The sequence below is a fragment of the Procambarus clarkii genome, chromosome 39 (assembly GCF_040958095.1).
Source record: "Procambarus clarkii isolate CNS0578487 chromosome 39, FALCON_Pclarkii_2.0, whole genome shotgun sequence".
NCBI classification, from domain to species: Eukaryota; Metazoa; Arthropoda; class Malacostraca; order Decapoda; family Cambaridae; genus Procambarus; species Procambarus clarkii.
This window is the reverse complement of record NC_091188.1, coordinates 20,720,546-20,792,634: the sequence shown is the minus strand read 5'-3', so window position 1 is coordinate 20,792,634 and position 72,089 is coordinate 20,720,546. Positions and strand designations below refer to the sequence as shown.

General features: G+C 42.4%; 8 protein-coding genes across 8 annotated transcripts; all 8 read left to right on the top strand.

Moving 5' to 3' along the window:
- Positions 1-18,214: 18,214 nt before the first annotated feature.
- LOC138372609 (histidine-rich protein PFHRP-II-like) lies at positions 18,215-18,697 on the top strand. The gene has a single exon (XM_069338099.1). It carries the CDS (start codon positions 18,215-18,217, stop codon positions 18,695-18,697), a length of 483 nt encoding a protein of 160 aa, XP_069194200.1.
- A 9,830-nt stretch (positions 18,698-28,527) lies between these two features.
- On the top strand, positions 28,528-29,397 carry LOC138372608 (uncharacterized). Its single transcript, XM_069338098.1, has one exon. It carries the CDS (start codon positions 28,528-28,530, stop codon positions 29,395-29,397), a length of 870 nt encoding a protein of 289 aa, XP_069194199.1.
- Positions 29,398-29,471: 74 nt separating this feature from the next.
- Positions 29,472-29,930, top strand: LOC138372607 (uncharacterized). The gene has a single exon (XM_069338097.1). The coding sequence runs from the start codon at positions 29,472-29,474 to the stop codon at positions 29,928-29,930; it is 459 nt and encodes a 152-aa protein (XP_069194198.1).
- A 33-nt stretch (positions 29,931-29,963) lies between these two features.
- LOC138372606 (uncharacterized) lies at positions 29,964-30,350 on the top strand. The gene has a single exon (XM_069338096.1). The coding sequence runs from the start codon at positions 29,964-29,966 to the stop codon at positions 30,348-30,350; it is 387 nt and encodes a 128-aa protein (XP_069194197.1).
- Positions 30,351-30,665: 315 nt separating this feature from the next.
- LOC138372605 (uncharacterized) lies at positions 30,666-31,286 on the top strand. The gene has a single exon (XM_069338095.1). The coding sequence runs from the start codon at positions 30,666-30,668 to the stop codon at positions 31,284-31,286; it is 621 nt and encodes a 206-aa protein (XP_069194196.1).
- Positions 31,287-31,798: 512 nt separating this feature from the next.
- LOC138372604 (uncharacterized) lies at positions 31,799-32,239 on the top strand. Its single transcript, XM_069338094.1, has one exon. The coding sequence runs from the start codon at positions 31,799-31,801 to the stop codon at positions 32,237-32,239; it is 441 nt and encodes a 146-aa protein (XP_069194195.1).
- Positions 32,240-33,843: 1,604 nt separating this feature from the next.
- LOC138372603 (cerebellar degeneration-related antigen 1-like) lies at positions 33,844-34,224 on the top strand. The gene has a single exon (XM_069338093.1). It carries the CDS (start codon positions 33,844-33,846, stop codon positions 34,222-34,224), a length of 381 nt encoding a protein of 126 aa, XP_069194194.1.
- Positions 34,225-38,901: 4,677 nt separating this feature from the next.
- On the top strand, positions 38,902-41,713 carry LOC123760448 (uncharacterized). The gene is made up of 4 exons (XM_069338092.1): positions 38,902-39,184; positions 39,243-40,148; positions 40,439-41,319; positions 41,429-41,713. Exons 1-4 carry the CDS (start codon positions 38,902-38,904, stop codon positions 41,711-41,713), a joined length of 2,355 nt encoding a protein of 784 aa, XP_069194193.1.
- The last annotated feature ends 30,376 nt before the right edge of the window (positions 41,714-72,089 follow it).

Below are 72,089 nucleotides of genomic sequence, written 5' to 3'. Positions count from 1 at the left end.
AGAGTTTGTAATTCAGTCTTCTTGGCACGACTTAAAGTCCCTATTTCACCTGCTGGATTTGCACGGAAAGCTTGGAGACGAAACATGGTGAAATTAGCAAATAAAGGTACACGAATATTCAATAGTGAATGTCAGAAACAGGACAACGTGGCAACTGGTACCTATCCTGTGAGATCTTTAACAATTAAAGTTAAGTAAAAGATGTTAAATGATTAAATTAAATCAAGGGCGCAGGAAATCTTGTACCCGGTACTCATGTAAGAGGATAAGGGCAAGAAAATCCTACTAACAAATGAAACAGAGTTTCGAAAACAAATGAAACAGTAAATTGCCTCAAAAGTAAAATTGGTAGTCCAAGGATGTAGGCATACCTTGCCGAGTCTCTATAGGACATAAAGCAAGTTTTTCCTACTGAATTTAATATGATACTTACAGAATTAGCAAACTTTTGTGCTCTGAAAAAGTAAGCTAATTCCCTACCGTTGTATGTATCATCTCTGACTGACGTGTAGGGGTGCGAGGTGTCAACTGGTGACGAGAACTGCTGCTGAGGTCCCAATTCAGCAACTAAAGTTCGAGCTAGAGGAACTATGGCCCTCTTTGTCCTCCTACAGTCAGATTGCAGAAGATTGGGTACTCTTGACCCGGGGCAGACCACAGTACCAGGGTACCAATATGATGATCTGTCAAAAATGAGAAATATCCAAGGGACAAAGATGGTAAACACGAGTAATAACACGGAGGGAGAGATGACCAATTAAGAGTATGACTGCGGCCTACAGTCACCACGTAATCCAAAGTTGTCTCACCTTCACCATATGTTACTCTCGTAATGCACAATACACCGCACCTTATAAAAAATGAAATTGAATATAAAAAATAGTAAAGCTACGTTAACAAAGTTAAATACGCTTACCATAAATTACCACTTGGCACCAGTACCTGAGTGAAGCTCCTAGGACAGGCCCCCATATAATATGTGACGGTAACGCGTTGGTGTTCGGCTGTTCAAAGCTAGGGGTATGGCCTCGTCACATAGTATTAAAAAAAAATAGAAAATCTGGAACTTCGTCTGTGGTAAGGTAAGGAGAAGACACACAAAACACAAGTAAATTTTAACAATGAAATTTTAATTACGTTAAAGAAATAAAACATGAATAAAATGGTCAAACAAATTCGTATAATAGAATCAATCAATCAAAATAATAAGAATAATTAAATGACACAATGAAAAGTTACGTTAAGACAAGTGAGCAAAATAACAAGAAGTGCAATATACAAAAAATGGGAGGTGCTGGAATATTGGCTTTAAGCTATCACCTCTCTCAGTACACGTACGCCAAAGCTTACGTCTAGCAGGGAGAAGTGTTAACTGTGAGAAAGCACGGAATATTCTGAGGACTGAGGTCGTGGCGGCCCCAGACATCAAGTAGTATGGGGGGGTGGAGTGCAGTTGCAGCCTGACCGGCGACCAATCAGAGGAGCCGGCAGCAAGACGGGTAGTTTGGCGGTTTGAGTCTGAGCAGGTGTTCCTGGCTGCATACGTTTTGCGCTCTGGCAAACCTTGGAGATGTTGTTGTCGTTGTTGGACATTTCTTCCATAGTAGTTTTATATAGTTGTGTCGACGTAATTGTGGAGGGAAGAGCAGGCTCAATCTCTTGAAGGAGATTATCGTCACAATATATATATATATATTATTAAATATGACCGAAAAAGTAAGATTAATAATTCTAACACGAATTTTCTCAATCTTTCGTACATTTCTTTTCACTGTTTGTGGTAATTCAAAAATCAATTCTCCAAAATTCATTTTTATTTCTAGTCTGACGCGACACTTGAGCGCGTTTCGTAAAACTTATTACATTTTCAAAAACTTTAGTTTAAACATACACAACTGAATAGAACTTACACATCTCCGATTTGTTTATATCTACATTTGAGTGAGGTGGATGGGGTGAGGTGATATTTAATAAGGTATTAATTTCATCAACACAAGACAGAACACGAAACAATGGGTATTGAATAGAAGTGATTGTAGAAAGCCTATTGGTCCATATTTCTTGATGCTTCTATATTGGAGCGGAGTCTTGAGGTGGGTAGAATATAGTTGTGCATTAATTGGCTGTTGATTGCTGGTGTTGACTTCTTGATATGTAGTGCCTCGCAAACGTCAAGCCGCCTGCTATCGCTGTATCTATCGATGATTTCTGTGTTGTTTACTAGGATTTCTCTGGCGATGGTTTGGTTGTGGGAAGAGATTATATGTTCCTTAATGGAGCCCTATTGCTTATGCATCGTTAAATGCCTAGAAAGAGATGTTGTTGTCTTGCCTATATACTGTTTTTTTTTGGAGCTTACAGTCCCCAAGAGGGCATTTGAATGCATAGACGACGTTGGTCTCTTTTAAAGCGTTCTGTTTTGTGTCTGGAGAGTTTCTCATGAGTAGGCTGGCCGTTTTTCTGGTTTTATAGTAAATCGTCAGTTGTATCCTCTGATTTTTGTCTGTAGGGATAACGTTTCTATTAACAATATCTTTCAGGACCCTTTCCTCCGTTTTATGAGCTGTGGAAAAGAAGTTCCTGTAAAATAGTCTAATAGGGGGTATAGGTGTTGTGTTGGTTGTAGCGACTGCCCAGATAGGTACAAGAGGAGTGTTGTTAACGCATATGTCGACCGTGCTCTCAGCCACAGCTCAGAATGGAAGCAAGTCGACGAAGAACTCTGTAGGGTAAGGCAGGTCCTAGTCAACAATGGCTTCTCCAATGGTTTCGTCGAAGACATCATAAGAAGGAAAGTGAAACGCCATGCAACCTCTGAAGAGACAACCAACACAACACCTATACCCCCTATTAGACTATTTTACAGGAACTTCTTTTCCACAGCTCATAAAACGGAGGAAAGGCTTCTGCACTCATGTCAGAAGTGACTTCCAAATGCACTCCGCGTGCGGTAGCACACGTGAAAAGGCAAGTGTAGGCTTTCACTGGAATCTTATCCGGTGTGCCTGTTAAAATTAGTGCTCCTGTATAGTCGACACCTGTGGTTTCAAAGGGACGAAGGTGGACGACTCGCTCCTTAGGTAGGGGGCGGTGGACCTGGATAAGGACACACTCGAGCATCATATCTCTTGCAGATTACCCAAGACTTGATTAAAGATTTGACAGTTTTGCGACCTTGGGAAAGCCAAAAACGTTGTCTGATTTCAGTAAGAGTATCTAATACTCCACCATGCAATGTATTATGCTCATGGTAATGTAGAACTATGAGTTTAGTAATGATGTGGTGACGTGGAAGAAGTATAGGATTCTTCGTATCTAAATTTATTTCTGCGTGAAGTAGACGTCCGCCGCATCTCAAGATGTTATAGTTGTCTGAGTCAAGCCAGATACCCAGAGACTTACTCAACCTTTCTGGGAGATGTTCATATTCCTTCCCATAAGTCTCTTGTTGAGCTTGTTTGACCCAATATTTGATGGAACTAAGAAATCAATACTTGATCCCCATCTTGTTGATGAAATCAAATACCATTTCTGTAACTCTTAGTAATTTACTTAAATTGGAGTAACGATGAGGATTGATAGCTAAAATTCGAGGGGAGTTCTGGATCCACAATAGGGGTAGTGATATTGGTCACAATGACTTGCGGCTTCTGTTGGGGCCACTGACCACTAACTAGCCATTGGGGTCCATTAAACCACATCTCGGTTTTAACTAATTGCTTTAAAGTCAGACCTCTGGATAAATAGTCAGCTGGATTGTCCTTGGTTGGGATATGTCTTAATTTATAACCAGCAGACAGTTCTCGAATTTCCCTTACTCTATTGCTGACATAGGGAGTTTTGTTGTCGTTTTTTACCCACTGCAATACTGCCTCATTGTCTGACACACTACTATTTCACCAAGGTGAACATTACTGAGGGATTTGATCAGGCAATGAGCCAGTCTTACACCTACTAATAAGGCAGTTAATTCCATTTGGGGTAGTGACCTTTTAATCGGGGCTACCCTTGCCTTAGATGTAAGCAAAAATGATTGTTGAGTATTAACTAGATAGGCTACTGAGCCATACGCTTTGCCTGAAGCATCGCAGAATACATGTAAATTTGTGGGTAAATTTAGTCCTAAGGTATTTCGGGGAAACTGTATAATACTAAGTTTGTTGTAATCACGAATCAACTGCTGCAATTTTTCTTGGAGATCCTCCGACAATGTTTCATCCCACCTCAAATTCCTTTGCCAGCACTCCTGCATAAGGAGTTTATCCTTAATTAAAATAGAACTGAGTAGGCCTAAAGGGTCAAATGGCTTGCTGACATTGGAGAGTAGTTTTCTCATGATTAGAGGTGAATGATTGAAATCCATCGATTTGATATGCAATTCGTGTGTGGAAGTATTCCACTCCATACCTAAGACTTTCAATTTGTGAGGTACCTTATAATCAGGGAATTCTTCCTCGATTATTTGGTTGAGTTGTTTATTATTGGAGGCCCACGACTGTAGGGGCATGTTAGCTCCCAACAGTTCATGATTAGCCTCATGGTAGATTTCCACTAGTTTATTCTCATCATTAGTGGTTCCTGGAAAATTGTCAACGTATAAATTGTTGCTAATCTCAGTCTTGTAGGGGCTATTAGACTTCTTAAGATGTGTATCCAGAGTAGCCTGGAGTAAGAATGGTGAAGATGTCGCTTCGAACAGTACTGAGGCAAATCTATAAGTAATGATTTTGCTATTTGGATCCTGCGGATCTTTCACCCAGAGAAATTTAGTAAAATCACGATCCGTCTTTTGTAAGCCTACTTTTAAAAAGGCTTTACTAATGTCGGCCGTATAGGTGAAAACACCAGAGCGAAATCGTAATAAGACATCTTGCAGTCTTTGGGTTAGGCTAGGTCCAGTTTGTAGACAATCATTTAGTGACACGCTGTCTGCCTTTAATTTGGCACTACAATTAAATACAATCCTGATTGGAGTTGTAACTGAAACTTTCAGGACAGCATGATGTGGCAAATAATGGCCTGTCTTATGGTTGTCTTCTTCAACAAATTCTATAAATTTGTTAGCAAGTTGTTGCTGTATTAAAGCATGATACAGTTGCAATTTATCTGGTTGCTTCCGTAGCCTAGCTAATTGAGAATTTAATTGGGTTGAGGCCATGAAATAATTTACTGGAAGCTGGGGGTGGTTCAGCTTCCACGGGAGTCTCACCCAATATTGGTTATCTTGGAAAATCACAGTATTAAGATATTGTTGATACGTCCATGTGTCATCTGGACTGGGTTGATCAGGGACTATGCCTAAGGTGTCCAAAACCCATAATTTGTGAACAGGGGGATTGGACTCATCATCCTCAGTCTCGTCTCTGTCATGTAGTGGTGACTGCTCTAGGCCTAGTCACGCCACTATTGAATTAGTTGGTCGATTACTAGTATATTTAGAATGTTGTTGGATCAACACCGGTCCTGTGAGTAGTTTACCCCCAGTTGACAGTAACAAGTTTACACCTCGTTGCCTGGTGCATCCAGTAATAAATCTATAATAAAAGTCAGCTCCAATAAGAATACCTATATCGTTAAGACAGTCTGTGTTTATTTTATGATCCGCTAGCCTAATACCGCTGCGTTTAAGAAATTTGACTGTTTGAACAAGACCTGTAACATGTAAATCTGAGGGGATCTTGTCAACGACTATGGCTTGAATTGGGCTGGTGCAGCCTCCTAAACGTACCAAGATTTTAACAACCTGGTAGTCACGAGGTCCACTATTGGTTAGGAATCCAGAGATATTCAAATTCACTCGAGCAATAGGCTTCAGTTTCAAGTGATCAACTAGCTGTTGAGAAATAAAGGTTTTCTGCTAACATTGGTCAAAGAGACCACGAGTGGAAATTCTAGATCCTATGGTAATTAATTTTAGTTGAGCTGTTGGTATCGTAGTTGTGTTACTCGACTCTGTTGCAAGTACACTTATGCCTTGATGCACCTTGCAATACTGGACAGAAGTAAATTTTGTAATTTTCTTATGAGGATTGGTTGATCTTGATTGATCACTACCACACAAGGAGTAATGGTGTCTACCCTTGTGGCACTTGTTGCACATACTTAAGGAGACAGTACAGCTATTGGGGTCATGAGGACCCGTGCACCTTGTGCATCTGTGTAATTCTTGCAAACGATGAATTCGGGTGTTATGGTCTGGATAAGTACTACAATTATAAGTAAGATGTTCATTATTGCAGAACAAACACTTTTTCACTGTAGGAGAAGTCATAGGAGTGGGGCTCACTACAGGGTTTATAGGGTTCACTGTGTATATACCTACATTTCCAGATTTCCATTTCGGAGATGATTTATTGAAATCTGGTTTTACTACAGTAGTTGCAGTATGTTGGGGTTTAGGATGGGAGTTAGTAGAGAAGTTTGAAACACTCTCCCCATCTTGGTTGGCTCTTTGTCTTTAGACTAGGGTATGTAAACCTTCTGTAATTTCATTCATGGTCAGAGAAGTTTTATTGTACATAGTACACAATTTATCTAAAGTTTCTCTTGGTAATTTACGCCTTACAACTACATTTGTCATCAATTCAGCAGTCTGAATTTGGACTTTAAGGCTTAAGGCCTTGAGTAAAAACTAGTCTGAAGGTTTGGAGAGAATCTGTAGAATTATTAGCAGATGGTAAATCCAGCAATTTTTGGACTAAGATAGTAATAGTCCTTTCCTTGTTATCGTAGTTGCTCTTAAGCAATTGAACAGCTAGGTCGTAACCATCACTGGTCAGTGTTATGTTGGAGATTACCTTCAAGGCTTCATTTCGTAACAAGCCTTGCAAATAAGTGAACTTGGTTGTTGTAGGGATGTTAGTTTTAGAGTCTACTGCATCCACGAATTTACTCCAGAAATCATCCCAACTCTCATTCTCGTTACCAGAGAATGTGGGTATATTGATCTGAGGTAATTTGACATCAGGATCTGGATGTGCAGTAGAGGCTGTTGTTAATTTGTTTTTAGCAATTTGCTAAAATTGCTAACTGTGCCATCTGTGCAATCTTCCAGCACTGTGCCATCATCCAGCACTGTGCCATCTTCCAGCACTTTGCCATCATTGTGCCATCATCCAGCACTGTGCCATATTCCAGCACTTTGCCATCTTCCAGCACTGTGCCATCATGCAGCACTGTGCCATCTTGAGGTTATCTTGAGATGATTTCGGGGCTTTTTAGCGTCTACGCGGCCCGGTCCTCGACCAGGCCTCCACCCCCCAGGAAGCAGCCCGTGACAGCTGACTAACACCCAGGTACCTATTTTACTGCTAGGTAACAGGAGCATAGGGTGAAAGAAACTCTGCCCATTGTTTCTCGCCGGCGCCTAGGATCGAAGCAAGGACCACAGGATCACAAGTCCAGCGTGCTGTCCACTCGGCCGAAAGGCTCCCCGACCGACTGTGCCATCTTCCAGCACTGTGCCTTCATCCAGTACTGTGTCATCTTCCAGCACTGTGTCATCATGCAGCACTGTGTCATCTTCCAGCACTGTGCCATCATCCAGCACTGTGCCATCTTCCAGCACTGTGCCATCATCCAGTACTATGCCATCTTCCAGCACTGTGCAATTATGCAGCACTGTGCCATCATCCAATACTATGCCATCTTCCAGCACTGTGCAATTATGCAGCACTGTGCAATTATGCAGCACTGTGCCATCTTCCAGCACTTTGCCATCATCCAGCACTGTCCTATCATGCGGAACTGTGCAATCTTGCAGCACTGTGCCATCATGTAGCACTGTGCAATCATGCAGCACTGTTCCATCTTCCAGCACTGTGCCATCATCCAGCACTGTGCAATCATGCAGCACTGTGCCATCATCCAGCACTGTGCAATCATCCAGCACTGTGCGATCATGCAGCACTGTGCGATCATGCAGCACTGTGCCATCATCCAGCACTGTGCAATCATCCAGCACTGTGCCATCATCCAGCACTGTGCAATCATCCAGCACTGTGCGATCATGCAGCACTGTGCGATCATGCAGCACTGTGCGATCATGCAGCACTGTGCGATCATGCAGCACTGTGCCATCATCCAGCACTGTGCAATCATCCAGCACTGTGCCATCATCCAGCACTGTGCGATCATCCAGCACTGTGCAATCATCCAGCACTGTGCCATCATCCAGCACTGTGCAATCATCCAGCACTGTGCGATTATCCAGTACTGTGCGATCATGCAGCACTGTGCGATCATGCAGCACTGTGCGATCATGCAGCACTGTGCGATCATGCAGCACTGTGCCATCATCCAGCACTGTGCCATCTTCCAGCACTGTGCCATCTTCCAGCACTGTGCCATCATCCAGCACTGTGCCATCTTCCAGCACTGTGCCATCATCCAGCACTGTGCCATCTTCTAGCACTGTGCCATCTTCCGGCACTGTGCCATCTTCCGGCACTGTTCCATCTTCCAGCACTGTGCCGTCATGCAGGACTGTGCCATCTTCTAGCACTGTTCCATCATGCAGCACTGTGCCATCATCCAGCACAGTGCAATCATCCAGCACTGTGCAATCATCCAACACTATGCCATCATTCAGCACTGTGCCATCATGCAGCACTGTGTCATCTTTCAGCACTGTGCCATCATGCAGCACTGTGCCGTTATGCAGCACTGTGCCATCATCCAGCACAGTGCCATCATCCAGCACTGTGCGATCATCCAGCACAGTGCCATCATCCAGCACAGTTCAATCATCCAACACTATGCCATCATCCAGCACTGTGCCAACATAGAGCACTTTGAAATCATTCAGCACTCTGAAATCATGCAGCACTGTACCATCATCCAGCACTGTGCCATCATCCAGCACTGTGCCACCATCCAGCACATTAAATCATCCAGCACAGAGCCATCATCCAGCACTGTGCCATCATCCAGAACTGTGCCATCATGCAGCCCTCTGTCATCATACAGTACTGTGCCATCATGCAGCACTGTGTCATCATCCAGCACTGTGCCATCATGCAGCACTGTGTCATCATCCAGCACTGTGCCATCATAGAGCACATTGAAATTATCCAGCACTCTGAAATCATTCAGCACTGTGTCATCATCCAGCACTCTTAAATCATGCAGCACTGTTTCATTAACCAGCATTGTGCCATCATACAGCACTGGGCAATCATGCTGCACTGTGCCATCATCCAGCACCGTGCCATCATGCACCACTGTGCCATCATCCAGCACTGTGCCATCATAAGAACATAAGAACATAAGAATAAAGGTAACTTCAGAAGGCCTATTGGCCCATACGAGGCAGCTTCTATGTATAACCACCCAATCCCACTCATATACATGTCCAACGCACGCTTGAAACAATCGAGGGACCCCATCTCCACCACGTTACGCGGTAATTGGTTCCACAAATCAACAACCCTGTTACCGAACCAGTATTTACCCAAGTCATTCCTAAATCTAAATTTATCATTTATACCCATTTTTCGTGTTCTGTCTTGTGTTGATACTTTTAATACCCTATAATATCCCCTTTGTTGTGTCCATTCATCCACTTGTAAACCTCTATCATGTCACCCCTAACTCTTCGCCTTTCTAGGGAATGCAATTTAACCTTTGTTAATCTTTCTTCATATGAAAGATTTCTAATTCGGGGAATTAACTTGGTCATCCTACACTGGACTCGTTCAAGTGAATTTATATCCATTCTATAGTACAGCCACCAAAACTGAACTGCATAATCTAAATGGGGCCTAACCAAAGCAAGATATAGCTTAAGAACCACACACGGTGTCTTGTTACTAATGCTTCGATTAATAAATCCCAGTGTCCTATTTGCCTTGTTACGAACATTCATGCATTGATCCTTTTGTTTTAAATTCTTACTAATTATAACTCCCAGATCCCTTTTGCAATCCGACTTCGTAATCTCAACACCATCTAGCTCGTATCTTGTAACTCTATCATCATTACCTAGCCTCAGAACTTTACATTACCAGCATCTGCCAGTCTTTTGACCATTTCAAAACCCTATTTAGATCAACTTGAAGTGACAGTGAGTCTTCTTCCGTGTTAATTTCCCTACCGATTTTTGTATCATCTGCAAATTTGCAGATGTTACTACTCAAACCTGAATCTAAATCATTTATATATATTATAAACAACAGAGGTCTCAGGACAGAGCCCTGAGGTACTCCACTAACAACATTATCATCTGTTTCCTTTGGAATAGCTATGTCCTAATCCAACTTAATATAGCACCCCGAATACCATGAGCCTCTATTTTTTTAATCAGTTTTTCATGTGGCACTGTATCAAAAGCTTTGCTAAAGTCAAGGTACACAACATCAGTCAGGTGCTGTCACAGTGAGAGGTTGTGTTAGCTGGAGCTCTGGAGTAACATTATTATTGCAATAATGGAAGGATTAGTTAATGATTTGGTGAGTTAGGTTAGAGCTCTGAGAGCAGAGATGGATTCCCTGCAGGAGGAGGTACGACGGCTGAGACTTCGAGAGGAAACGAAGGAGGAGACCAGTGTTGACGAGACCTCATCGTGGAGAGTAGTGAAAGACAGGGGTCTAAAGAAGACCTTGACAAGGCCGCCTACAGACGCCCTAATGACGGCAAATTCATTTGCCGTGTTGGAGGACGAGTGCTGTAGTGCGCCTGCAGCGAGGAAATCAGCGAGGAACGGCGGAGCACAGGCCCCTCAGGGTGCTCAGAAAGTTAGGGCGGTACCGAAGCGAATTTTGGTTGTGGGAGATTCCCAGATGAGGTATTTAGACAGAACGTTTTGTGCCAGAGATAGGGGGAACAGATTAAGGGTTTGCTATCCGGGAGCTGGAATTGGTGATATTGTTGAAAACATGAATGATATTATGAAGGGAAATGGGAACAAACCCATTATTTGTATTAGTGCAGGGGGTAATGATGTTGGGCGAGTTAGGAGTGAGGAACTAATACAGAGATTTAGGACAGCCATTGAATTAGTTAGGAGCAAGGGAGGAATCCCGATCATATGTGGCATTCTTCCAAGAAAGGGAGTGGGAAATGAATGGATGTCGAGGGCACTTGGTGTCAATTACCGGCTGGAAAGATATTGCAAATCAAATGCAATATCTTTCATAGATAACTGGGAACGCTTCTATGGAAGAAATGAAATGTATGCTCGTGATGGGGTGCTTCTATCGAGGGCTGGGGTTGTTGCTGTTGCGAACTCGTTGGAACCAGTGGTTAGAGGTGTTTGTTTGGGTTTAAACTGTTAGTAGATAGTGGTATGGGAATTGATTTGGAGGAAGGAGGTAATAAAAGTATGTGTTCGTGGGAGAAAAGAATTGGCAAAATGACCAGGGAAAGAAAAGGGCATCAAAATAACAATTCACTTAGGATATATTACACTAACAGTAGAAGTCTAAGAAATAAAATTAATTAATTAAATGCTCTTGTCTGCACAGAAAAAAATAGATATTATTGCACTTACCGAAACGTGGATGAACGTAGAAAATAGAGAACTATTAGCTGAATATCAGATAAATGGATTTAAACTATTTCACACAGATAGATATATTAGACGAGGAGGGGGAGTAGCCATATATGTTAGGGACAATTTGAAATGTAGTCTCAAAGAGGGAATCAAAACTGAGCCACACACAGAAACTATTTGGATAGCATTAAACGAAAAAACAAATAATATTATAATAGGAGTTATATATAGGCCACCAAATTTAGACAGAATGGAAGCAAAGCATGTATGGAATGAAATATCTAGAGCATCTAGATCTAACAGTATTTATGTCATGGATGACTTTAATTTTAGTGGAATAAACTGGGTGAACAAAACAGGGAATAGTGAAGCAGAAGATTTTCTAGAATTAATTGACGATTGCTTTCTTACGCAACACATTAAGGAACCAACACGGGAAAATAATATTTTAGATTTAGTGTTAACTAACAAGGAAACACAAATTAATGACATTGAAATAGGGAGTGAGCTAGGGAACAGTGATCACAAAGTAATCAGATTTAGCATAGAATGGAATAGACCTGTAGGAGAAAATTCTGTTAAAGTGCCAGATTTTCGAAAAGCTGATTTTAATAGCCTAAGAAATTTTTTGGGTCAAATAGATTGGAAACTCTTGGGTATGGGGTGTGGGGCGGTCTTAGAGCGAGACATGAACCCAGCGATAGGTGACGTAAATGGGGATTTCGATGTGGATTTAATATATAACTTATTTAAGAATATTCTAAACAAAGCACAGGAACGTAGTATACCATACAAATTGAATAGGTCAAATACTAATGACCCAAAGTGGATAACAAATAATTTAAAGAACCTTATAGGTAAAAAGAGAGCTTGGTACAAAAGGATTAAGAATGGGGAAGTCAGGTTAGAACAGGAATTCATACAACTGGTTAGAAATGTTAAAAAAGAGATTAGGAAAGCAAAAAGAAACTATGAAGTTCGCATAGCAGAGCAAGCAAAGTCAAATCCTAAAGGGTTTTTTCAGTTATATCGAACTAAGACTAGGGAAAGGATAGGTCCATTAAAATCTGAGACAGGTCAAATAAAGGATAATGACAAGGAGATGAGTAGTATTTTTAACAAATATTTTATATCTGTATTTACTAAAGAAGAACTTAACAATATGCCTTCAGCCGAACAAGTCTATGTGGGTGGGGATGAGGACAGGTTGACTAGTTTAGCAGTTACCAGGGAGGATGTAATTAAACAATTAGAAAAACTAAAACCAAACAAATCCCCAGGGCCGGATGAAGTGTTTGCCAGGGTGCTTAAAGAATGCAAAGAGGAGCTTTCCGAGCCACTGTCTACCATATTTAATAAATCAATAGAGTCAGGCAGAGTGCCAGAGTCATGGAAGGTAGCTAATGTGGTACCAATTTTTAAGAAAGAAGATAGATCACTTGCGTCAAACTATCGGCCAATTAGCCTAACGTCTATTGTGGGAAAGTTACTTGAATCAATAATTGCAAATACAATTCGTCTCCATCTTGAAAAACATAAATTAATAAATGAGTCGCAACATGGTTTTACAAATGGCCGTTCATGTTTAACAAATTTGCTATCTTTTATTCCAGCATAGTTGAGGCAGTTGATAGTGGTAAGAATTGTGATGTTGTGTACCTTGACTTTAGCAAAGCTTTTGATACAGTGCCACATGAAAGACTAATTAAAAAAATGGAAGCTCATGGTATTAGGGGTGCTATATTAACTTGGATTAGGGCATGGCTATTCCAAAGGAAACAGAGAGTTAGTATAAATGTGGTTAAGTCAGAGTGGGATAATGTTGTTAGTGGAGTACCTCAGGGCTCTGTCCTGGGACCTCTGTTGTTTATAATATATATAAATGATTTTGATTCAGGTTTGAGTAGCAACATTTGCAAATTTGCCGATGATACGAAAATCGGTAGGGAAATTAATTCGGAGGAGGACTCACTATCACTTCAAGTTGATCTAGATAGGGTTTTGAAATGGTCAAACGATTGGCAAATGCAGTTTAATGCTGATAAATGTAAAGTTCTGAGGCTAGGTAATGATGATAGAGTTACAAGATACGAGCTAGATGGTGTTGAGATTGCGAAGTCGGATTGCGAAAGGGATCTGGGAGTTATGATTAGTAAGAATTTAAAACAAAAGGATCAATGTATGAATGTTCGTAATAAGGCGAATAGGACACTGGGATTTATTAATCGAAGCGTTAGTAACAAGACATCTGGTGTGGTTCTTAAGCTATATCTTGCTCTGGTTAGGCCCCATTTAGATTATGCAGTTCAGTTTTGGTCGCCGTATTATAGAATGGATATAAATTCACTTGAACGTGTCCAACGTAGGACGACTAAGTTAATTCCCCAAATTAGAAATCTTTCATATGAAGAAAGATTAACAAAGCTTAAGTTGCATTCACTGGAAAGACGAAGAGTTAGGGGTGACATGATAGAGGTTTACAAGTGGATGAATGGACATAACAGGGGGGATATTAATAGGGTATTAAAAATATCAACACAAGACAGAACACGAAACAATGGGTATAAATTGGATAAATTTAGATTTAGGAAAGACTTGGGTAAATACTGGTTCAGTAACAGGGTTGTTGATTTGTGGAACCAATTGCCGCGTAACGTGGTGGAGGTGGTGTCCCTCGATTGTTTCAAGCGCGGGTTGGACAAGTATATGAGTGGGAATGGGTGGTTATAGAATAGGAGCTGCCTCGTATGGGCCAATAGGCCACTGCAGTTACCTTTGTTCTTATGTTCTTATGTAACATCACAATCCTTACCACTATCAACTGCCTCAACTATGCTGGAATAAAATGATAGCAAATTTGTTAAACTTAAACGGCCATTTGTAAAACCATGTTGCGACTCATTTATTAATTTATGTTTTTCAAGATGAAGACGAATTGTATTTGCAATTATCGATTCAAGTAACTTTCCCACAATAGACGTTAGGCTAATTGGCCGATAGTTTGACGCAAGTGATCTCCTTTCTTAAAAATTGGTACCACATTAGCTACCTTCCATGACTCTGGCACTCTGCCTAACTCTATTGACTTATTAAATGTGGTAGACAGTGGCTCGGAAAGCTCCTCTTTGCGTTCTTTAAGTACCCTGGCAAACACTTCATCCGGCCCTGGGGATTTGTTTGGTTTTAGTTTTACTATTTGTTTAATTACATCCTCCCTGGTAACTGCTAAAATAGTCAACCTGTCCTCGTCCCCACCCACATAGACTTGTTCGGCTGAAGGCATATTAACTTCCTCTTTAGTAAATACAGATATAAAATATTTATTAAAAATACTACTCATCTCCTCGTCATTATCCGTTATTTGACCTGTCTCAGTTTTTAATGGACCTATCCTTTCCCTAGTCTTAGTTCGATATAACTGAAAAAAGCCTTTAGGATTTGTCTTTGCTTGCCCTGCTATGCGAACTTTGTTGTTTCTTTTTGCTTTCCTTATCTCTTTTTTAACATTTCTAACCAGTTGTGCGAATTCCTGTTCTAAACTGACTTCCCCATTCTTAATCCTTTTGTACCACGCTCTCTTTTTACCTATAAGGTTCTTCAGATTCTTTGTTATCCACTTTGGATCATTAGTATTCGATCTATTCAATTTGTATGGTATACTACATTCCTGGGCTTTGCTTAGAATATTTTTAAATAGGTTATATTTTGAATCCACATCGAAATCCCCTTTTACGTCACCTGTCGCTGGGTTCAGGTCTGTCCCACGCCCCATACCCAAGACATTCAATCTATTTGACTCAAAAAATTTCTTAGGATATTGAAATCAGCTTTTCGAAAATCAGGCACTTTAACAGAATTTTCTACAACAGATCTATTTCATTTTATGCTAAATCTGATTTCTTTATGATCACTGTTCCCTAGCTCACTCCCTATTTCTATGTCTTTAATTTGTGTTTCCCTGTTAGTTAATACTAAATCTAAAATATTATTTCCCCACGTTGGTTCCTTAATGTGTTGCGTAAGAAAGCTAACGTCAAATAATTCTAGAAAATCTTCTGCTTCATTATTCCCTGTTTTGTTCAACCAGTTTATTCCATTAAAATTAAAGTCACCCATGACATAAATACTGTTAGATCTAGATGTTCTAGATATTTCATCCCATAGCTGCTTTGCTTCCATTCTGTCTAAATTTGGTGGCCTATATATAACTCCTATTATAATATTATTTGTTTTTTCGTTTAATTCTATCCAAATAGTTTCTGTGTGTGGATCAGTCTTGATTCCCTCTTTGAGACTACATTTCAAATTATCCCTAACATATAAGGCTACTCCCCCTCCTCGTCTAATATATCTATCTGTGTGAAATAGGAAATAGTTTAAATCCATTTGTTTGATATTCAGCTAATAGTTCTCTATTTACTACATTCATCCACGTTTCGGTAAGTGTCGGAAAACCCGACACCATTTAATAATATTATATTCAACAGGCAGATAATATTGCTGCTGCTGTTGTATAAACAAGTTACCCTTAGAAAATGTAGCTTGTAGTGGAAGTTTCCGTCAATAGAAAACGGGATATCATTGCCACATAGTACTATAAATTCACCAGCTATTGTGTTGGGAATTATTCTTAAATACATTAGTCTTTACACTTTTTACCATCATAAAAACATCACACATAAATTTGCTTAATTATCAGTAACAAAATAAAGTAAATGTGACCTTTCTATCACTTACTGACATCTAGACAAGTGAGCCAGTAGCGTCAGTAGTAGGGAGTGGTCAGCCATTGTTGTTAGACCGGAGTCGTGGAGCAAATTCAGCTCCTATAATTTCTCTTGGACGAAGTGTTATGGAGATCAGAGTAGTGTTCTGCCATCATCAACACGCTGTCAGCAACCACAAGGGAAGTGTCTTTCCAAAATCCGTTTATCTAATCATTTCTGGCCAGTTAATGTTAGTAGATATAGGGCAAACTGGTTAGAACACAAATAATCAACTCAATAAAGGTAATTAAGCCTTGGTCCTTATCTTATCTATTATACAGTGTTTTCTCTGATATAGCTGTCATATATTAGGATTCTGGCTTTACAGCTAGCGCCCTTTGACAGGAACAAGAAGAGGAAGCAAGACTTGATACATCAGTTACTGGGTGATGGAAGCAGCCTCAAACGAGGATAATTTGGTGTCTACATCCTAGTTATACCTGGTGGACTAAGCCTGCTGTACAATAAGATAAGGAACCTCCTCAATGTATACCAATATATGTAGTTTAATACTGTAGTTTGATTGGCTGCATATATATAAATTTAATATAACCCCCCCCCTCCTAATGTGTAAGGACCGATTTGTGAGATTATTGCAGAAATACAGTCCACTTAATATCATACCAATTGCTATCGAAGTATATAAATTAACGTAAATATAAATTCAATATAAATTCATATAAATTAAATAAATATAAATCTAACAGGTCGGTCCCCACAGTAAGTGCAATAACATCTATTTTTTCTGTGCAGACAAGAGCATTCAACTCGTTTATTTTGTTTCTAAGACTTCTACTGTTTGTGTAATATACCCTACGTGAATTGTTATTTTGAGGCCCTTCTCTTTCCCTGATCATTTTGCCAATTTGTTTCTCCAACAAACACATATTATTATTACCTACTTCCTCCCTATCAATTCCCATACCACTATCTACTAACAGTTTAAACCCAAACAAATGCCTCTAACCACTGGTTCCAACGAGCTCACAAGAGTAACAATCCCAGCCCTCGATAGATGCATTCCATCACGAACATACATTTCACTTCTTCCATAGAAGTGTTCCCAGTTGTCTATGAAAGATATTGCATTTGATTTGCAATATCTTTCCAGCCGGCAATTGACACCAAGATCCCTCGACAACCATTCGTTCCCAACGCTCTTTCTTGGAAGAATGCCACATATGATCGGGATTCCTCCCTTGCTCCTAACTAATTCTATGGCTCATCCAGCACTTTTAAATCATCCAGCACTGTACCATCATCCAGCACTGTACCATCATCCAGCACTGTGTCATCATCCAGCACTGTGTCATCATCCGGCACTGTGTCATCATCCAGCACTGTTTCATCATCCAGCACTGTGTCATCATCCAGCACTGTACCATCATGTAGCACTGTGTCATCATCCAACAATGTCATTCATCCAGCACTGTGTTTCATCCAGCACTGTCATCATCCAGCACTGTCATCATCCAGCACTGTCATCATCCAGCACTGTCATCATTCAGCACTGTGCCATCATCCAGCACTGTGCCATCATGCAGCACTGTGCCATCATGCAGCACTGTGCCATCATCCAGCACTGTGCCATCATCCAGCACTGTGCCATCATCCAGCACTGTGTCATCATGCAACACTGTGCCATCATGCAGCACTGTGCCATCATCCAGCACTGTGCCATCATCCAGCACTGTGCCATCATCCAGCACTGTGCCTTCATGTAGCACTGTGCTATCGTCCATCAATGTCATTCATCCAGCACTGTCATCATCCAGCACTGTGCCATCTTCCAACACTTTCATCATACTGCACTGTGTAATCATCCAGCACGGTCATAATCCAGCAGTGTGCCATCATCCAGCAGTTTAATCATCCAGCAGTTAATTCATCCAGCAGTTTCATCATCCAGCACTGTGCCATCATATAGCAGTGTGTCTTCATCCAGCACTGTGCCATCATGGAGCACTGTGTCATCATGGAGCACTGTGCCATCATGGAGCACTGTGTCATCATCCAGCACCTTGCCATCATCCAGCACTGGCTCATCATCCAGCACTGTGGTATCATGCAGAATTGTGTCACCATCCAGCACTGTGCCATCATCCAGCAGTTTAATCATCCAGCAGTTTCATCATCCAGCACTGTGCCATCATATAGCAGTGTGTCTTCATCCAGCACTGTGCCATCATGGAGCATGTGTCATCATCCAGCACCCTGCCATCATCCAGCACTGGCTCATCATCCAGCACTGTGCTATCAAGCAGAATTGTGTCATCATCCAGCACTGTGCCATTATCCAGCACTCTACCATGATACAACACTGTGCCAGTATCCATCAGAGTGCAATCATGACGCACTGTGCCATCATGCATCACTCTCATCGTGCAGCACTGTGCCATCATTCAACACGGCGCCATCATACAGCACGACGTCTACCTGACCTCACACTATTCACTAACCTCACTATACACGCTGCCTGACCTCACACTATCACACTAACAGCAGTGCTGTTGTTTGCCTTCCTGACCTAACATTTCCCAACATTCAGTAACGGACCTGATGGACATTGTGACATTGCACTTCATGTTTTCCTGCCTACAAAACCCACTGGTGCATGATGCATGATCATGCTTGTCTAACTTTTAATATTAAATTCAGAGATTAACCTTATCTGGGCAAACCAGTCATTCGAGGATTTAAAATGTCATTCAATGCTGAATTACTGATCAACGATTTAATTAATTCACGAAATACAACATAGAAAACTCATGTATTGAATATTGATGACCAGGGAGAGACTATACACATTTCAAGATAATTACATCAGAATATGGAATAGTTTAGTGAAAGAGAGACTGAGTTTATTTTGTTCTGGCTAGCATATATTATACGGACAATGTATATCTGTCTATATACATCCTTCCTTTCGTACATACATACATACATACATACATACATACATACATACATACATACATACATACATACAAACATACATACATACATACATACATACATACATACATACATACATACATACAAACATACATACATTCATTCATACATACATTCGTTCATACATAGGGAGAAATCAACAAGGAGCTGAAGGATGTGAGAAACAAAAAGCAGCCTATAAAGTGAGGTGAGAGTAGTAAAGGTGGAAATAAAAAGCCTCAAAGAGAACTCTACCCCAGGTGCAGTGCCAGTTAACAACCAACCCTCAAAGAAACTGGCAATATCTCACTTGCATGAACCTCTATAGCAGAATTCACATTCTCAGAAATCCTCAGATAGGGCCCAGAAGCTACGTACACAGTGAACGACGTTGCCATGAAAGCAGCCACTTCACAGGAGGAAGTAAGGTACATTAATCAGCCGCTGTGATGGACAAGAGCTGTAGTTGTTAATAAGTTAAGAAACAGATGACTGCTGACTCCTGTTATCAGGCTGAGAGTTTTCCCTTCCCATATCTTATGGTAAGCCTTACCCACTAGTTTTTCCTAAAATACAACCCACCAATTGTTTTAAGAACTAGGGTACCCAATCACTGCTGGACGAACAGAGGCGTAGAGCTACGGATTGGCGCCTAGTCAATCCTTCCTGGCCAGGACACGAACCTAGGCCAAATCACTCGCAAAAAGTGGGGCGAATGTGTTACCACTGTACCACCAACCCTTAGGGAGGAATATTGGAAAGTTAAGGAAATATCTTCAGTGATAAGATCCCACAGAAGTATAAAGAAGGTTTTCAGTCTAGTCTCGTACAACAAAGACAGGACTCGGTGAATATAGTGTTCCCGAACGAGGCCACAAAAAAGGAAATTCGAGCAAAGAAGAGTTTACTACTAATTGCATGGAATGTAAAAAAGGTATTCCTTCAGAGCAACATTGGGGAGACAATGTACTTGACTGTTGCAAACCTTTTCAACAGTGTAACAGGGCTGCATCCTGGAAGGTATAGAAACTAGAAGTCGAAATTGTACCCCTCAAGATAAAAAAGATTCAGCATAATCTGGGACAATTACGTTGTTTGGATGGAAGCTGGATATCTGGGTTAACAAGAGGCAATAGGTTAAATGTATATTGTGACGGGTCGGTGCTGGAAGATGGCAGGGCAGGATGTGGTGTCCTAATAAGGGAATATACTGAGTTTGGAACTGTGGACAGGAAAATTGCACTTCAACTTAATAATTATATATCATCCACACAAGCTGAACTGCAGGCCAATCTGGCAGGGAGGGACGAATTACGTAAATACGTAAAAGATGTTTTTGTATTTATCGAATGCCGAGGAGCACTTGATCCTTAAACACTCGAAATTCAATATTCATATTTATAGTTGAGGATTGTAAGAAAAGGATAGAAGGATTTGTGATAGCTCAAAGGTCACACAGTGAAATTTATATGGATCCCATCTCATGTTGGAATAGTGCTCATCGAGGAGGCGGATGACCTGGCCAAACGCACCACATCAAAACCATAAGTTGACTTTGAATGTATTTTAACAATGAGACAAATAAGAACCAAAATTAGAAATATTAATAATAAGGGAGAAGTGGCGAGGAGAGTTATAATATATGAGGGAAGCCAAACCATGATTTGCTCCAGTTGTAACATGTGGGCCGAGTCAGCGGAGACTGATTTGTCTGTGATAAACAGTGAAGTATTGGTGATTGGACCGACGTAACCTGGGATGGCCCAATTGAGTTACTAGATGGAATTAACGTCCGTCTGTCCTCTAAGTTAAGACTTGTTTTAGGTGAAGCCTTTAGAGGAAGTCAGTTAATGTGTTGGTGGAAACCAGCCGAAGTGTTGCTGGAGAGTAGTAGGAGTGTTTTGAATCTGTGATGATAATGTGGAGGACCGACCCATGATTTACTGAGAAAGGTGGACTCACCGGCATGAGTACAGAAGAAGACAGGCTCAGGGAAGGTACCTTGAGAGTTGTATGATAGAAGATAGAAGTGGACTCGCCGGGATAGAAGATAGTAAAAGTTCTTCTGTTGTGTTCTGTGTGAAAGTGACACCTGCAATGTCATGTTACGTACATATGTAAGAAGTGTATATAGTTACAGAAAGTACACGTGGTGCTGGTTTCTCTTTAGTATTGTTTACCCCCATTTCCGTTGGATGACTATTGCTGCTTGTTCTTAATAACTTACCTATGACTCGGGGTTGGATTGGATTTAAGAAGCACTAAGGCCCCATATAAGGTTTGAAATGAAAAGAACCCAGTTACTGGTTAAGTGAAGCCATAACATTCGAGATGTGAATGTCCGTCTTTAATTTTATCTTATGATTTATATCCCACTTGATCTCACAAATGTTATGGACGGAGTTTAACTCACGTAAGTGTAAAGTAATGTAGATAAGTGTAAAGTAATGCCAGGGAAACAGGAGGTCAGACATAAGGTACCAGTAGGGAGATGAAATCCCTCAAGAATGAGGTCAAGAAAAGATCTGGGAGCTGATATCACAGTGAACCTGCGTCCTGAAGCCCATGTCAAAAAGGACAAAATCAGTTGCAAATGCTAGGCTGGCGAATATACGAACTACCTTCAGAAAGTTGTGAAAGGTACTTTATGCGCCACATTTGTCAATCCAAACCTGGGTCTGTGTCTCTAGCATAGAGTCCATAGCTAATGATGCACATTCCCCCCTGGCTGCAACACACAGACAACATGGACCCCAGCAGCTTTCCAGAGAATCTATCTCATGCAGTTTTCCCAGAGAGTGGTCCGGAAGAGTGGGGAGCTCAACTACGACCCTCTGCAACCTGCTGTTTCAGACTCACCTGGCGTTGTTCCTTCACAGGGCGTCTTCTTCCCCAGCAGGCCATCAACAATTCTTCATTCAGGGCATATGAGGTCCCATCCCCAGTTTACACCCCCACTCTCCTCAGCTCACCTACTCTGCACCTTGTGCTACCATACGAATGTAAATGTGAAGCTAGGATACCCCACACTTCTTATAGGCTTACACAGACACCTTAGCCATTGCTCTATGATGACAGTGGCACTGTGGGATCTTACAAATGTTCTAGACAAACGGCCCCAGAAATTGACACACAATTCCAGAGCGATCCCAGTGTCTATCAATCTCCTCAGAAATGTGCTTAAGCCTAATCTCTTCCTAGATGTTCCCGCAGTGTTCAGTGTTCAGCAATTAGTTACAACTCAGCCCTGCAGGGTCACTAGATAAGGACCAGAGAAAGAACGAACACAGAAACACAAAGTTCATAAAATATAATTATGTGAGAACCTGAATTCCTGTACCAACTAAAATGTTCTCTGGGCCGTCTATTATATATACAAGGAGGTGAGACAATGACTCTTGAAGCCGGGAAAGGTACTGCATGAGACAGCAACCGCAACAGTGATCAACCACAGAGTGAAGACGAAGAAAGTTAAAGGCATGCCTGGACCAGACTGGTACTGGAGCTGAAAGGTATGCGTTACGAGGAAAGACTAACAAAGTTAAGCCTCACGTCACTGAAACTCAGAAGAGTCAGGGAAGACATGATTACCCAACCCGTCCTCCTAATAGAACGCCGCATTTTGACTTATAATTTACATAAGGCCAAAAAATGCCTTGCTTCAAAATGGTAGTGGCTCATGAAATTGACGTACTGTCCCATTTTTTGTTTTGGGTCCTCTGGTAGGTAGCATGGGGCCCTTGACTACAACAGTTTCAAGATGTTGGGAAACCTTAGGAGTGTGGGCTGGATTACCACCTACAAATTTTTCAGAAGAATTGACAAGGTAGAAAAAGACATTATTTAGCATGGGGAGTACACGGACAAAGGGATATAGGTGAAAACTTAGTACCGAAATGAGTCACTGAGGCAATATGAAGATTTTTTTCACTTTCAGAGTAGTTAACAAATTGAATACACAAGCAAGTGATATGATGGAGGCGGACTCTATGCACGATGCGATAGATAGAGCCCAATAGGCTCAGGAACCTGCACAGTAGTTCATTGATACTTGAGAGGCGGGACCAAAGAGACAATGCTCAACACCTGCAAGCACAGTAATACACAATGATGACAACAACAAACATGGAAGTACTCTATTTAGCCCCCCTCCCCCCTCAATTTTTCCTAATACAGAATATTAAGATACCATCCTGAGAAAAGTTTCCTGCTGACGTGTCAGAAAGATGTCGGAGTCGGGGATACGAAACAAGGAAATAAAGGGGGGCGGAGGGCACCGAAGGTGGAGTAGGAGGAAACTGAATATATTATATATCCTTTGGTAGGTAGGAGTGAGTGATGGTTCAAAGAGACGCGCCTGAGGTTGCTGGAGCTGTCTCGAGCAACGCTGTGTGCTCCCAGAATTTATTTTAGGGTTGAGTTGAATTTATTTGTTGGCTAGAAAGTATATTTTTTATAGTTAATATAAAAATTTGGTTTATATTAACTTTAGAGAGTTTAATTTAAGGTAGAGCGCTGACCTGACGTTATAGTTTTCACGACAAATGACGTTTAGCCACTTGAGGCGATTCTAGGTGATGTTATAATATTAGGTTTTACAAGCGTTTAGATCATTTTAGGCTATTTTTTATTGTTTATTTTGGTAAAGTTGTACTGATTTATTTAGGGTGAGTGGAGAAATGTAGAGGCCGGCCATCTGGGTCAATTTATTCATCACAATACATACACTTCCGCTCAACATGCACATACTCAACATATTCTAATTCTTTACCTTTTTCTGATGATTCTATTGCCTCTCTTGCATTGGCGTCTCCTCATCACATAACCGTTTATATTTCTGCCTGCATAGACGCTACAACTTCAGTCTCGCTCGCCTGAGCTGACTAGTCTAGCTCAGTACATTTGAATGTGCTGAACAAGGCTATTTTTCTTGCTCGGTTATTTACTTGGGATAAAAGAGAAAAATAGTGGAGTTTCACAATTTTGTTCTGCTACTAATAAAGAGAAGCATTTACAGTGTGGAGGGTTGGTTAACTCTCCAGGACCGTCCCAGATGTGACTCAGGTGTATACACCTTCCTTACCCAGGTACACTATGTTTACCTTTTGCCTACCATCTTAACACTCATAGATTATTGTTGGTCTCCTTTGTAGCCACTTCTCCTCTACAGCACCGACACTCACTGCCTCACCTCCTCCCTGGTACCAACACTCACACTGCCTCACCTCCTCCCTGGTACCAACACTCACACTGCCTCACCTCCTCCCTGGTACCAACACTCACACTGCCTCACCTCCTCCCTGTTACCAACACTCACACTGCCTCACCTCCTCCCTGGTACCAACACTCACACTGCCTCACCTCCTCCCTGGTACCAACACTCACACTGCCTCACCTCCTCCCTGGTACCAACACTCACACTGCCTCACCTCCTCCCTGGTACCAACACTCACACTGCCTCACCTCCTCCCTGGTACCAACACTCACACTGCCTCACCTCCTCCCTGGTACCAACACTCACACTGCCTCACCTCCTCCCTGGTACCAACACTCACACTGCCTCACCTCCTCCCTGGTACCAACACTCACACTGCCTCACCTCCTCCCTGGTACCAACACCCACACTGCCTCACCTCACCCCTGGTACCAACACTCACACTGCCTCACCTCCTCCCTGGTACCAACACTCACACTGCCTCACCTCCTCCCTGGTACCAACACTCACACTGCCTCACCTCCTCCCTGGTACCAACACCCACACTGCCTCACCTCCTCCCTGGTACCAACACTCACACTGCCTCACCTCCTCCCTGGTACCAACACCCACACTGCCTCACCTCCTCCCTGGTACCAACACTCACACTGCCTCACCTCCTCCCTGGTACCAACACTCACACTGCCTCACCTCCTCCCTGGTACCAACACTCACACTGCCTCACCTCCTCCCTGGTACCAACACTCACACTGCCTCACATGCAGAAAACAGTAGAGAAAGGCTTCAGGAACTGTTTGATATGGTTACATTAGACCATCTTGCACTAACAGCTGGCTCAACTCTCTCTTGTGCCAGCTGACTCCATTACCAATTCTCTTGTTACCCATCTTCGGTGTTAACTATGGCATGATCATCAGGCCTTTGCGTAATTGTCAACCAGAATTCATTACGTCTGGTCTTAATGACAACCAATTCATTTCCTGAAGACGAAACTACCGCTAATGGTTTTCCTCCAACGACCAGAGTTGCAGATAATAACTTTCATACGACGACCAAACGACCATTCAGAGATTTAATCAGAAGATGTGAAGGAATGGCCCATCCGAGGCGGTAGGTAACGGTGCTATTTTACCAGGGCTAATGATTCTTGTATGGTCTTCTTATATCCTCTCTCTCTCTCTCTCTCTCTCTCTCTCTCTCTCTCTCTCTCTCTCTCTCTCTCTCTCTCTCTCTCTCTCTCTCTCTCTCTCTCTCTCTCTGTGTCTCTCTCTCTCTCTGTGTCTCTCTCTCTCTCTGTGTCTCTCTCTCTCTGTGTCTCTCTCTCTCTCTCTGTCTCTCTCTCTCTCTCTCTCTCTCTCTCTCTCTCTCTCTCTCTCTCTCTCTCTCTCTCTCTCTCTCTCTCTTCTCTCTCTCTCTCTCTCTCTCTCTCTCTCTCTCTCTCTCTCTCTCTCTCTCTCTCTCTCTCTCTCTCTCTTTCAACTCCCCCTCCCCTCTCTCCTCCCCTCTCCCATCCCCGCTCCCCTCCCGCGCTGATACAGCTTGGGGACCAGACGAGTGCGCAGACAGATGCTCCTCTAAGGTAGTTGTGTGATGGTGGCCACATGAAAGTCGGGCCCAACACAGTGACTAAATGACCTCATTTGTCTTGAATGAGTTTGTGCACTCAAGGGCCTTTATATGATGAGAAAGCGGCCAGAGGAACATAAAGCCTACTATCACATGAGGGTTAATTTTATATTTACTTGTGCTAGGATCTCCGACCGTATCAATGATGGTGATTGGCTCCGTAATGGCCGGATATGTGGCCACGTAGCGTGGCCTTTGTCGGTCTGACGAGGAGAGATTTGTGTGGTTATAGGCAGGATGGTCGCCACCGTTGATGCTGGAGGCTGCGGAATCTTGTAGCAGCTTGTGGCAGCTTCCCTAGCAGCTTGTGGCAGCTTGAAGCATCGCGTGGCAGCTTGTTGCAGCTTGAAGCATCTCATGGCAGCTTCAAGCATCTTTTGGCAGCTTGAAGCATCTTATGGCGGCAGCTTGTTGCGGCTTGAAGCATCTTATGGCAGCTTGAAGCATCTTATGGCAGCTTGAAGCATCTCATGGCAGCTTGAAGCATCGCGTGGCAACTTGTTGCAGCTGATAGCAGCGCGTGGTAGTTTAGCAGGTTGTGTATCTTGAAACAGATTGTGAGAGCTTCCTTCTTGAGGTTATCTTGAGATGATTTCGGGGCTTTTTTTTAGTGTCCCCGCGGCCCGGTCCTCGACCAGGCCTCCACCCCCAGGAAGCAGCCCGTGACAGCTGACTAACACCCAGGTACCTATTTTACTGCTAGGTAACAGGGGCATAGGGTGAAAGAAACTCTGCCCGTTGTTTCTCGCCAGCGCCTGGGATTGAACCCAGGACCACAGGATCACAAGTCCCGCGTGCTGTCCGCTCGGCCGACCGACTCCCGCTTGCAGCACCTTGAGGTAGAGAATGTGGGAGATTGTGACAACTTGCATAAGATTGATGCAGCTGATAGTATCTCACAGCAGCTTGTGGAACCTTGAAGCAGCTTTTGGCACTTTGTACCACCTTTCGGCAGCTTGAGGCCTTTTGTGGCAGCTTATGGCAGCTTTTAGCAGCTTGTGGAAGACTGAAGCAACTTGTACCATATAGCAACAGCTCAAACCTGTGATAGTCACCAATATAGTCACAAAACCAGACCTAGCAGTCCATAACTGATAGACTGGCTCCACAGACTATTAATGTAATAGTGGCGATGTAGTTCCTGAGAGCAGGAAGAGAGTTCTCAATACCATCTTCCTGCTCTCAAGAGCTGTACGTCCACCATCATAAACATGGCAGACGGCCCAAGGTAAAGTCTAGTTCAAGTTAATAGGAGTCGGATGTGCTGTATCTTTACTATGCAATTTTTATGTTCGTAAATTTCCTCCAAAGATTTTCGTGTGTATTAAGCAGGGTCGGCACCAGGGGTCTTGGATGCAGGTCTGTGACCTAATTGGATGAGTTTCGTATCGATCTGCCAATTGGAGAGTGGCCTTAAGTCACATGACTCCTGAGGGGGAGTTACGTGATATCACATGACCTCACGTAACCTCCCAGGACCTCAGGGAAAGAGTTCAGGACGCAGTATGGCGCTGAGACCGGCTGCGGGAGTAACGCCGTGACGAAGTTTTACATTTTCCAAATGAATTAATGACGTGCTGGAGGCGGATGTTTGACGACTCCTGCCACGACTCGACTCAACTCGAGGAATACTAGTGGTGTGGCTCCACTTTTTCACTGCATCCAAGTTCTAAATATCTTTAGCGAAAAAGAATAAGGAGCTGACTCCTAAGTAAATCAGAGTCGCTTAGCTTCTATTAAGTTAAAGAACAGTAACACAGGTCTGGAGTATAATGCAATGGCAGTAGACTTATGCCACTACAGTGACACTGTGATTCCAGTGATGTTAGTAGAAGTGTATAATTAGGGTCACTGTATTTCCCCATCCATGGTGGAAAAGATGAAAGTGTAGAGTTATCTTGACCTCTTCTTAACAGCTGGGCCGTTGAGAGGGAGTCAAGACTACCCCTACAGTAATAGTAGGAGAATGTTTCCCTGACAAGGACATTGAGCTTCTGTGGCTACCTCTAGCCAGTGACGGCCACAAACTTTGATTTAATACTTGCAACGCCTGCCAAGGACTGGAGCCCTAGGCAACACCCGGCTTCCTAGGGCCAGAGCGGTCTATATGGACCACTGCGAAGATCAGAGTGACAAAGAGAGAAGTCTGTAGCACAGAAAGGAGGTCAGAGTATCATGGGAGAGTCAAGAGGTGGCCTGTGAGGTCCCCGATAACGCCACGCCATGAGTGAGCAACGCATGCCATCAAGGACGATGAGCAACTTATGGCAGCAAGGACGACGAGCAACGCATGCCATCAAGGACGATGAGCAACGCATGCCAGCAAGGACAATAAACAACGCATGTCCGCAAGGACGACGAGAAACGCATGCCAGCAAGGACGACGAGCAACGCATGCCATCAAGGACGACAAGCAACGCGTCAACGCATGCCAGCAAGGACAACGAGCAACTTATGGCAGCAAGGACGACGAGCAACTTATGGCAGCAAGGACGATGAGCAACGCATGCCAGCAAGGACGACGAGCAACGCATCAACGCTTGCCAGCAAGGACGACGAGCAACGCATGCAATCTAGGACGACGAGCAACGCATGGCAGCAAGAACGATGAGCAATGCATGCCAACAAGGACGATGAGCAACGCATGCCAGCAAGAACGACGAGCAACGCATGTCAGCAAGGACGACGAGCAACGCATGCCAGCAAGGACGATGAGCAACGCATGCCAGCAAGGACGACGAGCAACGCATGCCAGCAAGGACGACGAGCAACGCATGCCAGCAAGGACGACGAGCAACGCATGCCAGCAAGGACGACGAGCAATGCATGCCAGCAAGGACGATGAGCAACGCATGCCAGCAAGGACGACGAGAAAGGCATGCCAGCAAGGACGACGAGCAACGCATGCCAGCAAGGACGATGAGCAACGCATGCCAGCAAGAACGACGAGCAACGCATGCCAGCAAGGACGACGAGCAACGCATGCCAGCAAGGACGATGAGCAACGCCTGCCAGCAAGGACGATGAGCAACGCCTGCCAGCAAGGACGACGAGCAACGCATGCCAGCAAGGACGATGAGCAACGCATGCCAGCAAGGACGACGAGCAACGCATGCCAGCAAGGACGACGAGCAACGCATGCCAGCAAGGACGATGAGCAACGCATGCCAGCAAGGACGATGAGCAACGCATGCCAGCAAGGACGACGAGCAACGCATGCCAGCATGGACGACGAGCAACGCATGCCAGCAAGGACGACGAGCAACGCATGCCAGCAAGGACGACGAGCAACGCATGCCAGCAAGAACGACAAGCAACGCATGCCAGCAAGAACGACGAGCAACGCATGCCAGCAAGGACGATGAGCAACGGATGCCAGCAAGGACGATGAGCAACGCATGCCAGCAAGGACGATGAGCAACGCATGCCAGCAAGGACGATGAGCAACGCATGCCAGCAAGGACGACGAGCAACGCATGCCAGCAAGGACGACGAGCAACGCATGCCAGCAAGGACGACGAGCAACGCATGCCAGCAAGGACGACGAGCAACGCATGCCAGCAAGGACGACGAGCAACGCATGCCAGCAAGGACGACGAGCAACGCATGCCAGCAAGGACGACGAGCAACGCATGCCAGCAAGGACGACGAGCAACGCATGCCAGCAAGGACGATGAGCAACGCATGCCAGCAAGGACGACGAGCAACGCCTGCCAGCAAGGACGATGAGCAACGCCTGCCAGCAAGGACGACGAGCAACGCATGCCAGCAAGGACGACGAGCAACGCATGCCAGCAAGGACGACGAGCAACGCATGCCAGCAAGGACGACGAGCAACGCATGCCAGCAAGGACGACGAGCAAGGACGACGAGCAACGCCTGCCAGCAAGGACGATGAGCAACGCATGCCAGCAAGGACGACGAGCAACGCATGCCAGCAAGGACGACGAGCAACGCATGTCAGCAAGGACGACGAGCAACGCATGCCAGCAAGGACGACGAGCAACGCATGCCAGCAAGGACGACGAGCAACGCCTGCCAGCAAGGACGACGAGCAACGCATGCCAGCAAGGACGATGAGCAACGCATGCCAGCAAGGACGATGAGCAACGCCTGCCAGCAAGGACGACGAGCAACGCATGCCAGCAAGGACGACGAGCAACGCCTGCCAGCAAGGACGATGAGCAACGCATGCCAGCAAGGACGACGAGCAACGCATGCCAGCAAGGACGACGAGCAACGCATGCCAGCAAGGACGACGAGCAACGCATGCCAGAAAGGACGACGAGCAACGCATGCCAGCAAGGACGACGAGTAACGCATGCCAGCAAGGACGATGAGTAACGCATGCCAGCAAGGACGATGAGTAACGCATGCCAGCAAGGACGATGAGCAACGCCTGCCAGCAAGGACGATGAGCAACGCCTGCCAGCAAGGACGACGAGCAACGCATGCCAGCAAGGACGACGAGCAACGCATGCCAGCAAGGACGATGAGCAACGCATGCCAGCAAGGACGATGAGCAACGCCTGCCAGCAAGGACGACGAGCAACGCATGCCAGCAAGGACGACGAGCAACGCCTGCCAGCAAGGACGATGAGCAACGCATGCCAGCAAGGACGACGAGCAACGCATGCCAGCAAGGACGACGAGCAACGCATGTCAGCAAGGACGACGAGCAACGCATGCCAGCAAGGACGACGAGCAACGCATGCCAGCAAGGACGACGAGCAACGCCTGCCAGCAAGGACGACGAGCAACGCCTGCCAGCAAGGACGATGAGCAACGCATGCCAGCAAGGACGATGAGCAACGCCTGCCAGCAAGGACGACGAGCAACGTATGCCAGCAAGGACGACGAGCAACGCCTGCCAGCAAGGACGATGAGCAACGCATGCCAGCAAGGACGACGAGCAACGCATGCCAGCAAGGACGACGAGCAACGCCTGCCAGCAAGGACGATGAGCAACGCCTGCCAGCAAGGACGACGAGCAACGCATGCCAGCAAGGACGACGAGCAACGCATGCCAGCAAGGACGATGAGCAACGCCTGCCAGCAAGGACGACGAGCAACGCATGCCAGCAAGGACGACGAGCAACGCCTGCCAGCAAGGACGATGAGCAACGCATGCCAGCAAGGACGACGAGCAACGCATGCCAGCAAGGACGACGAGCAACGCATGCCAGGAAGGACGACGAGCAACGCATGTCAGCAAGGACGACGAGCAATGCATGCCAGCAAGGACGATGAGTAACGCATGCCAGCAAGGACGATGAGTAACGCATGCCAGCAAGGACGATGAGCAACGCCTGCCAGCAAGGACGATGAGCAACGCCTGCCAGCAAGGACGACGAGCAACGCATGCCAGCAAGGACGACGAGCAACGCATGCCAGCAAGGACGATGAGCAACGCATGCCAGCAAGGACGATGAGCAACGCCTGCCAGCAAGGACGACGAGCAACGCATGCCAGCAAGGACGACGAGCAACGCCTGCCAGCAAGGACGACGAGCAACGCCTGCCAGCAAGGACGATGAGCAACGCATGCCAGCAAGGACGACGAGCAACGCATGCCAGCAAGGACGACGAGCAACGCATGTCAGCAAGGACGACGAACAACGCATGCCAGCAAGGACGACGAGCAACGCATGCCAGCAAGGACGACGAGCAACGCCTGCCAGCAAGGACGATGAGCAACGCATGCCAGCAAGGACGATGAGCAACGCATGCCAGCAAGGACGATGAGCAACGCATGCCAGCAAGGACGATGAGCAACGCCTGCCAGCAAGGACGACGAGCAACGCATGCCAGCAAGGACGACGAGCAACGCCTGCCAGCAAGGACGATGAGCAACGCATGCCAGCAAGGACGACGAGCAACGCATGCCAGCAAGGACGACGAGCAACGCCTGCCAGCAAGGACGATGAGCAACGCCTGCCAGCAAGGACGACGAGCAACGCATGCCAGCAAGGACGACGAGCAACGCATGCCAGCAAGGACGATGAGCAACGCCTGCCAGCAAGGACGACGAGCAACGCATGCCAGCAAGGACGACGAGCAACGCCTGCCAGCAAGGACGATGAGCAACGCCTTAACAGGAAGGACGACGAGCAACGCATGCCAGCAAGGACGACGAGCAACGCATGCCAGCAAGGACGACGAGCAACGCCTGCCAGCAAGGACGATGAGCAACGCATGCCAGCAATAACGACGAGCAACGCATGCCAGCAAGGACGACGAGCAACGCCTGCCAGCAAGGACGACGAGCAACGCATGTCAGCAAGGACGACGAGCAACGCATGCCAGCAAGGACGACGAGTAACGCATGCCAGCAAGGACGACGAGCAACGCATGCCAGCAAGGACGGCCTCGTTCGGGAACACTATATAAACCGAGTCCTGTCTTTGTTGTACGAGACTAGACTGAAAACCTTCTTTATACTTCTGTGGGATCTTATCACTGAAGATATTTCCTTAACTTTCCAATATTCCTCCCTAAGGGTTGGTGGTACAGTGGTAACACATTCGCCCCACTTTTTGCGAGTGATTTGGCCTAGGTTCGTGTCCTGGCCAGGACGGATTGACAAGGCGCCAATCCGTAGCTCTACGCCTCTGTTCGTCCAGCAGTGATTGGGTACCCTAGTTCTTAAAACAATTGGTGGGTTGTATTTTAGGAAAAACTAGTGGGTAAGGCTTACCATAAGATATGGGAAGGGAAAATTCTCAGCCTGATAACAGGAGTCAGCAGTCATCTGTTTCTTAACTTATTAACAACTACAGCTCTTGTCCATCACAGCAGCTGATTAATGTACCTTACTTCCTCCTGTGAAGTGGCTGCTTTCATGGCAACGTCGTTCACTGTGTACGTAGCTTCTGGGCCCTATCTGAGGATTTCTGAGAATGTGAATTCTGCTATAGAGGTTCATGCAAGTGAGATATTGCCAGTTTCTTTGAGGGTTGGTTGTTAACTGGCACTGCACCTGGGGTAGAGTTCTCTTTGAGGCTTTTTATTTCCACCTTTACTACTCTCACCTCACTTTATAGGCTGCTTTTTGTTTCTCACATCCTTCAGCTCCTTGTTGATTTCTCCCTATGTATGTATGAATATATGTATGAATGAATGTATGTATGAATGAATGTATGTATGTTTGTATGAATGTATGTATGTATGTATGTATGTATGTATGTATGTATGTATGTATGTATGTATGTTTGTATGTATGTATGTATGTATGTATGTATGTATGTATGTATGTATGTATGTACGAAAGGAAGGATGTATATAGACAGATATACATTGTCCGTATAATATATGCTAGCCAGAACAAAATAAACTCAGTCTCTCTTTCACTAAACTATTCCATATTCTGATGTAATTATCTTGAAATGTGTATAGTCTCTCCCTGGTCATCAATATTCAATACATGAGTTTTCTATGTTGTATTTCGTGAATTAATTAAATCGTTGATCAGTAATTCAGCATTGAATGACATTTTAAATCCTCGAATGACTGGTTTGCCCAGATAAGGTTAATCTCTGAATTTAATATTAAAAGTTAGACAAGCATGATCATGCATCATGCACCAGTGGGTTTTGTAGGCAGGAAAACATGAAGTGCAATGTCACAATGTCCATCAGGTCCGTTACTGAATGTTGGGAAATGTTAGGTCAGGAAGGCAAACAACAGCACTGCTGTTAGTGTGATAGTGTGAGGTCAGGCAGCGTGTATAGTGAGGTTAGTGAATAGTGTGAGGTCAGGTAGACGTCGTGCTGTATGATGGCGCCGTGTTGAATGATGGCACAGTGTTGCACGATGAGAGTGATGCATGATGGCACAGTGCGTCATGATTGCACTCTGATGGATACTGGCACAGTGTTGTATCATGGTAGAGTGCTGGATAATGGCACAGTGCTGGATGATGACACAATTCTGCATGATAGCACAGTGCTGGATGATGAGCCAGTGCTGGATGATGGCAGGGTGCTGGATGATGACACAGTGCTCCATGATGGCACAGTGCTGGATGATGACATAATTCTGCATGATAGCACAGTGCTGGATGATGAGCCAGTGCTGGATGATGAGCCAGTGCTGGATGATGAGCCAGTGCTGGATGATGAGCCAGTGCTGGATGATGGCAGGGTGCTGGATGATGACACAGTGCTCCATGATGGCACAGTGCTGGATGAATAGCATTGTTGGATAATGGCACAGTTCTACATGATCGTACAGTGCTGGATGATGACACAGTGCTGGATGATGACACAGTGCTGGATGATGACACAGTGCTGGATGATGACACAGTGCTGCATGATGGCCCAATACTGTATGATAGCTCAGTGCTGGATAATGACATTGTGCTGCATGATTTCTGAATGCTGGATGATGGTACAGCGCTGAATGATTTCAGAATGTGGGATGGAGGCACAGTGCTGGGTGATGACACGGTGCTGCATGATTTCAGATTGCTGGATGATCGCACAGTGCTAAATGATTTAAAAGTGCTGGATGAGCCATAGAATTAGTTAGGAGCAAGGGAGGAATCCCGATCATATGTGGCATTCTTCCAAGAAAGAGCGTTGGGAACGAATGGTTGTCGAGGGATCTTGGTGTCAATTGCCGGCTGGAAAGATATTGCAAATCAAATACAATATCTTTCATAGACAACTGGGAACACTTTTATGGAAGAAGTGAAATGTATGTTCGTGTTGGAATGCATCTATCGAGGGCTGGGGTTGTTACTCTTGCGAGCTCGTTGGAACCAGTGGTTAGAGGCATTTGTTTGGGTTTAAACTGTTAGTAGATAGTGGTATGGGAATTGATAGGGAGGAAGTAGGTAATAATAATATGTGTTTGTTGGAGAAACAAATTGGCAAAATGATCAGGGAAAGAGAAGGGCCTCAAAATAACAATTCACGTAGGGTATATTACACAAACAGTAGAAGTCTTAGAAACAAAATAAACGAGTTGAATGCTCTTGTCTGCACAGAAAAAATAGATATTATTGCACTTACTGTGGGGACCGACCTGTTAGATTTATATTTATTTAATTTATATGAATTTATATTTACGTTAATTTATATACTTCGATAGCAATTGGTATGATATTAAGTGGACTGTATTTCTGCAATAATCTCACAAATCGATCCTTACACATTGGGGGGGGGGGGGGGGTTATATTAAATTTATATATATGCAGCCAATCAAACTACAGTATTAAACTACATATATTGGTATACATTGAGGAGGTTCCTTATCTTATTGTACAGTAGGCTTAGTCCACCAGGTATAACTAGGATGTAGACACCAAATTATCCTCGTTTGAGGCTAGCTTCCATAACCCAGTAACTGATGTATCAAGTCTTGCTTCCTCTTCTTGTTCCTGTCAAAGGGCGCTAGCTGTAAAGCCAGAATCCTAATATATGACAGCTATATCAGAGAAAACACTGTATAATAGATAAGATAAGGACCAAGGCTTAATTACCTATATTGAGTTGATTATTTGTGTTCTAACCGGTTTGCCCTATATTTACTAACATTACTGGCCAGAAATGATTAGATAAACTGGTTTCCGAAAAGCACTTCCCTTGTGGTTGCTGACAGCGTGTTGATGATGGCAGAACACTACTCTGATCTCCATAACACTTCGTCCAAGAGAAATTATAGGAGCTGAATTTGCTCCACGACTCCGGTCTAACAACAATGGCTGACCACTCCCTACTACTGACGCTACTGGCTCACTTGTCTAGATGTCAGTAAGTGGTAGAAAGGTCACATTTACTTTATTTTGTTACTGATAATTAAGTAAATTTATATGTGATGTTTTTATGATGGTAAAAAAATCCAAAGACTAATGTATTTAAGAATAATTCCCAACACAATAGCTGGTGAATTTATAGTACTATGTGGCAATGATATCCCGTTTTCTGTTGACGGAAAATTCCACTACAAGCTACATTTTCTAAGGGTAACTTGTTTATACAACAGCAGCAGCAATATTATCTGCCTGTTGAATATAATATTATTAAATGGTGTCAGGTTTTCCGACACTTACCGAAACGTGGATGAATGTAGAAAATAGAGAACTATTAGCTGAATATCAAACAAATGGATTTAAACTATTTCCTATTTCACACAGATAGATATATAAGACGAGGAGGTGGAGTAGCCTTATATGTTATGGATAATTTGAAATGTAGTCTCAAAGAGGGAATCAAGACTGAGCCACACACATAAACTATTTGGATAGAATTAAACGAAAAAGCAAATAATATTATAATGGGAGTTATATATAGGCCACCAAATTTAGACAGAATGGAAGCAAAGCATCTATGGGATGAAATAACTAGAGCATCTAGATCTAACAGTATTTATGTCATGGGTGACTTTAATTTTAATGGAATAAACTGGTTGAACAAAACAGGGAATAATGAAGCAGAAGATTTTCTAGAATTAATTGACGTTTGCTTTCTTACGCAACACATTAAGGAACCAACGTGGGGAAATAATATTTTAGATTTAGTATTAACTAACAGGGAAACACAAATTAAGGACATAGAAATAGGGAGTGAGCTAGGGAACAGTGATCATAAAGAAATCAGATTTAGCATAGAATGAAATATATCTATAGTAGAAAATTCTGTTAAAGTGCCTGATTTTCGAAAAGCTGATTTCAATAGCCTAAGAAATTTTTGGAGTGAAATAGATTGGAATGTCTTTGGTATGGGGTGTGGGACAGACGTGAACCCAGCGACAGGTGACGTGAAAGGGGATTTCGATGTTGATTCAAAATATAATCTATTTACAAATATTCTAAGCAAAGATCATGAACGTAGTATACCATATAAATTGAATAGATCGAATACTAATGATCCAAAGTGGATAACAAAGGATCTGAAGAACCTTATAGGTAAAAAGAGAGCGTGGTACAAAAGGATTAAGAATGGGGAAGTCAGTTTAGAACAGGAATTCGCACAACTGGTTAGAAATGTTAAAAAAGAGATAATGAAAGCAAAAAGAAACAACGAAGTTCGCATAGCAGGGCAAGCGAAGACAAATCCTAAAGTTTTTTTTTCAGTTATATCGAACTAAGACTAGGGAAAGGATAGGTCCATTAAAAATTGAGACAGGTCAAATAACGGATAATGACGAGGAGATGAGTAGAATTTTTAATATATATTTTATATCTGTATTTACTAAAGAGGAAGTTAACAATATGCCTTCAGCCGAACAAGTCTATGTGGGTGGGGACGAGCACAGTTTGACTAGTTTAGCAGTTACCAGGAAGGATGTAATTAAACAAATAGTAAAACTAAAACCAAACAAATCCCCAGGGCCTGATGAAGTGTTTGCCAGGGTACTTAAAGAATGCAGTGAGGAGCTTTCCGAGCCACTGTCTACCATATTTAATAAGTCAATAGAGTTAGGCAGAGTGCCAGAGTCATGGAAGGTAGCTAATGTGGTACCAATTTTTAAGAAAGGAGATCACTTGCGTCAAACTATCGGCCAATTAGCCTAACGTCTATTGTGGGAAAGTTACTTGAATCGATAATTGCAAATACAATTCGTCTTCATCTTGAAAAACATAAATTAATAAATGAGTCGCAAAATAGTTTTACAAATGGCCGTTTATGTTTAACAAATTTGCTATCATTTTATTCCAGCATAGTTGAGGCAGTTGATAGTGGTAAGGATTGTGATGTTTTGTACCTTGACTTTAGCAAAGCTTTTGATACAGTGCCACATGAAAAACTGATTAAAAAATAGAGGCTCATGGTATTGGGGGTGCTATATTAAGTTGGATTAGGGCATAGCTATTCCAAAGGATACAGAGAGTTAGTATAAATGGGGTTAAGTCAGAGTGGGATAATGTTGTTAGTGGAGTACCTCAGGGCTCTGTCCTGGAGCCTCTGTTGTTTATAATATATATAAATGATTTAGATTCAGGTTTGAGTAGCAACATCTGCAAATTTGCAGATGATACAAAAATCGGTAGGGAAATTAACACGGAAGAAGACTCACTGTCACTTCAAGTTGATCTAAATAGGGTTTTGAAATGGTCAAAAGATTGGCAGATGCAGTTTAATGCTGATAAATGTAAAGTTCTGAGGCTAGGTAATGATGATAGAGTTACAAAATACGAGCTGTGTTGACATTACGAAGTCGGATTGGGAAAGGGATCTGGGAGTTATAATTAGTAAGAATTTAAAACAAAAGGATCAATGCATGAATGTTCGTAATAAGGCAAATAGGACACTGGGTTTATTAATCGAAGTGTTAGTAACAAGACACCTGGTGTGGTTCTTCAGCTATATCTTGCTCTGGTTAGGCCCCATTTAGATTATGCAGTTCAGTTTTGGTCGCCGTACTATAGAATGAATATAAATTCACTTGAATGAGTCCAGTGTAGGATGACCAAGCTAATTCCCCAAATTAGAAATTTTCCATATGAAGAAAGATTAACAAAGCTTAAATTGCATTAACTAGAAAGGCGAAGAGTTAGGGGTGACACGATAGAGGTTTACAAGTGGATGAATGGACACAACAAAGGGGATATTATAGGGTATTAAAAGTATCAATACAAGACAGAACACGAAACAATGGGTATAAATTGGATAAATTTAGATTTAGGAAAGATTTGGGTAAATACTGGTTGGGTAACAGGGTTGTTTATTTGTGGAACCAATTACCGCGTAACATGGTGGAGGTGGGGTCCCTCGATTGTTTCAAGCGCGGGTTGGACATGTACATGAGTGGGATTATATGGTTATAGATAGGAGCTGCCTCGTATGGGCCAATATACCTTGTGAAGTTACCTGTATTCTTATGTTCTTATGTTCTTATGATGGCACAGTGCTGGATGATGGCACAATGCTAGATGATGGCACAGTGCTGCATGATGGCACAGTGCTGGATAATGAAACAGTGCTGCATGATTTAAGAGTGCTGGACGATTTCAAAGTGCTCTATGATGGCACAATCCTGGAAGATAGCACAGTGCTGGATGATGACACAGTGCTGCATGATGGCACAATGCTGGATGATGACACAGTGCTGCACGATGGCACAGTGCTGCATGATGGCACAGTGTTGTATGATGACACAGTGCTGCATGATGACAGAGGGCTGCATGATGGCACAATTCTGGATGATGGCCAGTGCTGGATGATGGCACTGTGCTGAATGATTTAGTGTGCTGGATGGTGTAACAGAGCTGGATGATGGAACAGTGCTGGATGATGGCACTGTGCTGCATGATTTCAGAGTGCTGAATGATTTCAAAGTGCTCTATGATGGCACAGTGCTGAAAAATGACACAGTGCTGCATGATTGCACAGTTCTGGATGATGATGGCATAGTGTTGGATGATGGTACATTGCTGGATGATGGCACTGTGCTGGATGATGGCACAGTGCTGGATGATGGCACAGTGCTAGAAGATGGCACAGTACCGGAAGATGGCACAGTGCTGCATGATGGCACAGTGCTGGATGATGGCACAATGCTGCAAGATGGCACAGTGCTGGATGATTGCACAGTGCTACATGATGGCACAGTGCTGCATGATGGCACAGTGTTGGATGGTTTCAGAGTGCTGCATGATGGCACAGTGCTGGAAGATGGCACAGTGCTGGATGGTTTCATGGTGCTGGATGATGGCACAGTGCAGGATGATGGCACAGTGCTGCATGATGGCACAGTGCTGGATGATTGCACAGTGCTGGATGATGGCACAGTGCTGGATGATTGCACAGTCCTGGAAGATGGCACATTACTGGATGATGACACAGTGCTGGAAGATGGCAGAGTGCTGCATGATGGCAGAGTGCTGCATGATGGCACAGTGCTGCATGATGGCACAGTGCTGGAAGATGGCTCAGTGCTGCGTGATGGCATAGTGCTGGATGATGGCACAGTGCTGGATGATGAAACAGTGCTGGATGATGGCAAAGTGCTGGAAGATGGCACAGTGCTGCATGATTGCACAGTGCTGGAAGATGGCACAGTGCTGGAAGATGGCACAGTGCTGGATGATGGCACAGTGCTGCATGATCGCACAGTGCTGGATGATTGCACAGTACTGGATGATGGCACAGTACTGGAAGATGGCACAGCCGGTCGGGGAGCCGGTCGGCCGAGCGGACAGCACGCTGGACTTTTGATCCTGTGGTCCTGGCTTCGATCCCAGGCGCCGGCGAGAAACAATGGGCAGAGTTTCTTTCACCCTATGCCCCTGTTACCTAGCAGTAAAATAGGTACCTGGGTGTTAGTCAGCTGTCACGGGCTGCTTTCTGGGGGTGGAGGCCTGGTCGAGGACCGGGCCGCGGGGACACTAAAAAGCCCCGAAATCATCTCAAGATAACCTCAAGATAACCTCACGATGGCACAGTGCTGCATGATGGCACAGTGCTGGAAGATGGCACAGTGCTTCATGACTGCACAGTGCTGCATGATGGCACAGTGCTGGAAGATGGCACAGTGCTGCATGATGGCACAGTGCTGGAAGATGGCACAGTGCTGCATGATGGCATAGTGCTGGAAGATGGCACAGTGCTGCATGATGGCACAGTGCTGGAAGATGGCACAGTGCAGCATGATGGCACAGTGCTGGATGATGGCACAGTGCTGGAAGATGGCACAGTGCTGCACGATGGCACAGTGCTGGAAGATGGCACAGTGCTGCATGATGACACAGTGCTGGATGATGGCACAGTGCTGGATGATGGCACAGTGCTGCATGATGACACAGTGCTGGATGATGACACAGTGCTGCATGATGGCACAGTGCTGGAAGATGGCACAGTGCTGCATGATGGCACAGTGCTGGAAGATGGCACAGTGCTGCATGATGACACAGTGCTGGATGATGGCACAGTGCTGCATGATGGCACAGTGCTGGAAGATGGCACAGTGCTGCATGATGGCACAGTGCTGGAAGATGGCACAGTGCTGCATGATGACACAGTGCTGGATGATGGCACAGTGCTGCATGATGGCACAGTGCTGGAAGATGGCAGAGTGCTGCATGACGGCACAGTGCTGCATGATGGCACAGTGCTGGAAGACGGCACAATGCTGGATGACGGCACAGTGCTGGAAGATGGCACAGTGCTGCATGATGGCACAGTGCTGGAAGATGGCACAGTGCTGCATGATGGTACAGTGCTGCATGATGGCACAGTGCTGCATGATGGCACAGTGCTGCATGATGGCACAGTGCTGGATGATGGCACAATGCTGCATGATTGCAGAGTGCTGGATGATGGCACAATGCTGCATGATTGCAGAGTGCTGCATGATTGCACAGTTCTGGAAGACGGCACAGTGCTGCATGATGGCACAGTGCTGGAAGATGGCACAATGCTGCATGATAGCACAGTGCTGCATGATTGCACAGTGCTGCAATGATGACACAGTGCTGGATGATAGCACAGTGCTGCATGATGACACAGTGGTGGATAATGGCACAGTGACGGATGATGGCACAGTGACGGATGATGGCACAGTGCTGGGTGATGGCTCAGTGCTCGATGATGGCACAGTGCTGGATGATGGCACAGTTCTGTATGATAGCACAGTCCTGCATGATGGCACAGTTCTGCATGATGACACAGTGCTGCATGATGGCACAGTGCTGCATGATAGCACATGCAAACTGCAAACTGGGCAGAGTCCAGTTTGAGACCCAAATTTGTCAGAGATTTCAGACGTAGTAAAAAACTAGGAAAATAGTGTTACCGAGTTTCAGCTCTTGTCCCCTGCTTTAACCCCTTCTCGTATCTTCGTTAATATCCAATCAATTTCCCTGAAATTGAAAACCTTTATATTTCAGACGTAGGAAAATACATTAATTTAGTTACTGAGCTCTAGATCCTGTTCCCCACCTTTTCCCTTCTCATATATCTTTGTTAATACCTGAACCGCGACGTAGTAAAATCAAGACGTAGTAAAATCAAGACGTAGTAAAATCAAGTAACGTAGTAAAATCAAGACTGAACCAAGACGTAGTAAAATACATTAATTTAGTTACTGAGCTCTAGATCCTGTTCCCCATCTTTTCCCTTCTCATATATCTTTGTTAATACCTGAAATTTTTTCCAGAAACTTGAAACATAATTCTAACAGAGTAAGTAAAGAAAATAAAGTTACCAATATCAAGTTCTTGTTCTTCGCCTTAGTTCATTTGTATAACTTCTTTAGTAACAGCCCAAATCCATTGAGATTTTAAAACCCAATACATTTTAGATCCCTGTAAAAAAAATCAAGACATTAGCTGAGCTCCAATTCCGGTCCTCCACCTTAATTCATCAAGTTCGCTCCAGTCTATCACCTTCATCAAAAGTAAACAAATCCTCTCCTTCATTACCCTTTGTTTACTCAGCAATGTTATTCACACGGTAATAACAATCACAGTCATATCGCACCTTACCTTCAATACCCTTTGTTTACTCAGCTATGTAAATAGTCATTCACACGATCATATCAAACCTTACCTATCTCCATGCCCCCAAACCCTTCCCATCCCTTACCCTCCCCCCCCCCATTCCCTTATCTCCCCCAACTCTCTTTCGCCCTTTATCTTGCCCTCTCCCCCCTACATGCCCTTCATCTAGCCCATTCCCCAATTTATCCAAACCTTCAATAATTCTACAATATTTATACATTCTCTTTATATTCACTGTGTTCTTCACATTCTCTTCCATGTTTTCTGTGTTTACTCCATGTTCTGCAAATGTTCATCGCATGTTCTTTGTCATATTCACCATGTTCTTAGCACTGTGAATATTTTTCACCACTCTTCCATGTTCACTTTGTTCTTTGTCATGTTTTCATGTTCATTTCATGTTCTCTGTTCATTTTTTTATACTCATTATTCATGTTAACCACTAGTTCACTGTGTTATTCGCATTCTCTTCCAAGTTTTCTGTGTTCACTCCGTGTTCAACAAATGTTCATCGCATGTTCTCTAGACATCTCTTAAACTCACTATTCATGTTCTCTGCACATTCAAATCATTTTTTCACCTTTTTCTTCATGTTTTCCATTTATTTTGTCATTATTCATGTTCTCTGCAAGTTCATAACTAATTTTATCCATCGTCAATCAACTACAATAAAAGCCACGTTCATCATCTTTTCTTGTCAATTTTAACTAAAAGTATTCGTCAATCAACTAAAAAAACAGTCACATTCATCATTTTTCCTTGTCGTTTCTGAACTAAAATATTCGTCAATCAACTAAAAATTGCCATGTTCATCATGTTTTCTTGTCTTTTCTTAACTAAAATTATTCTTACCCTCAACTAAAAATAGTAACTTACTTCAGCACTTTCGTAACTAACAGTATATTTCATGGAGTAAGAAATATACAGACAAGGAGTCACAATACCGTGGCTGAAATATGTTGACCAAACCACACACTAGAAAATTAAGGGACGACGACGTTTCGGTCCGCCCTGGACCATTCTCAAGTCGATTGTGATGAGGGAAGGAGTTAAAGGTAATAAATAGGCAAGAGAGAGGCGAAGAGAAGAAAATCTTAGAAGTAGAAAAACAAAGCAAAAGAAATAAGAAATATAGTCAATAACACACTCAGAGACATCAATAACATACTCAAAGACAATAATAACACACCCAAAGATATCAATAACTCACTCAAAACACGTCAATAACACACTCAAAGTCACCAATAACACACTCTTCGAGACATCAAGGTCACACTCAAGGACATCAATGACACACTCAATCACGTCAATAACGCTCTCAAAGACGTCAAAAATACTACTCATATCCTCAAAAGTTATTCTCAGAGTCATCAAAAGTTAATCTCAATCATCAAAGTCATGCTCTAAGTAACCTTCGTGCATAAAAGCTATTTTCTAACTCACCTGCGTTCGTCAAAGTTGTTCTCTAACTCACCTGCGTTCGTCAAAGTTGTTCTCTAACTCACCTGCGTTCGTCAAAGTTGTTCTCTAACTCACCTGCGTTCGTCAAAGTTGTTCTCTAACTCACCTGCGTTCGTCAAAGTTGTTCTCTAACTCACCTGCGTTCGTCAAAGTTGTTCTCTAACTCACCTGCGTTCGTCAAAGTTGTTCTCTAACTCACCTGCGTTCGTCAAAGTTGTTCTCTAACTCACCTGCGTTCGTCAAAGATGTTCTCTAACTCACCTGCGTTCGTCAAAGTTGTTCTCTAACTCACCTGCGTTCCTCAAAGTTGTTCTCTAACTCACCTGCCTTCGTCAAAGTTGTTCTCTAACTCACCTGCGTTTATCAACGTTGTTCTCTAAGACATCAAAGATGTTCTCTAAGATATCTTCAGGCATTAAATAACACTCCCAAATGTAACTAGTTTATCTTTTCATATCAAACTTACACTTCTGTTAAAATATATTTTTTTAGTAACGTTGTCTTATAACTATTCTCTGAACAACAATGCATAACCTTACCTAACCTATTCTAGGCTAACATAACCTTACTTGCCTGAGCTAACCTATACTAATGTAACATACCTAACATAACTTACCCAAACTGACATGACCTTACTTACCTTACATAACCTAACCTAACCTATCCTAACTTAATGTAACTTACCTAACCTAACATAACTTACCTAACCTAACTTAACTTACATAACCTAACTTAATCTACCTAACCAAACCTACTTAACCTAACCTAATATAACTCACCTAAACTAACATAACTTATCTAACCTAACCTATCTTAACTAACCTAACCTAACTTACCTAACCTAACTTACCTAACCTTATCTAAGTTATCTAACTTTAGTCTCCATTGTGTAGTGGTAAGACACTCGCCTGGCGTTCTGCGAGCGCTTTGTCATGGGTTCGTATCCTGGCCAGGGAGGATTTACTGGGCGCAAATCCTTAACTGTAGCCTCTGTTTAACGCAACAGTAAAATGTGTACTTGGTTGTAAAAACGATTCTTCGCGGTAGGGATCGTATTCCAGAGACCTGCCCGAAACGCTACGCATACTAGTGGCTGTATATGAATGTAATAACTCTTGTATATATCTAAAAAAAAAAAATATCTTAACTAACCTAACCTAACTTCCCAAACCTAATCTAACTTAACTTACCTAACCTAAACTAACTTACCTTAATTTACCTAACCCAACCTAACTTACCTAACTTAGGTAACCAGATCTAACTTAAATAACTTTACTAACCTAACCTAACCTAACTTACCTAACCTAATCTAACTTAAATTACCTAACCTAACTTACCTAACCTAGCCTAACTTAACTAACTTAACCTAAAGTAAATAAGCTAATTCAACTTAATTTACTTAACCTAACTTACTTTGTTTTTTCTTCCTCCCCCTCTCTCCATTCCCTCTCTCTCTCTTCCACCCTCTCCCTCCCTCTCTCTCCCTCTCTCTCCCTCTCCCTCTCTCTCCCTCTCCCTCTCTCTCCCTCTCCCTCTCTCTCCCTCTCTCTCCCTCCATGCTCATGCTCCTTTGCTCTCTTGATTTTTTCTATTTTCAGTCTTAAGTCTTAGTAGATCTGACCCTTTAATACTGTACTTATAATAGAAAACAAAGAAATACAAGGAGGGAAGGTTAAATGGGAAGGTTAAATGGGAAGGTTAAGTGGGAAGGTTAAATGGGAAGGTTAAGTGGGAAGGTTAAGTGGGAAGGTTAAGTGGGAAGGTTAAGTGGGAAGGTTAAATGGGAAGGTTAAGTGGGAAGGTTAAGTGGGAAGGTTAAGTGGGAAGGTTAAGTGGGAAGGTTAAGTGGGAAGGTTAAGTGGGAAGGTTAAATGGGAAGGTTAAGTGGGAAGGTTAAGTGGGAAGGTTAAATGGGAAGGTTAAGTGGGAAGGTTAAGTGGGAAGGTTAAGTGGGAAGGTTAAGTGGGAAGGTTAAGTGGGAAGGTTAAGTGGGAAGGTTAAGTGGGAAGGTTAAATGGGAAGGTTAAATGGGAAGGTTAAGTGGGAAGGTTAAGTGGGAAGGTTAAGTGGGAAGGTTAAGTGGGAAGATTAAGTGGGAAGGTTAAGTGGGAAGGTTAAGTGGGAAGGTTAAGTGGGAAGGTTAAGTGGGAAGGTTAAGTGGGAAGGTTAAGTGGGAAGGTTAAGTGGGAAGGTTAAGTGGGAAGGTTAAGTGGGAAGGTTAAATGGGAAGGTTAAGTGGGAAGGTTAAGTGGGAAGGTTAAGTGGGAAGGTTAAGTGGGAAGGTTAATTGGGAAGGTTAAGTGGGAAGGTTAAGTGGGAAGGTTAAGTGGGAAGGTTAAGTGGGAAGGTTAAGTGGGAAGGTTAAGTGGGAAGGTTAAGTGGGAAGGTTAAGTGGGAAGGTTAAGTGGGAAGGTTAAGTGGGAAGGTTAAGTGGGAAGGTTAAGTGGGAAGGTTAAGTGGGAAGGTTAAGTGGGAAGGTTAAGTGGGAAGGTTAAGTGGGAAGGTTAAATGGGAAGGCGGGTTTTGGATAAAATATACACAAGCAGAAACAAATCTATATCCGTAAAGTTAGGTTAAGGTTATTATATTCAACAAAATATGTCCAACAAAATAAACTACATCTGAAAGGTTAAGGTAAAAGTCAAAGAAAAACAACAAATTATGTAAACCCCAATAACTACTCTAAGATGAAAAGAGGTTAGGTTAAAGGGAGAAGATAAAGCATATTTATATCATATATAATAAATACAACATATTAGCAGCTCGACGAACTTTAAGTAAAAAGGATACAAATTGCTTAAACTTTCATATCTTGAGGTTATCTTGAGATGATTTCGGGGCTTTAGTGTCCCCGCGGCCCGGTCCTCGACCAGGCCTCCACCCCCAGGAAGCAGCCCGTGACAGCTGGCTAACACCCAGGTACCTATTTTACTGCTAGGTAACAGGGGCATAGGGTGAAAGAAACTCTGCCCATTGTTTCTCGCCGGCGCCCGGGATCGAAGCCGGGACCACAGGATCACAAGTCCAGTGTGCTGTCCGCTCGGCCGACCGGCTCCCAATATCTAACGAATATCCATTTAAATGCTAAAATACCCTAACTAACAAATAACCCTTGAAATGCATAAACATCCATTTGAGAAATTAACCCTTGAAACAAGTAAATGCCTATATATAACAAAATCCTCTGAAAGTGCTTAAACACCCAGTCTTAAACAAATATCACTTGAAATGCATAAATGGCCATTTGAGAATGTAACCCTTGAAACGACTAAATGAATATGAGACATTGATTGATGAAACACTAAAAGACCAGCAGGAATATTTATGTAAGTTAGGTCATGTCTGGTTGGGTGAGTTGGACTAGGTAAGTTATGTTTGATTGGGTTATGTAAGTTAGGTCATGTCAGTTTGGGTAAGTTATATTAGGAAAGATACATATGGTGGAAGATGTTAGGTTATGTAAGTTAAGTTTAGTTAGGTTAGGTTAGGTAAGTTAAGTTAGATTAGGTTAGGTAAGTTAGGTTAGGTTAAGTTAGGTTAGGTTAGGTTAAGTTAGGTTTGGTTATATAAGTTAGGTTAGGTTAGGTAAGTTATGTTATGTTAGGTTAGGTAAGTTACATAAGGATAGGTTAGGTGAGTTATGTTAAGTTAGGTTAGGTTATTAAGTTAGGTTATGTAAGTTTAGTTAGGTTATGTAAGTTAAGTTAGGTTAGGTAAGTAACATTAAGTTCGGTTAGGTTAGTTAAGTTTTGTTAGTTAAGTTAGGTTAGGTAATTTAGGTTAGTTAAATTAGGTTAGGTTAGGTAAGTTACATTAAGTTAGATTAGGTTAGGTAAGTTTAGTTAAAGTAGGTTAGGGAAGTTAGGATAAGTAGATAGGACACCTATCCTATAGATAGGACATAGGTAGATAGTTAGGATAGGTAGATAGGACACCTGAAATGATATGGTGGAAGTGCTGATAATCAAAACAGAGATCCTAAATGTAGTTATTGTCCTTGTATATAAGTCACCGGAGGCAAACCCTCAGCAGTTTAAAGACCAACTAATAAAAATAGAACACTGCTTGGAAAACCTCACAAATCCAGCTCCGAACATCATCCTGCTTGGGGACTTCAACCTACGGCACCTGAAATGGAAGCACCTGGCTAATACAGTAATATCAGAAAGAATACCAGGAAGTAGCCTAAATGAACAGGCACATGCAAATGACCTGCTACGGATGTGCGACAGGTTTGCCTTAAACCAGCAAATAGTAGAACCAACTAGGAAGGAGAACACGCTGGACCTCATTTTCACAAACAATGATGAATTGATCAGGAACATAATGATTACAAATACCTGTTACTCAGATCACAACTTAATTGAAGTTATGACAACCATGGGGAGTAGACCTTCAAAACCAGTCCAGATTCACGGTGGAGATTTCAGCAAATTCAACTTCAATAATAAACAGATAAACTGGGAGCAAATAAACCAGGACTTCACAGAAATAAACTGGGAAGAACAGCTAGAAAATGCAAACCTGAACCAGTGCCTGGAAAAAATAAGCTCAGTAGCACTAGAAATATGTTCAAACCGGATACCTCTAAGAAAAAAGAGGAAGAGATGCAGATTGGAACGGGAACGTCGTTCCCTATATAGGCGAAGAAAACGAATCGCGGAACAACTTGAGAATCGCACCCTAACTCAAGAACGGCGAAGAAGGTTAGGTAGAGAAATAGAAACAATTGAACGGAAGCTACAAGAATCATACAAAACCCAGGAGAGGCAAAGAGAGCAAAAGGCCATCAGTGAAATAGAGAGAAATCCGAAATATTTTTTCTCCAATGCAAAATCAAGATCAAAAACCACATCTAGTATCGGGCCCCTGCGAAAGGGAGATGGAACTTTCACCGATGACAACAAAGAAATGAGCGAGCTACTGAGGAAGCAGTACGACTCTGTTTTCAGCGAGCCATTAAACACACTAAAGATTGATAACCCAAATGAATTTTTCATGGATATGATACCAACATCAAATCATATATCAGACGTCACCCTATCCAAACTGGATTTTGAAGAAGCCATAAACAGTATGCCTATGCACTCTGCACCAGGCCCGGATTCTTGGAACTCTATATTCATAAAGAACTGTAAAAAACCACTATCGCAGGCCCTCCACATTCTGTGGAGACAAAGCCTAGATACTGGCGTTATTCTTGATATACTAAAAACAGCAGAGATAGCACCACTTCATAAAGGAGGAAATAAGGCAGAGGCAAAAAATTACAGACCGATAGCACTAACATCGCACATCATAAATAATTTTGAGAGAGTGCTAAGAAGTAAGATCACAAAATACATGGAATCACAGCATCTCCATAACCCCGGACAACATGGTTTCAGAACAGGGCGCTCTTGCCTGTCGCAGTTGCTGGACCACTATGATATGGCATTAGATGCTATGGAGACAAACAAAACGCTGATGTAATTTACACAGATTTCGCAAAAGCTTTTGATAAATGTGACCATGGTGTTATTGCACATAAAATGCGTTCAAAAGGAATTACCGGGAAAATAGGCAGATGGATCTACAATTTCCTGACCAACAAAACCCAATGTGTAATAGTGAACAAAATAAAATCCAGCCCATCAACCGTGAAGAGCTCAGTCCCCCAGGGTACTGTGCTTGCTCCAGTACTTTTTCTCATCCTCATATCGGACATAGACAAGAACACAACCTATAGCACTGTATCATCCTTTGCAGATGACACTAGGATCTTCATGAGAGTAGGCAACATAGAGGACACGGCGAACCTCCAGTCAGATGTAGATCAGGTCTTTCTATGGGCTACAGAAAATAATATGGTGTTTAACGAAGATAAGTTCCAGCTCATGCGCTATGGAAAAAATGAAAATATAAAAACGGAAACCACGTACAAAACTCAGGCAAATCATAACAGAACGAAAAGGCAATGTAAAGGATCTGGGTGTACTCATGTCGGAAGACCTTACCTTTAAAGAACACAATAAAGTAGCCGTCACAACTGCAAGAAAAATGACAGGTTGGATAACAAGAACTTTTCACACTAGAGATGCTATACCGATGATGATACTTTTCAAAACGCTTGTGCTCTCTAGAGTGGAGTACTGCTGCACAATGACAGCACCTTTCAAGCTGGAGAAATTGCTGACCTGGAGAGCGTGCAGAGATTCTTTACTGCTAGAATCCACTCAGTAAAACATCTAAACTATTGGGACCGACTAAAGAGCCTAAAACTGTACTCCCTTGAGCGCAGGCGGGAGAGATACATAATAATTTACACGTGGAAAATATTAGAGGGGCTGGTCCCAAACCTGCACACAGAAATAACATCACATGAGACCAGAAGACATGGCAGGATGTGCAGAATACCCCCGTTGAAAAACAGAGGTGCAACAGGTACTCTGAGAGAGAAATCTATCAACATCAGAGGTCCGAGACTGTTCAACACGCTTCCACTACACATAAGGGGCATAACTGGCCGACCCCTCACAGTGTTCAAGAGAGAACTGGATAAGCACCACCAAAGGATACCTGATCAACCAGGCTGTGACTCATTCGTTAGGCTGCGAGCAGCCGCGTCCAACAGCCTGGTTGATCAGTCCGGCAACCAGGAGGCCTGGTCGACGACTGGGCCGCGGGGACGCTAAGCCCCGGAAGCACCTCAAGGTAACCTCAAGGTAGGTAAGTTATTTTAAGTTAGTAAGGTTTAGTTAGGTTAGTAAACTTAGGTTATGTTAAGTTAGATTAGACTAGGTAAGTTAGGGTAGGTTAGGTTAGTTATGTAAGTTACGTTAGGTCAGGTTAGGTAAGTTAGGTTAGGTTAGGTAAGTTGGGTAAAGTTAGGTTAAGTTAGATTAGGTTAGGGTAGGGTAAGTAAGTTAAGTTTGATTATGTTAGTTAAGTTAGGTTTGATTATGTTAGTTAAGTTATGTTAGTTAAGTTACATCAGGTTAGATAAGTTAGGTTAGTTAAGTTAGGTTAGGTTAGGTAAGTTAGGTTAGTATGGGTAAGTTTTGTTAGGTTAGGTTATGTTAGGTAGGTTAGGTTAGGTTATGTAAGTTAAGTTAGGTTGCATAAGTTATGATAAGTTAGGTTAGGTTAGGTAAGTTAAGTTAAGATAGGTTAGATAAGTTGTAGTAAGTTAGATTAGGTTAGGTTAGGTAAGTTAGGTTAGGTTAGCTTAGGTTAGGTAAGCTTGATTAGGTAAGTTACATCGGTTAGTAAGGTTAGGGTAAGTTAGGTTAGGTTAGGTAAGTTAAGTTAGATTAGGTTAGGGAAGTTAGGATAGGTTAGTTATGTAAGTTAAGTTTGATAAGGTTAGGGAGGTTAAGTTAGGTTAGTTATGTTAGGCTAGGTTAGCTAAGTTTTGTTAGTTTAGGTAAATAATGTTAGGTTAGGTTAAGTAGGTTTGGCTAGGTACTTTAAGTTAGGTTAGGTTATGTAAGTTAGGTTAGGTAAGTTATGTTAGGTTAGGTAAGTTGCATTAAGTTAGGATAGGTTAGGTTAGGTTATGTAAGTTAAGTTATGTTTGGTAAGACAAGTTAGGTCATGTCAGTTTGGGTAAGTTATGTTAGGTATGTTACATTAGTATAGGTTAGGTTATGTAAGTTAAGTTATGTTTGGTAAGATAAGTAAGGTCATGTCAGTTTGGGTAAGTTATGTTAGGTATGTTACATTAGTATAGGTTAGCTCAGGCAAGTAAGGTTATGTTAGCCTAGAATAGGTTAGGTAAGGTTATGTATTGTTGTTCAGAGAATAGTTATATGATAAAGTGACTAAAAAATATATATTTGAACGGATGTGTAAGTTTGATTTGAAAAGCTGAACTAGTTACATTTGGAAGTGTTATTTAATGCCTGAAGATGTCTTAGAGAACATCTTTGATGAATGAAGGAGAGTTAGAGAACAACTTTGATGAATGAAGGTGAGTTAGAGAATAGCTTTTATGCACGAAGGGGACTTAGCTAATACCTTTGATGACCTGAGATTAACTTTTGATGTCTCTGAGAATAACTTTTGATGTCTTAGACAATAACTTTGATGAACGAAGATGTCTTAGAAAGCTTCTCTGATGAACGAAGGTGACTTAGAGAATAACTTTGATGACTTAGAATAAGTCTTGATGGATGTGGGAATAACTATGATGACTCTGAGAATAAGTTTTGAGGACATGAGTAGTATTTTTGACGTCTTTGAGTGTGTTATTGATGTGTTTGATTGTGTCTTTGATGTCTTTGAGTGTGTTATTGACGTGTTTGAGTTTGTCATTGATGTCCTTGAGTGTGACCTTGATGTCTCAAAAGTGTGCTATTGGTGACTTTGAGTGTGTTATTAACGTCTTTTGAGTATGTTTTTGATGTCTTTGGGTGTGTTATTTTTGTCTTTGAGTATGTTATTGATGTCTCTGAGTGTGTTATTGACTATATTTCTTATTTCTTTTGCCTTGCTCTTCTTCCTCTAAGATTTTCTTCTCCTCGCCTCTCACTTGCCTATTTATTGCCTTTAACTCCTTCCCTCATCACAACCGACTTGAGAATGATCCATGACGGACCGAAACGTCGTCGTCCCTTCATTTTCTAGTGTGTGGTTTGGTCAACATATTTCAGCCACGGTATTGTGACTCCTTGTCTGTATATTTCTTACTCCATGAAATATACTGTTAGTTACGAAAGTGCTGAAGGAAGTTACATATGACTATTTTTAGTTGAGGGTAAGAATAACTTTAGTTAAGAAAAGACAAGAAAAGATGATGAAAATGGTTATTTTCAGTTGATTGACGATGGATAAAGTTAGTTATGAACTTGCAGAGAACATGAATAATGATAAAGAAAATTAAAAACATGGAGAAACAGGTGAAAACATGATTTGAATGTGCAGAGAACCTGAATAGTGAGTTTAAGAGGTGAATAGAGAATATGCAATGAACATTTGAAGAACATGGAGTGAAAACAGAAAATATGGAAGAGAATGAGAAGAAAACAGTGAACTTGTGGGGAACATGAATAATGAGAATAAAATTTGTACAGAGAACATGAGATGTAATGAAAACATGACACAGAACACAGTGAACATGGTAGAGTGGTGAAAAATATGAATTGAACATGACAAAGAACACAGAACATGTAAGAAAAAATGCGATGAACACAGTGAAGAATATGCTAAGAACATGGTGAAAATGACAAAGAACATGGTGAATATGACAAAGAACACGGTAAATATGACAAAGAACATGCGATTAATATTTCCAGAACATGGAGTGTACACAGAAAACATGGAAGAGAATGCCAAGAACACAGTAAATATAGAGAGAATATAATGACTAAACCACACACTAGAAAGTTAAGGGACGACGACGTTTCGGTCACAACAAGAACACAAAAGAAGTGTTAAGTCTGCAGACACAATCAATGCTCTCTTCTGTCATGTTTAGGATCCTAATCATCCTATTGATTGGTCTTCCTCCAAAATAATCTTTCTTGCTGTACCCTACACAGACGCCGTCTTATTGAGTCGGCTCTAATACACAACGTCCCTGACATGAACTTGAGTCCTGGCTTTGTTGCTGTTGACTCTTCCCTTTCACAGTATATACACATATGCTCCAAACTTTCTAACAAACGTGACCTAACATAAGTTTACCCTTCTGTTTATCTTTCTTTCTCTTTCCTTTTTTTTTCTTTCCATTGTTTTCTCTTACGATCCCTTGTTTATTCCTATTACTATCCCCATCTTATTCCTATTACTTTCCCCTTCTTATTGGGTGGTTATAAATAGGAGCTGCCTCGTATAGGCCAATATGCCTTCTCCAGTTACCTTTGTTCTTGTGTTTCTATCTTCTTATTCCTGTTACTATACCCCATTATTCCACCTTACCTTTCCTACTTTTTGCCTTGCTCTTCTTCCTCTAAGATTTTCTTCTCCTCACCTCTCTCTTGCCTATTTATTGTCTTTAACTCCTTCCCTCATCACAATCAACTTGAGAATGGTCCAGGACGGACCGAAACGTCGTCGACCCTTCACTTTCTAGTGTGTGGTTTAGTCAATATATTTCAGCCAAATTATTGTGACTCCTCGTCTGCATAGAGAGAATATACAAGTACAGTAGGATTATTGAAGGTTTGGATAAGTTGGGGAATGGGCGAGAGGAAGGGGGAGTAGGGGGTGATGGCAAGATGAAGGGGGAAAGTAAGGGGGGAGAGAGCGAAAGAGTTGAAGGAGGTAAGGGGAGGGGGGGGCAAGTTATGGGAAGGGTTTGGGGTGTGGAAGAAGGTAAAATGTGATATGACCGTGTGAATGACAATTTACATAGCTGAGTAAACAAAGGGTATTGAAGGTTAGGTGTGATATGACTGTGTGATTTTTATTACCGTGTGAATGACATTGCTGAGTAAACGAAGGGTAATGAAGGAGAGGATTTGTTTACTTTTGATAAAGGTGATAGATTGGAGCGGACTTAATGAACTAAGGTGGAGGACCGGAATGGGAACTAAGCTCTAATTCCCGGATTGAAATTGGATTTATTTTACAAGGGTCTGAAATGTATTGGGTTTTAAAATCTCAGGGGATTTTGGGTTGTTACTAAAGAAGCTATACAAATGAACTAAGGCGAAGAACGAGAACAAAAGATTGGTAACTCTATTTTCTTTACTTAGTTAGATGTATGTCAGCAATAAATTTTGGGAAAATTGTTCAGGAATTAACGAAGATATGAGAGGGGGATAAGGTGGGGGACAGGAGATGGAGTTCAGTAACTAAATTAATGTATTTACTGCATCTGAAATATAGCTGTTTTAAATGTCAGGGAAATTGATTGGGTGTTAACGAAGATACGAGAGAGGTTTAAAGACAGGAGCTGAAACTTGGTAACACTTTTTTCTTTTACTACGTACGAAATATGACTGAAAAATATGAAATAATAAAATTGGGCTGTTAGTATCGAAAATGCACTTAAAAACACGGTCTCTGACAAATTGGGTCTCAAAGTGGGTCTCTGACTATTTTTGGTCAGAAAATGGTCTTTTTGTCATATTTCGGTCTATTAATTGGTCTCTGTCAAATTTTGGACTTAAAGGGATCTCCGGTTAAAATTGGTCTGAAAATGGTCGTGGTCAAATTCTGGTCTTCTAATGGACTCTGAATAATTTTCGGTCTTTTACAGGTGAAACAGCCGTAAGAAGATAAAAACTAAAAATTTACTGCTATAACGTCTAATTTTCATAACAAAACCTCTAAGAACATATTTTCTTAAAATGGTCTTTTTTGAATAATTTCGGTCTTAAATTCTTTAAGAAAATCCTATGATTATATGAGCTCTGAAATATTTTCACAAAACTGAACTCGGAAAAATTTTGAATTTCTCCTATAAGAACACTTTAACTCCAAATCAAGCCCTTTTGCTCTGAATTTCCTCCATAAGAACTCTTTAACTCCAAATGTGTGACACCCTCCCCCCCCAAAAAAAAAGAAATTGACTGTAGAGTTTATTTTCAAAAAGAAGGGAGAGGACTTTGCCCCTTAATTTTTCTATAAGAAACTTCTATGAATTTTGAAAATATTTTAAATTTCTGCCATAAGAAACCTTTAACTCCAAATCGGAATCTGGGAAATTTATCAGGAAACCCCATAGTCAGTCCAGCAGTAACTGACACAATTTATCTGGAACCCCCGACACGCCAGCGGTAACTGGGAAAAATGATCAGGAAACCCGACAGTCCTGCAGTAAGTGATCTGGAAAAAATCTCATTTACTGCTGGCGTGTCATCCCTACTACTTATGTTGGCCCAGTACTGCATGATTGCACAGTGCTGCATGATTGCACAGTGCTGCATGATGGAACAGTGCTGCATGATTGCACAGTGCTGCATAATGGTACAGTGCTGCATGATGGCACAGTGCTGCATGATGGCACAGTGCTGCATGATGGCACAGTGCTACATGATGGCACAGTGCTACATGATGACACAGTGCTGAATGATGACACAGTGCTACATGATGACACAGTGCTGAATGATGACACAGTGCTGAATGATGACACAGTGCTGAATGATGGCACAGTGCTGCATGATGGCACAGTGCTACATGATGGTACAGTGCTGCATGATGGCACAGTGCTGCATGATGGCACGGTGCTGCATGATGGCACAGTGCTACATGATGGCACAGTGCTGCATGATGGCACAGTGCTATATGATGGCACAGTTCTGCATGATGGCACAGTGCTGCATGATGACACAGTGCTGCATGATGGCACAGTGCTACATGATGACACAGTGCTACATGATGACACAGTGCTGAATGATGACACAGTGCTACATGATGACACAGTGCTGAATGATGACACAGTGCTGAATGATGACACAGTGCTGAATGATGACACAGTGCTGCATGATGGCACAGTGTTGCATGATGGAAGAGTGCTGCATGATGGCACAGTGCTACATGATGACACAGTGCTGAATGATGACACAGTGCTACACGATGACACAGTGCTACATGATGACACAGTGCTGCATGATGACACAGTGCTGCATGGTGACAGAGTGCTGAATGATGACACAGTGCTGCATGATGACACAGTGCTACATGATGACACAGTGCTGAATGATGACACAGTGCTACATGATGACACAGTGCTACATGATGACACAGTGCTGAATGATGACACAGTGTTGCATGATGGCACAGTGCTGCATGATGGAAGAGTGCTGCATGATGGCACAGTGCTACATGATGACAGTGCTGCATGATGGCACAGTGCTGAATGATGACACGGTGCTGAATGATGACACAGTGCTGAATGATGACACAGTGCTGCATGATGACACAGTGCTGCATGATGACACAGTGCTGCATGATGACACAGTGCTGCATGTATTCTCAATGCTGCATGAAGGTACAGTGTTGCATGATGACACAGTGCTGGATGGTGACACCGTGATGCATTATCTCACAGTGCTGCATGTTGCACAGTACTGCATTATGGCACAGTGTTGCATGATGGTGTCGTGCTGCATGATGGCACCGTGCTGAAATATACACAGATTTGCATGATGGAATAATTTTTTTGAAGATACCATATTTCATGAATGTATTAAATAATTCCTAACTCATTTTGTGGGACAGGCACCGTATGTGTGTGTGTGTGTATGTGTGTGTGTGTGTATGTGCGTGTGCGTGTGCGTGTGCGTGTGCGTGTGCGTGTGCGTGTGCGTGTGCGTGTGTGTGTGTGTGTGTGTATATATTTGTGTTATGCTTATATCGAACCCCCACAAAGTTGAACATCTGACCCTCCCCACAATACAACCCAACAACAAGCTGACTAACTTAAAGGTACCTATGTACTGCTAGGTGCATAGAGGCAGTAAGTGATAGAAAGCGTGCCCAACTATTTCTGTCCGGCCTTAGATACAAACCCGAAATTCCTGATTGTGAGTCGAAAACGAACCCAGCTGTACTACTGAGAGCCTTTAAAGGTTCCTTATATTGTATTAGGGTACAATTGTACATGAAATTACCATACTGTATATAGGCACCATAATTCATGATGTTACCATACTGAATGAAGGTTCCATACTACATGGAACCATATTGCATGTAGTGAAGATAGAGAGAAAAGCAGAAAACTAGGAAATAACAGAAAATAGCGAGCAAGGTCAATGACAAATAACAATTTACACGAGTGAGTCCTTGTAATAGGAGACCTAAAACCACCCCAACCTCTTACCACACGATAATCCTCCAGAACACACAGCTCCTCTACAAACACTTAAGGCCACACTATACCTTACAAGACGGTGCCCTGCGAGGAGTAATAGTGCCGGGGCCCGAGACATGGCTGAGGGAAGAGCCAGGAGAGGAAGAGATCATTAGGAGCCACAACCTCCAGGGACCTCCAGCCTGCCTCTTCCCTCCTCCTCCATCCCACAAACAACCTCCATTGCCGCACACTTCGCCAAGAATTCTCCTAATTGAATCATCACCCAGGGATATAACTCCAGCTAAACTGTTTGTTTTGCAGACGCTCCGGGGTGTTGCCCTGCCTGTAGATGGTACGGTATGCTGCCCTGCCTGTAGATGGTACGGTATGCTGCCCTGCCTGTAGATGGTATGGGATGTTGGCCTGCCTGTTGATGGTACGGTATGCTGCCCTGCCCTGTAGATGGTATGGTATGCTGCCCTGCCCTGTAGATGGTATGGGATGTTGGCCTGTCTGTAGATGGTATGGTATGCTGCCCTGCCTGTAGATGGTATGGTATGCTGCCCTGCCTGTAGATGGTACGGTATGCTGCCCTGCCTGTAGATGGTACGGTATGCTACCCTGCCTGTAGATGGTATGGGATGTTGGCCTGCCTGTAGATGGTATGGGATGTTGGCCTGTCTGTAGATGGTATGGTATGCTGCCCTGCCTGTAGATGGTATGGTATGCTGCCCTGCCTGTAGATGGTATGGGATGTTAGCCTGCCTGTAGATGGTATGGTATGCAGCCCTGCCTGTAGATGGTATGGTATGTTGGCCTGTCTGTAGACGGTATGGGATGTTGACCTGCCTGAAGATGGTATAGGATGTTGACCTGCCTATAGATGGTATGGGATGTTGACCTGTCTGTAGATGGTATGGGATGTTGACCTGCCTGAAGATGGTATGGGATGTTGACCTGCCTGTAGATGGTATAGGATGTTGGCCTGCCTGTAGATGGTATAGGATGTTGGCCTGCCTGAAGATGGTATGGGATGTTGACCTGCCTGAAGATGGTATAAGATGTTGACCTGCCTATAGATGGGATGGGATGTTGACCTGTCTGTAGATGGTATGGTATGCTGCCCTGCCTGTAGATGGTATGGGATGTTGACCTGTCTGAAGATGGTATATGATGTTGGCCTGCCTGAAGATGGTATGGGATGTTGACCTGCCTGAAAATGGTATGGGATGCTGGCCTACTTGTAGACGCTATAGGATGTTATCAACACTGAAATGTCTCATCTTGCATACTGTTCCTAAGCAAATATTTTTCACTCTTTCAAAATCATGGTTCTTTAGCGAAGACTTTCAATAATAATAGATAAAATTAATTATCATAAAAACCTGAAAAGATGTGAAGCACACTGTATGTTAAGAAATCTTAAGCGATTACCTTAAACCTATTCATATGCCCATGAATGAGCTCTAAGGATAACTAAAATGGATTTAAGAAGTCTTCAGAAAAGTGGCTCTCCTAAATTACAAAATCTTGGAAAGTTTTTAATGCCGGTATTTTCTTCACAAGGCTCAAGAGCTAAAAAATGGTACAATGGCGCACATTTTATCTAGTTCACAATAACCATAATGAAGGTTATTCACGCGTCATGCCCTGGTGTAGCCTCCGGTGTCATGTCACCAACATTATCATCAATCACAGCCGTCCCAAACAACAGTCACATTAACGCATCATTATGTTTATTTTAACTGGGAAACATACAGTTATTTTAGAGCTTTTCTATGGCCTGTGAGAATTTATATATATGAGTGTTTAAGTACAATATATAGCTGTTATTGTCTCATTGACTCTCCAGCTACATGCAGTAAATGAGGGGTATAGGTGTTGTGGGAGATTGTTATGTAAGGCAGTTTTCAACAGAATAAAACAGGAATCAAGATTTTTAAACTAATGTAAAGCAAATTTGAATGGCATATAGTGTTAATTATCAAAAGAAGGCAGCAAGCCGGAAAGTCTATGTAGCACCTTTAAATGTGCAGGATATTCACAAGGCGCTAAATATCACTAAGGAGGCCAATACGAGAACAACAGTGCATAAGGCGAACGATATCAAAGGTATCTGGTTCACCAAAGATTCTATCAAGGGACAAGTAACCACGAAGGACAGTCGGGAAGAAAGACACGCACGTCCTGGAAGTCTGGACATTTAACAAGGATATGCACGACCATAAGAGGGACAATTCAGCTTGGACAATAAGGAGAAGAATATAGAAAGGGGCGCTCCATGAAGTGCCAGTGAGTTAAACGTGTATGGCCAATATGTAACCTCGCCAGAGCCGTTTCCTACCGCCGGTTACGGTGGTAGGAGGAAGGCCACTGGGACACACTACCTTTAAGAGCCAGAAGTCTGTTACCAGTAACAGAAGACCAACGACCACGCCAACGGGCAAGGATTTAGGAATGAATAACTGGGTAGAAGTCGGAATAAGGAACACCTTTACATAAGATGAGACAAGTGTGGATAGCATCTTTATTGGCAGCGTCCACACGCTATTTAAGGATACACCATTGTGACTGGGAACCCAGCAAAACTCCACAGTTTTAAACCTGCTGGAGATAAGAAAGAGCCAAATGTTGAGTTTTCGACTACCACAGGATGAACTGGATTAAAGAATTCCAGAGCCACAAAGGCACTGCGAGAATTAACTACACACCACAACGGAAAATTGACAGTGCGAAGGCAGTTGAAGAAGAGCATACAAAATAGCATAAAGTTCTGCCATGAAGATGCTAGTCACTGGAGGCAGGCGACACATATAGGTGTAGTCAGGAAAAGCAATAGAGAGCTTAAACCGTCTGCAAACTTAGAACCATCTATGAAGACGGAAATGGAATGGGAGTGTTACGAACCCGACTCCATCGTCAGAGCATGGAGTAGCGACGCCAATGCCATCTGTGAGTCTGCTCCCTTAACCCCCACTAAATGGACTACGCCATCTGGTGGTGGCAGTATGATACTTGTAAGAAACGCTAGATTCCTGGCTTGGTCAGCCCGAAGAGTCGCTGTAGCTGACCTCTGGTGAGGTGGCGCCTAGAAATCGGTGACATCTATTGGGATATGAGTTGTATGTCAATGTCAGAGTCCGTAAGTGGTATTTCCTAGTGTCCCCAGTACACGCCAGTTTACTGATGACGTGTCTGTATCCACAGAGGCAATGTAGGGCTGCAGTGGTACAAAGACAGTTAGTCGACCCAGGGCAGCCTATTATCTCTCTTCTCCATTCTGCTTTACGTGAGCAGTGAACCGCCGCCGAAGAGGAACTGAGTAATATCTGCTGTCTGCCAGTGAAGTTGCAGTGACAGAATTCGGCGTATCCCGGGACTGGCTCGAGGAAGAGACGACCAACAGTGAGGTGCTACGGAGGAGTGTAACTAGCTAGTTGCAAGAAGCTCCTGCCAGTGGTTCGCTACCCATGTATTTGTTCGTGAAGAGGTCCAGCAGCGCAAGGCTGATGTTCTCTGCCAGCATCAGGCTAGAGAGTGATTGTGGGCGTTCACAAGGAGCACCTAGTGAGACTGTAGACAGGCTGGCCCATGGCTAGGATAGACTCGTTGGTGTTTCCCAGTACTGGTTGAGGACGGAACCGTATGTTGAGAAAACACGGAAGTTGACAAGGCAGAATTGCATGAGCATCGAGGAGCGCTTAGTGTTCTATGAGAGCGACACATGTGTATATATCAGTGTAGTAATACTTCGTTTATGATGCTATTTAAGTTGATGGGAAAGTGATAATATGTGAATATATTGGTAAAGGATGAAGTGTCGTATTCCTTTCAACTTCCCCCTTGTGATTTACTTGCATTACCAAGCTCACTCCTTGAAAGCCACTACCGACTTCGGGCCGGATACTAGTACTTTGGTTCCTCCAGCAAAGAACCCGGTTGTGACCCATAGTGGCCGTAACAGGGAGTGTGAAGAAAAGTGTGCAAGGAAAAGACATTTCCGAACTGTAGGAGGGGTTAAAGTTTAGTCACTTGGGTCAAGGTTTTACAAAACATAGGAAGGGGAAGACCCTCTATGGGGACAAGGCAACCCGTTCTCACACAAGACAGTACATATATGACTAGTGCTTAAAGTCAATATGTGGAATGTGATTTAGTACATATGTGATATATTCCCAGTTAACTTTTTTACCAAGGCTCAAACTCTTCCTCACGTACCAATTTACGTCTCACAGTACTCGTCCATCAACGTAGATAGCTGAATAGTCGTGATTGGTTCAATTATAACGAAAATTGTAGTTTTCAGGTCCCACATGGGTTGTGAAATTCACCTACTATTGTCCATGCTCTTATAATATTACAGATCAGCTATATCCTATTGAAGGCTCGTAGTTTTGTTTTGAGAAATATTAGTTGTTCTTAGTAAATTATAATAAGCACAATAAATTATTACATAGAATAAGTGCTTCACCAATCAATATTATATACCATAGTTTGTGCTTTAGAAATCTTTAAAGAATGTTTTGTAGGAACGCTAACAGAAAACGATGTTATGTTGGAATGTATATAGGGTAAACTACTGCAAACAGGATGGTATGGTGTGGATTATTGGAAACTATAGGATTAGTATAGGGTCCACTACCACCTGTTAGGTGGGTAAGGGGTCCAATAACACCCGCAGGATGAGTATGGGGGTCACATCCACCCACAGGAATGGTATGGGGATCACTTCCACCCACAGGAAGGGTATGGGATCCAATACCATCCACTGGATGTGTATTGCGTCCACTACCACCGACAGGATGGGTATGGGCTCACAACCACCCACAGGATAGGTATGGGGTCCAATACCACCCACAGGATGAGTATGGGGTCCACTATAACCCACAGGATGGGTATGGGGCTCCAACCACCCACAGAATAAGTATGGGGTACAATAACACCCACTGGATATGTATGGCATCCATTGCCCCCACAGGATGACTATAGGGTACAGTATCGCCCACAGGATTAGTATATAGGGTTCACTGCCGCCCACAGAGTCGGTATGGGGTCCACCGCCACCCACAGGGTCGGTATGGGGTCCACTACCGCCCACAGGGTCGCTATGAAGTCAACTACCGTCCACAGGGTCGGTAGGGGTCCACTACCGCCCACAGGGTCGGCAGGGGGTCCACTGCCACCCACTGGGTCGGTAGGGGGTCCACTGCCGCCCACAGGATCGATAGGGGGTCCACTGCCGCCCACAGGGTCGATATGGGGGGGGTCCACTACCGCCCACAGGATCGATAGGGGGTCCACTGCCGCCCACAGGGTCGGTAGGGGGTCCACTGCCGCCCACACGTTCGGTAGGGGTCCACTGCCGCCCACAGGGTCGGTAGGGGGTCCACTGCCGCCCACAGGATCGATAGGGGGTCCACTGCCGCCCACAGGGTCGATAGGGGGTCCCTTACCGCCCACAGGGTCTCTATGAAGTCAACTACCGCCCATAGTGTTTGTATAGTGTCCACTATCGCCCATAGTGTTATTATGGGGTCCACTACCCCTCATAGGGTCGGTATGGGGGTCCATTACTACCCACAGGGTGTGTCTGGGGTCTATTTTGGCAATACTGCTTTTCCAATCTCATTTGTTGTTCAATGTAAAATATTTGTTGCTCGACTTGCAACAATTTATATATATATATATATATAGTATAGTGCCTTTGCAATAATGTACCAATGTGTGTATTTTCATAACTCGTTTTAAATTGTTGAAAAATAAATAACTACATTGTGAATGCAAGTCAATGTTTACATGCTAAATCAGAATTGCCAGATTCCGCTTAAAATAGCAAATTGTGCTTATTTTCAAAGCTTGAGAATTTAGCTTTAAAGTAGTTAAAAAACTACGAATTTCGCAATTTGCTATGTACTTTAGTGTACTATTTTAAAATAAGGTTGGTTTTTAAGCTGCAAGTCATATGAATCTCAAAAAAAGTATATTATTAACAATCTTATCTCCATAGTTCACTAGTTTCTGTAAATCAGATCTGGTAACTGTAGGCCAAGTACTGGAAGACTCAAGACACAATGTGTTGAAGCTATTCTCTTTGAAGAAGTCATCTCGACAGGATCTTCCAGCTCCAGCTATAAAACTTCACCAAACATGGATCTACCTAGTACATCAAATGGTAAGGAATTACTAAACTGTACAAAGTTTTATGCTAGAACATTTGTTACAGTCCCCTGTTCTATGTGTACTCCATCACATAGTGACGGAGTATGTGGGAATAATTTTGTTAACACTGTCCATTTGACATGGTGGTGGTGTATGGTGCTGGTGGTGTATGGTGCTGGTGGAGTATGATGCTGATGGTGTATGATGCTGATGGTGTATGATGCTGATGGTGTATGATGCTGATGGTGTATGATGCTGGTGTATGGTGCTGGTGGTGTATGATGCTGGTGGTGTATGATTCTGGTGGAGTATGATGCTGATGGTGTATGATGCTGATGGTGTATGATGCTGATGGTGTATGATGCTGGTGGTGTATGGTGCTGGTGGTGTATGATGCTGGTGGTGTATGGTGCTGGTGGTGTATGATGCTGGTGGTGTATGGTGCTGGTGGTGTATGGTGCTGGTGGTGTATGGTGTATGATGCTGGTGATGTATGATGCTGATGGTGTATGATGCTGGTGGTGTATGATGCTGGTGGTGTATGGTGCTGTTGGTGTATGATGCTGGTGGTGTATGGTGCTGGTGGTGTTTGATGGTGGTGGTGAATCTGACACTGTCATATATATATATATATATATATATATATATATATATATATATATATATATATATATATATATATATATATATATATATATATATATATATATATATATATATATGAGGGGTACCACCTCTGGTGCAAGTGTAGGGACCCATAGCCTCGGAGAAGAAAATAAAGAGTACTCAGAGAAGACCTTGTGGATCCTCACTGAACACTTTCATATTTTCTTCTCCTACCACCCTTATTCTTTTGGTATGTGTGTATATTTATCTAACTTTATTTGAAAACGTCATTACACAAAAAAAGTTACAATATTGATTATATATATATATATATATATATATATATATATATATATATAATTTTTTTTTCTTCCAATAATATAGTATTCGCTTGAAATTAACAGCCTGGTCAATCAGGCTGTTGGATTCAACTCCTCTCAGTTTTGTTATACGAGTTACAGCATGGTTAATCACATCCAAAATTAAAGTTATTTCCAGATGCAGTCCTAAAATTTTTAACATTGCTCTCACTAGTGTTAATGTAGATTATTTCATAATTTAAATAATATATTTAATTACTGTAGTACATTTTAACAACAATTTAACTTATAATTTTTGCAGCATAGGTCATTTGAATATAAGTATTTTATTAGAAACTATTTCCTTCAGGTCTTCAGGGAAAATTCTTGAGGAGATGCACAAACTGCAAACAATGTGTGCATGTCCGAAGCAATGTTTGCAAGTTCTGCCAGTGTGACTTCCGAAACAGTAGAGAATTAATGAAGAAAGAAGAGGAAGCCCGTTTTCTACTTAAAGGCAAGAAGGCTTTAGAACGAAATACAGCAAGCCGGGTTCTACGAAGGATTGAAAATCAGGTATTGAAGTTTGTCTACATCTGTTGTATTCATTTGTATTCTTCTTATGCTGAACTTGCTTGATAAGGTATAGAATCAACATGAATAATGCTGTACAGTACTTACATACTATTTGTTTATTTATTTATATACAAGTTAGCACACTGGGATTATGAGAGTACATAGCATTGATGTTTTTACATTCTTGTAAAGCCACTAGCACACATAGTGTTTTGGGCAGGTCCTTAATCTAACAGATAATTTTAAATAGGCAATTTAAAGCTTAAATGGAAAAAAATTGGCTGGTACATTGTAAGAAAGTATCACAAAGATTACTATGTACATTAAAGTAAAATTTGAGGGTTATCAACATATAAATTGTAGCATAATTTGAGGAATATTTCAAGGTATAATATAGTAAGATATGCATTCAATATAACAATCATGATATAAGGTGATAGCAATGATTACAATGGAAAAGTTGTGTGGTTTAGGCACATATATTCTGGCATTGGATTTCATAAGATACAGTGCGAGTTTAATACACTAGTTAGGAAACTATCAAGAAAAAATTTAGGTACTTTTTGGTTTTATTTTTTAAAATGGCAGAAGTTGGACAGTTTTTAAATTTGTTAGCGAGTGAGTTCCATAGACAAGGTCCCTTTATTTGCATAGAGTATTTACACAGAATAACTTTGACTCTGGGGATATCAAAGATATTTATATATATATATATATATATATATATATATATATATATATATATATATATATATATATATATATATATATATATATAATTTCAATTCAATCATCTCTGTCATTGATGTATATGGCAAAAAGTGTGTGGCCCAATACAGCACTATGTCTTAACGTAATGGGTCCAAGGGCCCATAAGGTCTCGACAGCATTAAGGGCCCTTTAGCAAACCAATGTGCTGGGGCCCCTATGACACCCATGACGTCTTTGTATCATTTCAAGTTTGTACATGTACTTCTTAAGATATGGGCACCATACAACTGCTGCATATTCTAGCTTTTGTCTAAAAAAATCATGAACAATTTATTTATTATTTATCCATGAATGCCAGAACTAAACCCTGTGGTACTCCACTCGTGACATTTCTCCAGTCCAATACATTGCCTCTGATTACTGCCCTCATTTTTCTATCAGTTTGAAATTTTTTAATCCATGTTAGAAGCTTACCTGTCACCCCTCCAATATGTTCCAGTTTCCAGAACAAACTCTTATGTGGAATTCTGTTGAATGCCTCTTTTAGGTCCAGATAGATGCAGTCAACCCAACCATATCTTTCCTGTAAAATTTCTGCGGCTCGATCATAGTAACTGATTAAATTTGTTACACAGGATCTTCCATTTCAAAATTTTTTATTTTTTATTTTTATTTTTTTTCCAGCACGCACAAGGAAGCTTGATGCAGATAAACTTACATTAGGATCAGAAGGTGATAGCGATAATGCCTTGGAAAAAAATCCTGACGAGCTACAAGTGCAGCAGGTGCATAAAGTCCAAAAAGTACCGCAGGTGCAAGAAATTCAACAAGTACAAAAAGTTCCGCAGGTGGAACATTTACAAAAAGTTCCGCAGGTGCAACAAGGGCTACCATTAGCAATCATTCAGAAACAGCAAGAAGTACAAGTAGTAAAATTTGAACCACAGGGAACTACACCAGGAAAACAGTGTAGTAACAACGGAATGGGAATTTTAAAATACCTGAGGAAACAGGTAAAAAAGGACAAACAATAGAAATGGTTCCTTACACCTTATTATTTGGTAGTTTATAGGTATTTTACTTATTATACTTTATATTATGTCTACAGTTTATAATTTAGTTTACAGTTAATTTACTTTTCAACTTCCATATCTTACATGAAGGATTTTTACTGTTTTTCATTTTTAAAACCTTATTAGTATCATTTATAGTTTAGTGTCAATTCACTTATAATACAATATATGGAATAATTTACTAAATTCATTTAACTATAATAAATTTAAATAAACATTTTTACCCCAGGATGAGTTTCAGTCACCCTACCCAAAAAATTAATGTTTCTTTATTACTAATCTTGTGAGAGGTAGCTTATTGTGCAGCCCATACTCATTCTGTGAGTGTTAGTTTATTGTGCACCCCATAGTCATCATGTCACCCAAGCCTGCTGCAGCTGCACCTGAGGGGTGGTGTAGGGAACCATTAGTGTACTATTATGATTTGAGAGAGAGAATGCTCTGTGGACAGAGCATCAATATGGCTTAAGGCATTGAGCTTTGCCTCAAGATGAAGCTTGGGCTGATCTCTGATTTGCTTCTTGGGAGTCTTCATTTACGTGCACCCCATACTCAACCACTTTGTAGTAATTAATTGTGCAACCCATACTCATCCTGTTACCAGTAGTTTGTGCAACCCATACTTATCCTGTGATCCCTATCCCTCTACTTCAAGTCCCTCAAGGGGCGCACGAATTCAGTTTGGCATACTGCATCCTGCCTTCCCATCCCTAGCTACTGACCCATCACAATATTTTATTTTATTTTATTTATATATATACAAGTAGGTACATTGGGGTTGTGAGAATACATTGAATAGTACAGTATTTACAATCTTGTAAAGCCACTAGTATGCGCAGCGTTTCAGGCAGGTCCTTAATCTAACAGATAATTTTAAGTAGGTAATTTCTATCAGAATTGATAAATGATAATAAATACATTGTTTACATACATACATTACAAATACATACATATAAGCTCAAAAGCTTCATTGAAGGTTGTAACAGAACCCATGAGCACCACACCAGAAATAAATACAGTTTTGATATTCCAAGAGTACGACTTAATCAAACTAGAAATGCTCTACAAATCAAGGGACCCAGAATGTGGAATGATCTTCCCAACCATGTTAAAGACTGTACCTCTCTCAACCAGTTTAAGATAAAAACTAAACACTACCTAATAAATTCACTAACCTACCTTACCCCTCTATTGTCAACCCATGTCTGTTATTTTTTTTTTTTTTTTTAATCAACACTGTTTGTCAACCTGTTGTATTTGTGCTGCTTTGTCAGTCATGTTCCCTCTTTTTTTTATCTTTATTTGTATTTGTTCTCAACACATTTTATTCTTTATGCTCAATTAGTATTAAGTTCTAGATATTAATGTTTTTCCTGCCCGAAACGCGTTGCGTAATAGTGGCTTTAGGCATTGTATGTACTAGCTCTATCTATATATCGATCCATTAATGTAACATTACTTGTATGTATGTACCTTACCTGAATAAACATATTTATTTATTTATTTATTTATTTATTTATACAAGTTTAACTCTGGGGATATCAAAGAGATATTTATTTCTGGTGTGGTGATAATGGGTCCTATTACATCTGTCCAGGAAGAGTTTCAGAGCAGGATTTGCATTTAAGAACAGAGTTTTGTAAATGTAGTTGACACAAGAGAATTTATGGAGTGAGATTATGTTTAGCATGTTTAGGGAGTTAAACAAGGGGGCTGAGTGTTGTCTGAAAGCAGAATTTGATATTATTCTGATAGCAGATTTTTGCTGGGTGATGATGGACTTGAGGTGGTTTGCAGTGGTTGAACCCCATGCACAGATACCATAGTTGAGATAGGGATAGATTAGTGTATAATATAGAGAGATGAGAGCAGGGTTAGGTACATAATATCTGATTTTGGAGAGTATACCAACTGTTTTAGAGACTTTCTTAGTTATGTGTTGTATGTGGGTACTGAAGTTGAGCCTCTTGTCTAAGAATAGACCAAGAAACTTTCCATCATTGTTATTGCTAATGTTTACATTGTCATCTGAAGCTGAATTGCATTTGTAGATTTGCTTCCAAATAAGATGTAGTAGGTCTTTTCTATGTTAAGTGTTAGTTTGTTGGTTGACATCCATAAGTGGACTTTTTTTAGTTCATTATTAACAACATTACAGTATTTAGTGTATGTGGGTTGGGGTTGGAGTAGATGAGTGTAGTATCATCAGCAAACAATATAGGTTTCAGAATGTTAAGAACATATACATCCTGCCTTCCCATCCCTAGCTACTGACCCATCACAATATACATCCTGCCTTCCCATCCCTAGCTACTGACCCATCACAATATACATGTAGTAGAGTGTTTTCTGTAGGCAATTTTCTAATTATACAATCATATGTTGCCCTCAGCTCTCCTATTTCATACATACTTTTTTTCTTTTGCAAGGGAGTAATTACTACATCTACATTACAATCCTCCCATGGTGGTGTAAATTTTCTCTTGGGCACAGCAATACACTCTGAAATAACATCATACTTAATAACATTAGAACATAAGGTATTCATATATGCTCTTTTCTTCATCATACATTGTTCAGTACTTCCCACCTTTTGAACTGAGAGGACCAATTCATTAGCTCCCCCACCTCTCATTAATCTAATGGCAGAAGCTACATTTATCTCTGCAATTCTATCCCCAATACTCTGCAGATTCAACTCCATCCTGATTTTCTCAATCATAGCATTTCTTGGGCATCCTAAGATAATTCTCATGGCTTCATTTTGTACCTGTGGGAGGTTGGTGCTGGGGTTACTGTGGGAGGTGTACTGTGTGAGGTTGGTGTTGGGGTTACCTGTAGGAGGTGTACTGTGGGAGGTTGGTGCTGGGGTTACCTGTGGGAGGTGTACTGTGGGAGGTTGGTGTTGTGTACTGTGGGAGGTTGGTGCTGGGGTTACCTGTGGGATGTGTACTGTGGGAGGTTGGTGTTGTGTACTGTGGGAGGTTGGTGCTGGGGTTACCTGTGGGAGGTTGGTGTTGTGTACTGTGGGAGGTTGGTGTTGTGTACTGTGGGAGGTTGGTGTTGTGTACTGTGGGAGGTTGGTGTTGGGGTTACCTGTGGGAGGTGTACTGTGGGAGGTTGGTGCTGGGGTTACCTGTGGGATGTGTACTGTGGGAGGTTGGTGTTGTGTACTGTGGGAGGTTGGTGTTGGGGTTACTGTGGGAGGTGTACTGTGGGAGGTTGGTGTTGTGTACTGTGGGAGGTTGGTGCTGGGGTTACCTGTGGGATGTGTACTGTGGGAGGTTGGTGTTGTGTACTGTGGGAGGTTGGTGTTGGGGTTACTGTGGGAGGTTGGTGCTGGGGTTACCTGTGGGAGGTGTACTGTGGGAGGTTGGTGCTGGGGTTACCTGTGGGAGGTGTACTGTGGGAGGTTGGTGTTGGGGTTACTGTGGGAGGTGTACTGTAGGAGGTTGGTGTTGGGGTATTCACCTAGTATATCTTGTTTCTGGGTGTACTAACCTAGTATATGTTGCGTGTGTGTGTGTATACTCACCTAGTCTCACCTAGAATATCTTGTGTGTAAGTACTCAACTAGTACTCACCTAGTATACCTTGTATGTGTGTATTCACCTAGTATATCTTGTTTCTGGGTGTACTAACTTAGTATATGTTGCGTGTGTGTGTATACTCACCTAGTCTCACCTAGAATATCTTGTGTGTAAGTACTCAACTAGTACTCACCTAGTATACCTTGTATGTGTGTATTCACCTAGTATATCTTGTTTCTGGGTGTACTAACTTAGTATATGTTGCGTGTGTGTGTATACTCACCTAGTCTCACCTAGAATATCTTGTGTGTAAGTACTCAACTAGTACTCACCTAGTATACCTTGTATATGTGTATTCACCTAGTATATCTTGTTTCTGGGTGTACTAACCTAGTATATGTTGCGTGTGTGTGTGTATACTCACCTAGTCTCACCTAGAATATCTTGTGTGTAAGTACTCAACTAGTACTCACCTAGTATACCTTGTATGTGTGTATTCACCTAGTATATCTTGTTTCTGGGTGTACTAACCTAGTATATGTTGCGTGTGTGTGTGTATACTCACCTAGTCTCACTTAGAATATCTTGTGTGTAAGTACTCAACTAGTACTCACCTAGTATACCTTGTATGTGTGTATTCACCTAGTATATCTTGTTTCTGGGTGTACTAACTTAGTATATGTTGCGTGTGTGTGTATACTCACCTAGTCTCACCTAGAATATCTTGTGTGTAAGTACTCAACTAGTACTCACCTAGTATACCTTGTCAGACCTTGCCTATACCCTATACAGACCTTGTGTGTGTGTACGATCATATGTGGCATTCTTCCAAGAAAAGGAGTTAGAAATGAAACGGTATAATCAGATCCTTTTATACAACACATTGAGAAAGAATAAAGGTTAAGTGTGGTATCAGTAAGATTTACAATAGTCCACACTTGCGTGGTGTACAATATGTGTGTGTACAATGTAAGTGGAGGCAGAGTTGGAGGGAGGGAAATGTAGTTGGTGGACCTGTGGTCAGGGTGGCTCCAGAGGTAGGGTGTCAAATTTCAGTGTTTATGGCAGGGTAAGGGAATGGTCGTCGGTGGTCTTGTGATTCAATATTTTCTTGTTGTCGCTAAGTTACACTTTTTCAGGTCTATATAGTACAATGGCCAGTCCTCATGTACCTAGTAATTATGTACCTTAAATTATGTACGTAAATTATGTAATTATGTTCATGTACCTAGTAGCTAGTAGTTATAGTGTCAGTTGGGGGTTAATGGGCCAGGCCGAGCGTGCCTGTGCCCCACAAATATCACCCTTATTGCTGACTAGTTGGTATAACGGCTTTTCCCAAACCTCTCTCTCGCCAGAATTATACTGACATGTGAATATCTTTGGCAGTTGATGAATCCTAAATATAAATAATAAATAAATAAATGTTTATTTAGGTAAGGTACATCCATACAAGAAATTTTTACAAAGATTGGT

Coding starts and splice junctions, on each gene's coding strand:
- LOC138372607 (XM_069338097.1), top strand. CDS start 29,472: ATGAGCAACGCATGCCAGCAAGGACGACGAGCAACGCATGCCAGCAAG.
- LOC138372605 (XM_069338095.1), top strand. CDS start 30,666: ATGCCAGCAAGGACGACGAGCAACGCATGTCAGCAAGGACGACGAGCA.
- LOC138372609 (XM_069338099.1), top strand. CDS start 18,215: ATGGAGCACTGTGTCATCATGGAGCACTGTGCCATCATGGAGCACTGT.
- LOC123760448 (XM_069338092.1), top strand. CDS start 38,902: ATGCTAGATGATGGCACAGTGCTGCATGATGGCACAGTGCTGGATAAT. Junction 39,185..39,242: donor TGGCACAATTCTGGATGATG/GCCAGTGCTGGA, acceptor ATGGTGTAACAG/AGCTGGATGATGGAACAGTG. Junction 41,320..41,428: donor CAATGCTGCATGATTGCAGA/GTGCTGCATGAT, acceptor ATGATTGCACAG/TGCTGCAATGATGACACAGT.
- LOC138372608 (XM_069338098.1), top strand. CDS start 28,528: ATGAGCAACGCATGCCAGCAAGGACGACGAGCAACGCATCAACGCTTG.
- LOC138372604 (XM_069338094.1), top strand. CDS start 31,799: ATGAGCAACGCCTGCCAGCAAGGACGACGAGCAACGCATGCCAGCAAG.
- LOC138372603 (XM_069338093.1), top strand. CDS start 33,844: ATGAGAGTGATGCATGATGGCACAGTGCGTCATGATTGCACTCTGATG.
- LOC138372606 (XM_069338096.1), top strand. CDS start 29,964: ATGCCAGCAAGGACGACGAGCAACGCATGTCAGCAAGGACGACGAGCA.